Below are 60,070 nucleotides of genomic sequence, written 5' to 3'. Positions count from 1 at the left end.
AAACATTTGAGAGGTCAAAGGTTTACCCCTTACAGTAAACCTTTTCACAGCTTCTCCCAAGTTAGAATGGTGCCAAATTAAACCACCACTATAAACACGATACAAGGATATCATCATTATCCTATTTTGTGAGTTTTTCAACATTAATCTCTACTCACTCTATTTTATTCAATCCATAAATCACTACCCATTGATTGATACCTAATGGCTTCATTAGGTTCTATTGACTCACGTTACCATTAATAAGTTATTAAACTACCATTAATGAATATCAAACTCTCCCAACTATCTCATTTATGTTGATTTTCAAACATTAAGTGCTCCTCTCAATCAACCAACACAAAATCATCAAAGTAAGGTTTAACTACCTCAAATAATTTTCATTATATCCATTTTAACTAATAGGATCGGACCCATAACTCGTATGGACAAAAATCACTATTAATGCGTAAACTATAACTCAAACCTTCATAAATGAGGGAGAGAAAGGAAGAAGAGGGTATAGATTGCTTACCTTGGGTGTTAGAAAGTTTCAATCTATCCTCAAGGGTTTCAATGTTTATGCCCTAGCAAAGCTCAATTTGTCTTCGATTTTTCCTTCCTCTCCTCTATTTTTAGCACACAGAATCGTATATGATAAATGAGATTTTTGACTGTGTGTCATGATGCACGATGTCCTCTACCACAGCACATGGCATAAGCAGGCTCTTTACATTTAAATCTGCCTCTGTGCACCGGTGTGAATTGACCACACGCCGTAGTATGTGGCATAAAGGACATTCCTTTACTTTTTCTCCCTCTTTCCATGCCTAGGTGGTCCACCATCGATTTGGACCCACTTTTAAGGTTGACATCACAATTAATAACATCAATTAGGTCTATTTAACCACACACCTCATTAACTCACTAATTACACCGATTAGGTCAATAAATTATACTTATTTTTTCTCGGATGTTACATGTATTATGATAATGAAATGGTAAATTGTTAATGTATGCTTGCAACTATTAATTATAATGCTTTATCCAATTTTGAGTTTAATTATGTTGCCAGGGTTGCATGATGATAAACTATGTATATTGGCATGATTATGGTTTGGGTGGGAGGATGCCTTAAATAGAGTAGCGATTCTTTCCACGTGAAACCATATAAACTCACCCTGGACTGGGGTGTAGTGATCATGATTAGGTCTTCTTGAATCTTACTCTAGACTGGGTGTAATTATAGGTGCCTTGACTTGCTACCCTTTTATATCACCCTGTATTAGGTGTGGTGTTAGGTATTGCAACACCCCAATGGATTTGAGAATTGGGAGAATTTATGGTTTGAGATTGAATGAGGCATATTGGGATGGGTGTCTCCTCATGATTAGAGAGATTGGGCTAGTCCAATCACACAAACTTAGTCTTATGGAATTATCAACCCACGAATTCAATCAACAGTATAAGGAGGAGATAAGGAATTAAGATCATGCATTATTTATATCATGAAATGTGATATTAGTATATTGTACTAGTATGCTCATTGTCTTGCTGTGATCTCTATAATGCCCTCTTTGTATGTGCTTGATTTAGAACTTTTCTTGGTTACTAAGTAACTTATACTCACCCCTATTTAACTTTTTACAGGCATTAGCTCCAATAAAGAAAAGGGAAAAGCATCCAAGGCATAGGAATTCAAAATTCCTATTGTAGAGCCTCCTTCTCTAATTATTTCTTTATGTGTAATATAATGATGATAATTTCATTGCCACCTTAAAATATTCATTTGGGTTACTTACACCATTGCATATTGTTATTGTTTGATTGATTGTATTTAGTGCCATAATCATGTTAGATGAACTATAATTGGCTGTTAAGAGCCTCAATACTAGTTCAAATATGTTATTGATTGTTTTGTTAATCACAACTATATGTGCTCGGAGTTATTATATTAGATATCTCCCCCTCTACTGTTTGATGATTAAGGGGTTGAGACTTAGAATTATGAACTGTGCTGGATAAATTGTTGTAGGTTGTCTTAAGTCCTGTAGGCTCGATCTAAGTTGTGGTTTATATTATTGGTACTTGGTTAGTGGGGACAATTTGGTGGTTTAAATGTGAAAATGATACAATAGTATGACGGGGCATCCAATATTGTGAATTGTTGTATTGTAAAAGGTTTAACTAGTGCTAATATTTGTTTAAGTTCTTTAAATTTTCCTATACCCTCTCTTTTAGACATCGGATGTTGGTTTGAGGTGTAATGTATGTTCACTCTTAAGAGTTGTTTATGTGACAATACTATGCTGTCTTGGTGCTTGTGTAATGTGTTGTTGTATAAAGTGCCTACGCTATGGCTCATAATACAGAGGAGATCATGACATGGCAAGATATGTTTAAGTCATGGTGGACTCTCCTATGATTGAAAGATGTCATTTTTATCTCTCTTTAAAAATAATTTTTCAAACAAATTAGTATCCCATGCTTTCAAAAGCTTGCAGCCTTAATTTCTGTTTATTTAGGTATTTGTTATGTATTGATTTGAGTTGACATTTTGGGATCCCAATAATTTGTGTATTTGCACTATTTCATTACAAATTTTATGTTTGTTTTAAATAACCATAATAGACCTTAAACCTGTGTCTTTTCTTTTCCACCATAATTAGTTTTATCTAATTGCAGTTGTTTTTTTTTACCATGACAAGGTGACTAAGATGATTAATCATTAATTACCATGGTAATCAGTGATTTATGGTTTTGTCTTATGGTAAATTAGGTAAATTTTACAGCCTCCCATTGTCCTTCGCATATTTCACGTTAGTCAAAGATGCCCACTTTCTTAAAATTCCTTCAATGGCATCAATTGGTTGCACAATAAATATGAAGTTTGAGTTCAAACTCTAGACTGGAGTAGGACTCGGATTGGATTCATCAAGATCATGCTCTTTGGATCTATGAGAAAAAGAGGAGGATGGCGATGACAGATGTAGAGCATTGGATAACAACCTTGAAGAAATCCAATAGAGGATAGTCTTGAAGGGGGTTTTTGCATCTTTATTGGTAATTCTTTGGCTAGAAAGCAAATTCACTTAACAATTCATTTCCACATGGCATGCTAGCAAAGCAAAGAACGGTCAAAAAACACATGTTGATTGTCAACATTAGGAAACTATGTATTTTAGGTGATATTGCACTGCTTTTAAAAGTACAATAGAAACATTACACTTTTTAAAAATTTAGAATATTAATTATGTCTCTTGAAAAAGTTTAGGAGTAGATTTGCACTTGAAACATTTCATGAGTAGTTTCGGTGCTCATCACCCGATGAGCAATTTGGACAATCCAAATTTGTCAATTTTATTTTATATTTATTAAACTAAAAATATAAAATTTTAGTAAATATATTTTATCATCAATTTAAACAATATAGATTTAATATTATTTTTAAAAAATTAATATTATATTGAACCATCCAGATCAAATTTATATGTTTCAAATTAATGATAAAATATATTTATAAAATTTTTATAATTTTTATGATAAAATAAAAAAAAATAAAAGCTATAAATTTAGACCATTTAGATGTTCATCAAGTGACTATCATGGTGGTGCTCCAGACCCAAATGCAGGAAGGATGAACGTGTATATGGGCAGAAGCAAGACAACGATGAGGCCGCCGGTAATAATGGGAGGCTTCTCCGCCTGCAATCACCCCATTTTGCCTTTTCACCTTCCCTAATAATCAAATACCCTTCCGTTTATTTAAGATACTTTTGAAGATAATTTAATACCTTAAAAGATAATACATTTTGAAGAGAATAAAATTTCAATGATAATTATTCTAATATTATCTTCTCATTATTTTACTCTTTGAATGAAATTTTTTCACTGTCTCTTATTAATAAAAGGTATTTTCAAAAATTTATGAAAGATTAAAATTGTGAACTGTTTTTAATAAAAATTATTAGTATGTGTATTTTTTTTAAATAAATGAAAAAAATTATAATAAAAAATAGATTCAGAGTTGAATCAAATTTAAATTCAAAGATTTTTATTGTGAATTTAATTCATATTCTCTTGTATCATTAATTAAATTTGATTGGTATATATAATTTTGTTAAAAATATCTTATATATCTCAATAGATAGAGCATAGAGCATTGCTATCATTATCTAAGCTCCCATATAAATTGACTTGTTTATAATTTTCCATGTAATGTATGCGTGTCTGGTCTCATGAATGTGCATGGCAATGGAGTGATTTTGCTCGGCCAACTCTATAACTGGCAGTCATCAACACCTTACTTCACCATCATGATGATGATCATATACCCTCTATAATTACAAATTATGCAGAGTGGTAATTACGAGCCGTCCCTTTGATTGAATTACATTTACCATAATACCCCAAGAAGCTCATGCAGTGGAGTGGACCAACGCACGTGATGCCTTTTGAAATATCCAATCCACCTCATCATTCATTGTTATTCCAAACATCTCTCCCTGCTGGGCCCCACGCCTACGACTTCTCCACCTTACATTTTTACTATTTTCATTTTAACTATATTCAAAAAACACCATAATTATTTTATGTAATCTTAATGAGCCGAATCTGCTTGGAAACTTTAGGAGTAGGGCCAGGGTAGTTTTGATGACGGAATGACCTCATCAGTAGAGGAAGCCTTTTCATTTTTCCATTACCTCTCTTTTCTGAATTCTGAGGTCACTTTTCATGATTTCCCATCATGAACACCCCCGTTCCTCCGCATTGTTAATCATGAATTTTACATCATTATTAGAGATAATTATGAATACAGCTTCATACATTCTTTCCATTTTTATCTATATTTGGTGATTAACATTTTTGTATTCATGTCTCCTTGCTCGCATAAAAATTTTGAAGGATGGACTAATATAGATAAAATATACGAAATAAGCTAATATAAAGTCTGCTGCATTAATTGTACAGAATTATACATATTTTGCTAAAAATGAATGAATTGCATCATCTATAATTCACAAATGGTATACAATTTTTTTATCATGTAAAGACTACTAGTCTAACTCAAAAACCACGAAGCAACACGTTTTTGTCTCCATTAAAAAGAGTATGCAGTAGAACGAGTCTGCTCATGAACGAAAGACAGAAAAAAGAGCTAGTTATAGTGTCAAATGTTATTAAAATTGAATCGGATTCGCCAGTTGAATTAGTTAAACTAAAAACCAATTCTAAGGTCGAATCACAACAAAATTGAAAATTTTGAAAAATGATCACCCTGATAAAATTATTGAGAAACTAGTTAAATTGAACATATTATTTTTTAAAATTGTTAATTCATATTTTTAAATTATAATTTATACATATTTTTGCCTAATAAATGTTGTAAAATGAAAAAATGCAAGAAATATATATGGATTACATACATATATATTTACATTAAAATTATAAATTATGAAATAATTATATATATGTTGAATAAAAATGACATAGTATTGATGGATATTAATTTTTATTGTGTATTATTTTTTTGAAATTTAAACATTTATTTTTGCTGTTATATAATCATTTCCTTCTATTTTAAATATATAATATTTAAAATCTAAAATATATTAATTTATTCATGATTAATTGAATTGCAATTAAAACCACAATCCAACCATTAAACTATGAATCAGTAACTCAATTGTTTTAATCACCTGTCCCGTTTTAATAATACTGGTGTTGATAGTTTGGTCATGTTACTATAGGTAGGTATCATTCCTAATGAATAACAAGTTGCTGGTTTTTAATTATTACCACCGGTAAGTGCATTGAACCCTACACGTGAGTTTATAATTCTTTTTATCGATTGAACTGAGCACTCGGGATCTCGAAAGGGGACCACAGCCACTTGTGTTCACATTTCGCTGCCATCGCGAGTACTGCTTCTATCCTGGCCAAACTTTTTACGTTTGTCTCATGCATTGTTCTGGGATTTTAAAAACCTATATAATTAAGCTGGTTGGCAAAAATAAATAAATAAAATAAAATAAAAGTTGAATTAAACTGGAAATGGCTTTTTTTTTTGGTCGGGGGTCGAAATACATTTTAAAGATGAGAGTTTATATTATTTTCCTTACATGCTTTCTACTTTTCCCATTTTTAAGTAAAAACTGTCACATTCCCCCAACTAGAGTTGTGCATGTGGCCTGGTTAGCTTGATTTTGCCTGAGCCAATTGGGCTCGTCAGGCTAGGCATCGGGACAAGGTCAATCCCAACCCTACCTAAAAATATTTATATATATTAATTTTTTTGATTTTTTATAATGTTATTTCACTTAATTTTTTTTATGTATTATGTTGTTTTTTATGTGCATCATGCATATTTTTTTGTAATTTCAATTTTTTAATCTTTTTAAATATTTAAAATTGATATTTAACTTTGAATAATTATTAATGGTTATAATTATTACTTTTAATTCTAACATTATTTAAAAAATATTTTCAATAATTATAATTATTTTTTGCTGGTTAATAAATTTATTGTCATATTTTGAAATTAATTTTAAAATAAATTTTGGGTATCAGTCTAAATCTTGCCTGAACCTTTGGGCAGCCCGAATATGTATGTAGGACCCGGCATTGGGTTAAGGTGAAGCCTAGATCAGCTCATGTGCATCCTCACCTCCAAGAATATAATGCACACTTTTTGTAACATAAACCATTTTTGTACAGAAGACCAATTTTACTGCACAAATCAACGTATATTCTTTCATAATATTAACGCATCAATGATCTTACGGTACCTGGTTATTCATTTTGACGGAGTGTCATTTGAGTCGATAATTTTAGAACGAGATTAAACTCGATGGGAGAGGCAGAGAAAATGTATATTCTCTCTCGTTGCACTGTCCTCATTATTCTAAAAAAATGTCTTAACGAATTTCGCACTGACGAGGTGTGCTGACCAATCAGAATGAAGAGATATTTACTAGGGTGTCCCGAAAGAAATGGGGACCATCCAAGAGTTTTAAATTCAAGGTGGATTAGTCTGTAGGCCAGGCAAAACGACGTCGCAAGAAAAAAAAATGCAGGCTTGTTTTGGACGTGGCGATAGACTGGGAAGAAAGAAGAAGCGGAGATGCTTCTATATGGTTAATTTAATTAATATGCACTAAGATATCCTTAACATCGCAATGATAGCATCTTAGGCAAAGCAATATTGGCTTGCAAGGAGAAGGAATTATCCTGATCCTGGTCTTGCTTTTATAGTTCATAATGTCACGAGACGCTATTATACATTGATCCGTCATCCACGGGGGGCCACGCCCGCCTCCATCCAATCTCAATTGGAAGACTAATCTTCTATTTTGTTGTTGTTGTTATTGTTATTATTGTTATGTTAGAATAGCTCCAAAATCAACTTCACATCACAGATTAAAAAAGTGTTGTTACTAACAAGCACATCAGCCCGTTTGACTTCTTCCACGAACATCGTCATGGCGCTAAAAGGAAATTGCTCCAGTTTTAGGATGCATACAAGGTGGCAAATCTGCCTTTTAAGTGCCACCGCGATTCACAATTTCAACTCCAAACAGTACGCATTCATTAATGTTACTCATTTATAGATAATTAATACAAATTTATTTATATAATCTTTAATCCAAACATTTTATTTATTTATTTATTTTATTTTTACTTCTCAGAGTTCTCAACAGTAGATAGTGGTAGTTTGTTTGTTTGTTTGTTTGTTTTAATCTTACATATCCTCCTCTCATGCATAATCATTACTATAATTGACGATTTCCCACCCCTCTCCTGCTGTGCAGCTAATCTCTATCCCACGCGTGCTGGTAGCTAGCGGCGCGCAGAGATACACACATTTTCTATAAATATTTCTTCCCATTCTTAATGTAAATCGAAATTAACCAACTCCATGCTTATCCAAGAATTGTAGCTATATCCATAAAATTAATAAAAAAAATATCTAACTTTTCAATTTCACCCTTCTTTATAATAACTATAATAAATTATTATCTAGAAAATATAAATTAAAATGACAATAAATAAATAAGAGTAAAATTTAAAAAACATTAATCATTCTAATTTTGTCTTAAATTAGGAACCTTTTTTTTATTTCGTCTTATATTAAAAATAGGAAGAAGTATTCCTTAATCACTATTGGCCGCAACAAAATTGTTCAAAATTTTTGCAACAAATATGACTAAGACCAACAAAAAACTTTGAGAATAATCCCTTGATTTTAGTGTGTGTTTGGATATGGTTTAGAATTGATTTTTTGGCCCAAAAAATCAATTCTCTATAAAATTTATACAAACACTCATTTTTTTGTTAATCAATTTTTGGGCCAAAAATTGCTTATTTTTAGAAGTTCAGAATCGGAGCTTTTGTGAAAAAGCTTATCAAAAAGTGTTGAGAAAAATTATAAAAAAAATTAAGAAAAAATTATAAATAAAGTACATAATTTAATAAAAATAAAACTAAATTTTTTTCTTTTTTTTAATAAAATTCAAACTTTGTATCCTCAAAAAATTAATATTTTTCATTTAAAAATTAAATTATATAATAATTTATATAGTTAAAATTGATTCTAATTAAATTTTTCAAACATCTCCAATTTTGTTATAATTAATTTTAAAAAATAGTATTCAAATAGATTACGTTATAACATAATCAATTATGATTAAATTTTATTATTTAATCAATTATTTTCATAATCTGTTATACCCAACTGAAATTCAAACAGGCACTTATTTATAAATTACTTTTCAACATGTTTCATTAGAATCAAATAACACATTGAACCTTGTTAACTCGATTTAAAAATATAACAAGTTTTTAATTTTATTTTTATTAAATATAAATACTTTAAAAATAAAATACTTTAACATTTAATAACTTTACATCATTTGATAAAAGCAAAATAATGCAAATAAATACAATAGCAATTGAGATTTTTTATAAATAAACTAAAATAAATATTTTTTCTAATAAGCATGGGACGACACAAGGAAATTAACAAATAATGACACCGAAAGACATTGAATTCTGGACTACGGTGGACCCATTCACGTTGTAGCACGAAGAGCAGGTCCAAAAAACGGGCGCATTACTGCAACTGCAAGTATCCAAATCTGGTATCAAGGACCAAATAAATACCACCTCACTTTGCATTTCAACACAACATTATGGCTGAACTACTAGGTTGGTCACAATGTTTTATTATTGAAAATTTAAGTCGTCGTCTTCTTCTTCTTCTTTTTAAATTGAGTGGCAGCTATGTTCCAATTGTAACTTTAAAATATAGTCCATCTGTAGAAATCCTGTTACTTGCCGTTAATGTAGTGTTGAAGCGACTGGGGAGTGCTGATGTGGCGTCACTTAGACTTTCCTTTCCAACTCAGCATCCACATAACCAAACCCAACCGTCCCATACTGCTATCATCGCAGAACGAGGCTACGACGCGTAAATGAAGCACTAGAGAAGGAAAATCAGTACACATCAACGGCATTTTCCTACAGCAGAATTTATTTATTTATTCAAAAAAAAAAAAAAGGATTCAAGCCTTAAATACAACAACTGCTCCATCTATGTCCCCATGATTATGAGCACCGTCTTTTAATCCACATTTTCCCCAAATAAAACTAAACATACATATAATCTTGTTTTCGGCAGATGATGGTAAATAATTGTTTTTGCATCCCAGCCGCTGCCCCTCGGGGCATGTCTTATATCTTTTTGCTCGTTCCACGTCAATCAAATATTCGAGGAAAAAAGAAATGAACATGACCCATTGATCCAACATGACGAGATAACTTAATTTTCATACCTAATTGGCATCAAGACAATTCCTATGGATATGAAATGTAGTCTCACTTTTCCACAATTAAAAAGAGGCGCTAATTCAACAGATAAGTCTAGAATGATACATTTTCATTAGTGACTTGATAGAATCATAATACATGGGTTCTTCGCACAAGGAGAAACCTGCGTGCTACTTCTGTCATTATAAATTTACCATGTTTTTGAGCATAGATAAGACTCCAAATTAATAATTTATATTTTGATGATAATTACACCAGTGTATACTGTGTATTCTTTCAAAGTTATTACAACAAGACTAGAATAGGACTTCAGCTACCGTCTTAAATTTTCAGTCACAATTGGAGGCGAGCCGCATCATACATTTCTTCAAGTGAGAATGTGTAGATATAGTACTAAACTTGACAATCAGGCAGAGTAGAGAGGCTATTCAACCAGAGTGAGTCAGCGACAACAGCTTCGTCGTCGTCATTCCTATGCCAAGTCCAACGCGCATGCGTTGCATTCACCACATCCAACACCCCATGTCCAAAGCTAGCCTCCCTGAATAGCGATATCTCCGGTTTTGGGTCTATGTATCTGTAAATAAACCCGCAACTCAACTCATCATCTTAAAGTTGTATTAAAAAAAAAAAAAAAACAGGAAAAAAATCATGTGCCAATTAGATACAGCTTGAAAATGCTTAAAAGATCGACTCACTTGGTGGCGAGGCCTTCTCGATTGCCGCCATCACCTATCGTGATATGCACTGAACCGCAATTAACAGCCTTGTCCTTGTAGACTCGAGCCTACAGAAACAGTTTATCAAACAAATAAGTTAAATCCTATCAAAGGTGAACTGCACTTAGAGGAGGAGGAGGCAGAGAAATTGGGAAACATGGACTTACAAAGCGCTCATAGGCATGAACATGGCCTGCAAAAACAACATCAACACGAGCTTTATACAGCAAATCTTCCATGGCGGCCTTCATGGCATGGGACTCGGGCTCATTCTGATGAGCAGTGTTGGAATTATACCAAGGAGCGTGCAGAAGCGCCAGTATCCAAGGCGTCTTCTTCCTGTCCACCTTTTGCAAGTCGGTCACGAGCCATCGATACTGCGCAGAATCAGAATCAAAGTCGGTGTAGGAGCCGAGCATGATGACGTGCACACCAGCAACCTCGAAAGAATAGTACAGGTTGGAGTCGGATCCACTCTGTTCGAAGGGCATCCGCCACCTGGCATTGTAGGCGGTGAAGGGCTGGCTATGAACAAGGGGAATATTCTCGATCTCATGGTTGCCCTGGGTGACCATCCAAGGACGCTGGCTGGCTAATGGCTGGACGAGGCGACCATAGGAGTCCCACAGATTCTGCACAGTATCTGCATAAGACAGGTCTCCAGGTAACAGCAACATGTCGTAGCTTGAATCAGCAATGTGTTGGAGGGTAGAGCGAGTCCAATCGGTCTGTCCGAGATCAGCTACGACAGCGAATCTGAGGGGGAATTGAGAAGGTGGGGTTTTGAGAGAGTAGTGTGGGGAGGAAGGTGAGTCACCCAGACGGTAGTAGTAAAGGGTGTTGGGGTTGAGAGGGCCGATGACGACGTCGTGAATGAGGCCGGACTGGTAAGTGAAGTAGCGGTAGGAAGAGGTGGTTCCGTTGGCAGAGGAAGCGTTGGCTTCAGGAGAAGGACCGTAATGAACAATGGCAGGGGCTGTGCTCTGTGTGATCCATGAGATTCTCATGTTGTTTTGCCCCACCTGAGACACATGCACCTGCATAATAACCCCATCCATTCCTCATACCATTATGGTTTTTTTTTTTTTTTAAAAAAAGAAATATACGGTAGACAACTAGAAATTTCTCAATTAAATTGCTCATGCCATTATATTGCCTCTTCATCTTAGCCATGCCAGTTTTTTTCTTTTCTTTTCTTTTTTTTTTTTGCTAGACGTACAAGTTTTTTGGGTAGAAAGCAATACAGTCCAGGGGACGCCAATCCATGAACATTCAAGCCCAACTTATTTTGGGCCTAACTCACAACTGAATTATTTTCATCCATATTTAGGCACTTTATCACCCAAGTAGATGACATAGTTTTACGAGAAAATAAAAAATAAAGTATCAAGTTGCCTGTTAGGATCATCTGTAATTCTTAAAAATGATCATATATATATATATATATATATTGATATTGTCATATTGATGTTAACAAAGCATCTAAAAACAAAGATTACTCTAGAAAGGACAAAAGTATTGAATATATATATATATATATATTTTGAATTGAGCCTTCAATTAAAAATGTGTATCTGATATAATTTTTTGATAATTGTGTTAATTGACGAATATCACGAGTAAATATTATAATTTCAAAGGAAGTGTCACATAAATTTATATGAAATAATGTCATTCATGAGTGATGGTGACATGGGCTCGCCGAAAAATTCAAGGCACAGATAATACGGCGAACAAAACTATGGGAATTAAGAGACACTGTTTCGGATTTGGTGCAGTCGAAGCACGGACTTTACATAGCAAACTCACATGATGCATGAGGTCCAATGAAAGCATGAAACTAAATTGAATAGGCTTATCAGCGCTAGTGGATTCGCTTTAAAGTCACAGTTATCATTCTCTCACTGTCTCTTAAGTTAGATAACATTGGGTAACCCAACGTATTGGGTCCTACCAAACCAAACACACCGACCCAAATCATAATTCTCCGGCAAAACAACAAGCAGACCGCCATGAAAAGTACCGGTCCCATTCATCGGAAAAAAGCCAAAAATCAAATATAAGAAATCCGACAAACCTCTGAAAAACCATTTTCATTTGATCATGTCCAAGGAATCTCGTGAGTTTTGAGCAAATGCTGAGATCAGAAACGAAAAGTGAGGTCAGGAGAGCGCGAGTACCTGTTGAGGGGACGTATCAGAATCCTCGTCCATGGAGTGTGGGATGAAGATTGCCCGACGAGGAGGAGGGCGACGGTATGCCAAAACGACGCCGAATAGTCCCACCATTATAACCACCACGCTCGCCCATCGCGCCTCCATTGTCTCTGTCGATTGCCGTGAGCTTCGGAGTTAAACGCAGCGTCAGAGCGTCAAGGTAATATTTGTCTTTCATGATCTCACCTCCTATAGCCTCTTTTATATAAATCGTCCCTCGGAGCTGTCAATCTTCTATTTCATTATTTATTAATTAATAAACTTATTTATTTTCTAATGGCTCCTCTCATTATTATTAGTTCCCTTATTTTGTCTTTTTATTCTTACATTCAGTGAACCAGTCTCGTGAACCATTGGAAGGCTTTCGCAGGTCCAAGAAAAAAAAAAGAAAAAAAAAAACCCATTCGAGAGTTTCTATCTATGCTCGACATGTTTCGAGAAACCAAAACAACATTTCCGATTCCTGGATATTCTTGGTATCTAGCCTTAATCAATTTCATCTCATTTATTTCCAGATTAATATATATATAAATACAGAATCCTGAGATTAATTGTCAGGACAACGTGGAATATCAGAAGAGGTAGACACTTTCGTGATGATTAGTATGATGTGATTGCGGGGTATTTTTCTTCGGGAAAATTAGGGAGGGAGATCTGATACAAATAAAATTTATTATAAAAGATTATAAAAAAAAATAGATTAGGATGAACGACCAAGATAAGTATGATTGACTATTATAACTTGAACATAAAATTTGGTAGCCTTAAAATTAACATAGGATACTATCTAAGTTACAAAAGTACTCTTTTAAAAATAAGGTAGTATTAAATTTAATTAAAAATTAAATCAATTTAAAGAATTAAATTTAAATAATTATTCAATTTTATCAAAACCGTGCTATCTCAATTTGGGTTTTTGAGCATTAACTAAAATTTCTTGACTAAATTATATATTCAGTCCTTTAACTTCATATAATATTTCATTTTAATCTGTGTCTTTTTAATCCTTTAACCCTAATAATGTTAATTTTGTCCCAACAAATTTTTACATTGAATTTTTAAATATTGATAAAATATTTTTAAATATTGACATATTAAGTTTAATTTTTTTAAAAATAATAATGATTGACACAAAAAATAATCATTTAAAACTAATGATGTTAGAGTTAAAAACTAAAAATATGCTTTACAAAATTAAAGGATAATTGAATCCTTATATAAAGTTAGAGGATTAAATATAGAATTTAACCGATTTTTTTAGTTTACTAGTTGTTATATAAAAAATAGCTTCCTCCTAAATGATATGTTTTTGTCAGTAACGGTTAAATGCAATGTGTATGGTATGGTTAAAGAAATTATTGGAGATATGATTAGGAGCAATATAGTATTTTTTAAATTTTATATTTTGATATTTCATCCTTATAAATAATAACTATTTTTAAGATTATTTTTAATAAATATTATTTTTTCAGGTCCTTTGTTATACTTTTCCCTTTTTCTTTCTTCTAAAAAATATTTATTTGGGTTGACAAGATATGTGCTCCAATGCTCTAAGTCCAGATAAATTCTTAGGTAGATCTAATGTATCATGTCATTTGTAGTCTGTTTAATAAAAATATGATATTTAGATGACATTAAATATCAATTAGTTTTAATATTAATAATAGAAGAGAGATAAAAGGTAAGAAATTAAATATACATTCTATTATAAGAATAAAATTAATTAAAAAAAGTTACATAACATTTTATTTAGATTACTTGAAATATTTTAATTGGACAGATTACAAATGACGTAGCACATCTGGTCTACCTAAGTGATATTTAGGATTTAATTTGTAATCATAATATCATTTTCAAATAAGCAGACCATTTAAATAACAATAGGGGACTTCATATTTGGGGAATTTAATTTAAGAAGTCCGATACACAAATATTCCCGCAAAAAATATACTCTTACATTGTAGAGAGAAAAAGTGGCTACTTTTATAAAGACCATAATAATCTTACTAGCTTGCATATAATAAAATTTATTACTGCACCATATCATTTATACATTTTTCACTATATATTACTAAATGGAATAAGAAATAATTTTATTTTTATTTTATACTTATTTTATCCATTTTTATTTTTTTATACAATGATTTAAAAGTTTTAAAATAATCTTGAAATTTAAAATATAACTCCTAAAATGGATCAGGTAAAAATAAAAGGGAGAAAGGTAACAGGTAAGAAGACGAGGCAATAAATGAAAAAAAAAAATTTGTGGATAAATTTAAAAAGAAAAGTTTTCTCTTCAAAAGATTCTCATAATTTTGTGGGTCTTGCATATTCTTTTCTTCTAATCTGCTCTCGCAGCCAAATAGGGAAGTTTTCCTCATGCTTTTCTGTTCACCTCACTCTTCTCCCTTACCAACTACAAGCACAGGGTTTTTTTTCAGATTTACATTCAATAACTGTACTTAATATAAATATTAAATGTTTATAATATAAATCATTAAAATTCAAATTAATGATTAAGATGAATTTACTTATTTATTAATCTTAAGTGGAGTATAAATTCATAATCATTTATTTAAATTTTAATGATTTAAATGATACAAACATTCAATGTCTATATTAAGTGCAGTCACCAAACCCAAATCCTTTTTTCTCAAAAAAAAAACACCTTAGTTCAATAGAAAATAATTAACAATACTTGGAAAAAAAAATTAGTGCAATAGTATTAATGAATGACGACCATAACAACTAATTTTGAAGCAGGTGATGATAAATATTTTGACTTGTTAAGATTTACATTCCATGGCCTAACAGCTAATTAGAGACTTAATTTCTTGGCCAAAATTTACAATCGTGGCATAACAAACCAAAGACATTTTTTTTTTTTTTATTCTTTGCCCGGCCAATTAACAACCAAAGGCTCTGAGTTGGAATGATGGAATCTTTGGCAAAGAATACTAGAATGATGTATTCGACGAGAAAGATAACCAAAAAATAAACTTACCATTTCCCCCTCAAATCTAATTAAACATCAGTAACCACACACAACATATATAGATTGACCCGTGGTTGGTGGTTTTGACAATTTGTAATTTTGTATTACTAACAAACAAATGCAGATGCACGCACGCCCCCACCGTTGATCATTCTATCATGAGGGGTCCCCCCCCCCCATTCAATTTCATAATTATAATCGGACCGATTTTATTAATAAAGTAATTATTTGATAAAATATTATTGCATGCAAATTTAGTAATTAATTACACCAATGAAGAAAAATGATGGTTTGGAAAATATAAAATCATCGCTAAGATAAGTTGGGGAGGAGAAGGTTCATGTACTGTGTGAACTCAGCCGTTGCAGAGACTCGCAGTCGTTGGTCCACTGATAACATAATCATTATTTTGCTAAGTAACGACGAGTCTCGTGGTAAGCGCTCACTCTCTCTCTCTCTCTCTCTCTCTCTCACACGCACACACAATATGATATGCTTTATATAATGAACTGTGATTGAGGAGGTTTGACCATTTAAAAAATCATGGAAAGGAAACAGGCATGCCCAGTTCTCTTGATTTTCGTCAGTAATTAACTTCATTTCTTTATTATAATTAATTAAGTGATTCATGTTTGTTACAGATGAAAAATAAAGAGTTAATGGTTCGTGTTTGTTACAAACTCGAGAAAAAGAAACGAGAAAAATAATTCAGCTGTATGTTTGGGATTGGAATAATTAATCGCATTTCTAGAAGAGAACGATTCATAATCAATACCGATAAGCAAAGTGCAAATAGATATCAACAAGTTGATACATCACGCGGTCAGCTATAACAAGTTATTGTGTTTTCTCTATTATAAGAGAGAGACTGTGTATGTCGGAGTTCAGTCCAATGAAGATTATTATACATTCTCGATGCAACGTCGGACCTGAAGTTAATAATCTGTTTTTTTCCCAGATCTACAAAGTAGAACATACTCTACAGGCATCTCCCTTCAGTTTATATATACCTATATATAGTATGTATGCATCAACCACCCCCCCTCAGCTTCACTCAACATCTAGGGAAGTCCTTCCCTTTATTTGGAGTCAAGATTTTGGACATTAGAGGACCAGAATAGCAGAAAGAGCAGCGAACACCCCAAACACCCAACTGATATACTACTTGTACCCCTCAAAATTGTCTACAAATTAACAAGCGAATGTAAAAATGACTATTACTACGTAATCATGCTTCCAGCAGGTTGGTATTTTCGCCAACAGACAAGACATCTGAATAATATTAATAAACTTTGCAAGCAGGTTCAGTGAAGAGGCTTGTGAACCAGACGGAGTCAGACGGAACAGCCTCGTCGTCGTCATTCCTATGCCAAGTCCACAACGCATGCGTCGCGTTCACTACCTCCAATATTCCATGCCCAAAGCTGGCCTCCCTAAAGATTGACGTCTCCGGGTTGGGATCCACGAACCTGTCATCACCAACCAACCAAACATATTTATTATTATATTCTACGTTCGTATATCCTCATAGTCATACATTATACAACATTGACAATATAACATTTTGCTAAGTCTGGAAAGTTCTTAGAAAATTACTTGGTGGCGAGGCCTTCCCGGTTTCCTCCATCTCCAATGGTTATATGAACTGGGCCGCAACTGTCAACTTTGTCTTTGTACACTCTAGTCTGACAAATTAGCAGATAGATTTTTAAATTGTAGCAGAAAAGGGAGTGGGCCGGATTAGCTAGCCAATTAGATTATAAGATGAGAAGGCAACTCACAAATCGCTCATAGGCATGAACATGGCCTGCGAAAACAACATCAACGCGAGCTTCATAAAGCAAAGCTTCCATGGCCGCCTTCATCTTATAGGATTCGGGCTCACCCTGATGAGCAGTGTTGGAGTTATACCAAGGAGCGTGAACAAGCACCACTATCCAAGGTGTCTTCTCCCTGTCCACCTTCTTCAAGTCCCCCACAAGCCATTTGTACTGTGCAGAATCAGAATCGAAGTCGGTATAAGAGCCTAGCATAATGACGTGCACGCCGGCAACCTCGAAGGAATAGTACAAGTTAGAATCAGACCCGCTCTGCTCGAATGGCATTCTCCACCTTGCATTGTAGGCAGTGAATGGTTTGAGGTGAACGATCGGGGTCTTCTCGACCTCATGATTGCCTTGAGTGACCATCCAAGGACGCTGGCTGGCCAATGGCTCGACCAGGCGACCAAAGGAGTCCCATCGACTCTGTACATAATCTGCATAGGACAGGTCCCCAGGTAGCAGCAGCATATCATGGTTTGAATCAGCTATATGTTGCAGCGTCGACGCGGTCCATTTTGTCTGTCCAAGATCACCTGCATTATTACGTTCATAAATTTATAATACTGATCGAAGCCAGAGCATGGCACTTTAGTAAGAAGGGGGGATATATGAGGTTTTAGGGAGTTAAATACCTACGACTGCAAATTTGATGGGAAATCGAGAGGGAGGAGTGGTGAAGTTGTATTTTTGGGAAGAATCACCCAACCGGTAGTGGTAGAGGGTGTTGGGTTTCAAAGGACCAATGACTACCTCGTGAATTTGACCGGACTCGTATAGGAAATAACGGTAGGAAGAGGTTGTGCCAGCGGCAAAGGGTCCGTCGGCGTCAGGGGAAGCGGCGTATTGCACTTTTGCAGGAGTCGGGGTTTCTGTAATCCATGATATCCTCATCTTGTCTTGCCCCACCGCAGATATGTGCACCTGCGCAATGCAATCTCATCCAATGTCATACTTGTAGTTTCATATAGCTTGTGCTTTTCATGAAAACTCACTGATGCCTATGATAGTAAGCCAGTTGGAACTTTTTACATTAATCTAGACTTTATTCAATTAAATTTTAGAATTCTTTTTATTTTAGAATATAATATGATAACTGAATTGGTCGGAGGAAAATTTGAATGGTTTAAATTTGTTATTATAAATCAGCAATATTGATTTTTTTTTTGTGGCAAAATGATATTGTTCAGGTAAAATAAATAGTACCAGAAAATCCAGGTGTGACGTGATAAACAACCAATAGTACAGGGGCGATGTTCAACTTTTTTAAAAGGAAAAAGAACTCGCTGTCTTTACCCAGACTTTAATTATAAAATTTACACTGATTAATTGCAAAATGGCAAAATGATAATAGAGAACGCATTAAGTGCCGAATATGATAGACATTACCAAAATTAAATCGGGCAAACCAAACCTAATCGGAAAATAAATTTAGAAAAGTATTCAAAATATACACAATTAAATCAAGGGCACCACCTCAATCAAGCAGTGCCACAGGAAAAAAGAACTTGCGAATATCTTGATGATGATTGAGAAAAATAAGTGCTCTGACGCGGGGGGGAACGTGGTGCTACTTGCAGGCCTGCCTAAGCCTAGAAGCGGAAGTGACGTGAGCGTTAAGTAAGATGGGCAAAGAGAGACGCACTGGCTACCTGATGCGCCACACTAACATCTTCCCCCACCCACAGAGATCATCCCAATCCCAACACAGATCTCATCTCCAGGAGTTACACGCCCCAAATAGCTTCTCCGATCGATAATTGAGTCCATAGAGTTAAAATAGAAACTTAGAACAGTGAAGAGGAGTGGGATGGTGTCCGCACCTGTTGGGGCCGAGTATCAGAATGCGCATGAGGGACGAACAGTGTTTCACGAGGCGGTGGTCGATTGTATGCACAGCCTCCTCCTGCCCACAGTCCCATTATCACTATCACTAACACATTCATCCCTCCAACCTCTCCTGATATCTCTGCAACACCCAGCCAGCCCTTCCTCAAGTCCACGGGAATATTGTAGTCTATGTAAATCTGCGAATGAATCTGAATAAATAGGACCTACCTCGGAGACCTACCCACCGTGTGCACGTACGCGCGCGCCCGTACATATGCACGAACCATAAATAGTTGAATGACACCGATGAGGCCGTGTTCCGTGATTCCTGCATTTTCGTAGCGGACACGTGGATATTTTAGAGACGTTTAATGCTACCCGCAGAGCAGGAATAGACTATAAGTTTGTGCACTGGAAAACGAAACAAAGACGTTTCTTACTGACTAAAAGAAAAGGAAAAAGAAAACGTACAAGGAATCGGCTTTGAGGTGAAGGGTGGGTGTGGCGTCACCGTGTGAGTGAGAGAGTGTGAGAGAGTTAGAGTCCAGTCTGTGTTGCTGAGGCTGGGGTTAAAAATGACTCTGGTGGCGATGGAGGCGATAATTGACCTTCTTGCATGTTCCACCACGCGCCCATGCTCTTGTTTTGTTTTCCGGACTTGCCGGCTTTTTCGGTGCCAAACGTCACCGTTTCCGTCTAATTGACCTCATATCAATTAGTTGCGGACTTGCTAAAAATGCACATCGCTTCTTCTTTTTTTAAAAGCTTCAGATCACAACTCAATTATGGCAAAAACCAGAAAAGAAAGGGCAAGATCGTAAGGGAAATCAATATGTAGGAGTACACGGTACCATATCCATCCTCTAATGCTGTGAAAATTGTGCTTGATATCTTCAATTTCAATTTTCTAATTTTTATCATACATGTAACTACTTAATTTACACGTATATGTACACTTGAAGTACTTGTAACTTCTTTTCAAAGCAATATTACCAGAGATGGAAGATCATCGCTAACATTGAGAACATCATCATCGAGATCCCTCTGTAGAAATCATAAGATGGCAACTGCCAAAATTTATCTAAATCCACTTGTGGAGGATGGAAGCTGCTATGCCGCGTATTTGAAGAAATTACGATCAAATATCCCAGGATTCCAGAACACGTATTTTTAGTTGACATATACCATTCTGCGGTCCCGATTAATTCCCTTGAAATTGTTGGATGCGTATGGGACCTGATGATTCTATTAGATCATATATACAAGTTTAGCGTTCAATAAATTTTATCTTGCACTTTGCGGTGATCATGACATTTGATTTTGCCTAATGTATAATTATGGGTTGAATTTACTCATGAGATTCCGCAACGTCTTTTAGCTTAGTGGATATGTTATTATTATTCTTAAATTTTGGTGATTTTAGGTTCATTATAAAAAAAACGTGTAAATATAAAATTTTTGTGGCTCAAAATGTGAGAATGCCAAAATTATATAATTCAATTGAAATGTGATTATTTCAATTATGAGAGGCACTTTCCGATGAATAAGTTACAAACCGTGGGTTGTTTTCCACGGTAGTGTCAACCTTTTCTTGATAGACCCACAGTCCAAGCATGAACTGCTGTTCAGCGATCATTGATTGAACCGTGGGATGCCAGTTAAAAAAAAATTATTTAAATTTTATTATTTTAAAATACAAAAATGTAGTAAATATATATTATTTTAAAATTTAGCTATTGACATTTTGCGGTTATCTGGTTAAATCGCGTTTTATGTGCTTTCGAATGGTGGGATCCAAAGTATTTTTTTTTTCAAACCTGCACAAAAAATAAAAAAATAATTAGAATGATTTAAAAATAACTAAAAAAACATATAACATAAAATAAAATATAAAAAATGCTTTAATAATACTTGAGAAGACGCAAACTCACGTTGAACATCCAGGCCAATGCACAGAGAGTAGAGAGGAGAGGAATGTGAGAGTGGAAACGCACCAAAATGGGAGAGAAGGGATAAAAATGCACTGAAATAGAGTAAATAGAGGGTATGGAGAGTAGAGAAACCAAAAAAATCAAAGCCGAGATGAGAGAAATTACAAGCACAAACAGAAACTCACGAGTGCTCAAGTGCAATTCAGAACAAAATAATAATGCCCACGCAAAGCACAAGGGGTAGGGGTTAAATAGAAAGGACATAAATTGTCACAATTCAATTTTTGAGGAGTAAGAAATGTTCACACAGTTTGCAAATTATCACAGTTCAATTATTCGGCTATGAGAACTAGTTTTTAGGCTCACATGATTTTGTTTTGCCACAATTTCCCACAGCTCAAACAGTGCAACTGTGAAACAACTTCCCACAGTTGCCGCGGATGCCATGAGAATCACGATATCTATCTTTTCACTGAGAGATACCGCGAGTTTCCCACAAAGTCTTTTTGAACCGTAGGAAAACTTCCCACAATTCAGTCAAATAACATGGGAAATGTTCCCATATTATCTGCCTTAACGGCGAAAAATGAAATCTTCCACACTAAAACATGAAACGTGAGAAATTTAAAAATGTATCCACATTCTGTCCCAACTACTGTGACATTCTAACCGTAACCACCACCGCTTTTTCTGAAATGAGTTGCTATGATTTTATGATTGTCTAAGAATTGTATATAATTATTGTCATGAGAGATAGGAGCAAGCAATTGGAATATGATCAATTTTTACTTCCTGGTCAAATCAATGCAGGGTTTCATCTCCGCGACTTTACATTGCAAGATGTTAATCAGTACTACATAAAGAAAAATTTTCACCGAACAAGCTGTAGTTAAACTAATTGCAACGGTTACATTCAACCAGTATTAATTTGGTAATTAATGTAATCAGGTCCTACGTACAAAGGTGGTTTACGGAACAGCTTTCTAGATTAAAATGACAAGCCAAACTTCATTTGCAAAAAGCTAAAAATTATGAAGAAGTAAAGCAGAAGCGAAGACGGGACAGTGTCTAATAAGCTATATCCGAGAAAGAAATTTATTAATGCAAAATAAGATTCAACATTTGAAAAGGCTCAAAACTTGCATTGGTCTATAGTAAATATATATACGGGCATACGTTTTTGGTGTTTTGCAGGTAATTTTGATTCTCTCTACTATCTTTACTACAAAACACTTATAATAAAAGATAGTTACTCATTAACTTTGCCATAGAATAAACTTTTAATTTTATCCTTATTTAAATAAAAAAAATCTTTATAAAAATGTGCCTTGTAAAGTTATAATAGAGACTTGGAAAAAGTATTACACATACCACTGTCCATCAATTCAATAATTTTTTATTATGTATGACCTGTTCATCACACATATATCGACGCATGACTTTTTGTAGTTGAGGAAGAAAAAACCCAACAAATGGAAAAATGTTGAAAAGGTCTCCCAAGTCAGAAGAAAATAATGTATATACAACTAAAGTTCTCAAAAGAAAAATGCTTGCTTGAAATTAAGGAAATTTAATGTCTGTTTGGTTTCTATTTTTAAAAACAGTCTTTAAAAACTTGTTTAGATGAATATTTTTTAATTTAATTATTTTTAAAACTATTTTCATTTTTTATTTTTAAAAACAAAAAAATTGAATCATCTCGAAACTGTTTTTTATTTTTTATTTTTAAAATACATTATATTTAGTTGTTGATAACTATAGTTAACTCAATTAATAATTATATCATAAGTCCCTATTATTAACCGCTGATAACCATAACTATTGATAAATTTTTTAATTCAAATATTAAATTGATACAACCAAACAGATTTTTTTTTCTTAATATGAAAAACAATTCTTTAAACTGTATTACAAACAGTTTTTTAAAACAAAAAATAAGAACAAAAACTGAACAAGCCCTTTAATTTTTGAGATATATTCCTAACAGCTCATCAAGGTAGGTGTGCGCCAGACCCGTGTCTCGCAGTATTGGATGTGGCGTGGAGAAACTTCCATCCCTTTGCTTCAAACTTACACCACTTAGCTTAGTAGTTCGTTATATATATAATAAAACTGAACGAAGCATCCATGATTTAATTTCTTCTTAATTAATGTCGCAATAAACGGACACCATGTGTGGGTGTGTGGATTGTCTTTTTTGGAATTCAAAGTTGTTGCAGTTGAGCCCCAGTTAATCGATGTTGACAATCACGTAATTATTTATGAATATTACTCTAACTATGCCTGTTTAGTTGTTTTAGAGGACGAGCTCACATCATTTACTACCGACTAGAGTTAATTTGTTTATTTCAAAGCTTGATTATCGTCATTAAAAAAAAAGCAAATTAATTATTTTAGACATTATCATGTTTATTTAATTAATTTTTATTTTCTTTTCATTGCAAAAAATGTCGTTATTCTCTAGATGATTATCTAATAAAAAAGATATTTTAAATGCTCGATAATTATAGATTAAATTATACGAAGGTTGAGGAACAATGTCTTAGAAATGTAGAGAATCCATCTCCCATAAGGAACATTCAATCGTTTTCTATCTCACATGTGTCCTTTTCACTGGATCTGCTAGAGTTTAGGAGTGCTTAATTAATCGGAACCCGCAAAGTAGTTTTTCCCCTCTATGTATTTTGTCTCTATATATTTGCTCTTATTTTGATAGAGACATTATATATATACTAAACATGTACAACCAATATCTTTCATGCGTGGAGAGCGACCTGTGCACGGTTTCCCAGCATTTTGGGATTCCCCTGGCTTCAATAAATAAACCTAATTTATTATAATAATCTGGAACTAAAAGCTAGGATTTGGATCCTCTCCATATACCCAATCATATACATTCAATTAATTATTCATTTAGTTTAATGATGTGAGATTGCTAATTATGATATTAAAATAATTAAATATTCTATTCATTTAATAATTATTTTAATTTTATGATTAGCAATCTCATATCATTAAATTAAAAAATAATTAAATGGATAGATGAAATTAAGTATGAAGAGATGTATTGAGAGAGAATCTAAATCCCTAAAAGCTACCCTTGAGGAATATATTCAGAATTCCCGTCTATTTTCTTTGCAGATTATAGTTTATAAATCATTTCCAGTTGAAACTAACAAAAATATGTTTTTGTCGTAACTCCAAAATTAAAATATCATAATTATATATATATATATATATATATGTATATAGTGATATGTCAAATATATATTCTACAGAAAAACTAGTTTAAAGAGACTCACAAAGATACACCGCGCTTTGTTTAGCTTTTGGTTTCAGGATATTTTTCGCCCCAGAAAATATATAGAAACTATTATTATTTAATATCGGTGAGAATACCGAAAATATTTAATACTTTTACTCCCTCTAGCTAGTAGCGCAGTAAACCATTGCAAAAAATATCTTTCTCGTATCATAACATAAAGGTCATATATGGTAGTAAATTTGATCAGAAACTAAAGTTAACATATAGGAAGTTATTAACACAAAGACAATAGCTAGGTAACGACAATGCATATTGATCAGATGAAAGAAGTCGTGGTGATACTAATAATAATAAAGAAAATGATGGCTATAACACTAATTGTGCCAGCAAAATAAAAGGTTTTGATGCTAGAAAATAATGGCGGTCGATGAGATGATGATAACGATCACACAATATCACTAGTGAATTTAGTAATTGATACATAATGGCTATTTATCAAAGTACCAGTAATTGTTATATGTAAAGTTTCCAATTACTTAATCACAATTATCACTAGGGTGAAGGTATAATCATTAGGCTAAACCAATTATTTTACCAAGTTTAGAAATTTGTATAAATGGGATTCCAAGTTTCATATAGTTTAAAATTACTCAAAAATTATTTAACAAATTTTCAATCAGAGTAAAATATTGTTTTAGAAGCATGAAATGCCTCATAAGAGTCAAAATACTTAAAATTAGTTGAAAAACATTAAAATATGAAAAATAGAGGGACATGTCACGGCATGTGTACATGCCTCATGGTTATCTTTCTCTGTACCACATGTTGTAATGTGTAACATCCTAGAAATTGTTCCTTTGATTAATTAAGCTAATAAAGGATAAATTTATAAATTTAAGTATAAATGAGTTTGAGGATGGTTAGAGATAACTAATGGGCCTATTAGGTTTGGCTTTAGTTATTAGATTGGGTTTGAAAATAAATTAGGCCATCTGAGCTCAAAGTGAAGAGAAAAAAAATAAAATTTGACCAATTGTGCATTATATTGCAGCATAATGCATTTACGTTGCAACATAATGTCACAAATCTAACTTAAAAAGGACATCTGTGTGCGCACGAAAAATGGAGAAAAAAGAGAAGAAAGAAGGGGTTCGTGATTCTCTCTGTTAGAGCATGATTTTGTGGGTGTTTTAGAAAAATTTAGAGCTTTTAATTACTAATGTAAGCCTCTCCTACCATTTTAAGTTAAGATTTGTAGTTAGAAGATAATTTTTAGACCTTGAGAGCTTTGGGTCCAAAATTCATTAACTTAAATAGAGTTAATGAGAGTTGTTTGAGTTATCTAAACCTAGACATAGAGGGTTTTATGTCATGAGAGTGGGCTCTCAATTATGGATGAATTTGTGCATTTAAATGCCATAAATGATGGTGCTTGAAGTAAGTGGCTACTATTAATGTTGATTAAAGATTTTGCTAGTGTTAGTTAAATCCAATGAGAGTTAATAAACCTAATGTAATTATTAAAATTAATAGTTGAGAGTTTTGAGTTATTAAAGTGTTGAAATTTGAGAATTGAAAGTTAGTAATTTGTGATATTATATTGATGATGATTTTGAATTGTTGGATGATATATTTGTGATTATTTAAGTTGTGAAAAGCTAAATAAAGTTAATAGAAGTTAAGACACTCATGGAATGTGAGGTTGATCTTGTAGTTGAGAAATTTAGTTATTAAAGTATGAAATTAGATGTTGAAAGTAGTGATTTTAATTATTATTAGTCATGAATGTTAATGTAATTGTAGACTAACCTCACAGTGCGGTGAACTTGAATTTAGCTCGAAAAGCAAGTAATGATTGAGGGGTAATATTTGACCTCTCAAAGATTTGAGGTAATTAGGGAAAACATTATTTATATAGTTGTATATTAATTAAATAGTTATTGAAATTTATGATTTAAAACTTGTTTGATATGTAGAAAGTTATTGATGTAAATTTGGCAATGTGTGGTATTATACATAAAATGGCTTTTGAAAAATGAAGAGTTTTGTGCATAATGCATTTATGTAAAGCAATGATGCCATTTGACTGTGATATTATAAAAATATAATATATGTGATATATATATATATATATATATTAGTTATGGAGTTTACTGGGAGTGAGAAATTGATATCACGACATAGGGTTGTGATTTTGGTCACATTTACATAATATGTGTAGCCTGTGCCTAGTATGATCATTGGTAGGAACTCACCTAGGGAGAGGAGTAAATTAATAAATATGGTATTAGTAGCGATTGTTGGAATTGAGGGCTTACCTTGGCACTGACCATTGAAATCGGGAGGTAGCCATTGTCCTGTAGTTGATTGAAGACTATCTCACTTTTTCCTATAAGGGATTCAAACCTAATTAGTCTCCACTAGTTCATGAAGAGGCTAAATTAGGGACACGACACCCTATTATTGTTAGTATTGAGGGAAATTGGATTACACAAATGAGTGAGTTAACCCTGGTCCAGTAGCTCCTCACAAGTGAAAAGTTGAGTTAATCCGTGAAAGGTATAGCCACCGAACAGCCACCAGTTTTATGTTAGTAGTAATCAGGAGGATATAAGATTGACATATAATCATACATTTAGTTCTAGCTATATAGTTGTTAGTATTATGGTCCGGTGTGGCTAGGGGTGCATGATTGGTATTATTGCAACCCCAGGTTATACATTATTGATATATAGATTTTGTGTTTGAAGTCTAATCATATGGTTATTATTATTATAGTCTGGGCTATACTTTGTCATACATACTTTATATGTGTGTTTATTGCCAATTATATTAGTTTTTAATTGATAGGCAATTGTATAGATTAAGTAAAACTTAGTTATTGAGTGGTTGTACTCATCCCTCTATTTAACATTTTACTGGCATTAATTCTGAGCAAGATAAAGGGAAAGCAACAAAGGCTTGAAAACTCAGTTTCTTACTATAGGCCTCTCATAATTGTAGTTACATATGTATAATTAATTGATATTGCCAACTAGGATAATCATATGTTATTATTACTTATACTATTAAATAGTGAGTATTGAAAGGTATATTTTGGACCTAGTACGTGTGATATTTTTTTAATTGATATATATAAGTAAGGTTAAAATACCAGTGCAAGTATAAATTTGACATATGCATGATTGTATTAGATTATATTGAGTTTTGAAGTAAAAATGCCTCCCCCTGTTATTTCTTAAATCAAGGGATTGAGGGTTGAAATTATGAAATATGTGATATCTAATTGTTGTGGTATGTTACATAAGTTGTTCTAAATCTATTGAGTGTGGTCCAAAGGTTAATGTGGGCTTTTGGCACTTGGATTGAGTTTCGAACAACCTAGTTATGTTTTGAAAGCATAAATAAGTGAGTTTGTATTTTAGTGTTCAACTTTTGATGGAGAAATGATTTGAATATGAAACCAGTGCCATTAGCTAGAGCTCATAAAAAGCTTTCTGTAGACACATAGATCACCTCAATCAAACGTCAAATGAAGATTTGGTTCGCATCAAAATTTTGGCTAGAAAATCTGCCGTGATAGCTTGTTGCTGTTATAGATTCTGTTGTTTATAACACAATATAAACTTTTATGCTACAGCGTAATTGTGTTAGAATTAGTTTTTTTTGCTATTTTGACCCTAGTTTGATTTGATCTTACCTTGTATGCTGTCCATGCTTCCATATGCATGTTTTGGTCTGATTTTATTTTTTATATGATTTTATAGCCTTTTAAGTTTTAAAAACTTGAGATCTCATTTATAAAAATTTTATAAAATTGATAATTCATTTAGATTATCCTTATGATTACCTTGATTTTCTAGAGTTAATTGTGGATAAGTAAGGGTAATCTTACATGGTGTATTACACATATCAGACAGCATGTTGTTGTCATGTGACAGCAATTTAAGGTAACTTCAAACATATTCCATTTTTTTATCTGACGTCTGATTGAAATGATCTAGGATTCTATAAAAATTTCTTTTCATAAACAAGCTAATAGCATAGGTTTTACTTCTAAATTATGTCATCTAAGGAAGATGAACACTCAAACACATTGTCAATTCTTTTCACAATTTTCACAACTCAAGGGTGTCCAAAACCCCATATATATGCAAAAGCTATTCCTAATAGTTACAACATATTCAATGGACTTATGACTACCTATACATACCATACGTATGTAATTCCAACATACCAAATTTTTACTCCTTAACTCCTTTAATAACAAAAAATAAAAAGGGGAGGTTTTAACATTGTATAAATCATTAAATTTCAAATTCCACAATCTAACAATATTTTTTACACTTGTACTAATATTTTACCCCCATTAACACTTAATCAAACATACATACATATTCCACATCTCAAAATACATTCTAAAATCATAAACAATAGTAAGTGTAAGTGCATATAAATGTGACCTACTTGGCAATATATTATCTATTATACAAAATAAATGCAGTTATGAGGCATTACAATAGGAATACTCAAATTTGTAAGCCTCCAGAGCCTTTTTCCTTTTCACACCGAAGTTAAAGCCTGTAAAGTATTAAGAGAGAGGGTGAGTACAATCACTCAGTAACTAAAGTATACCTACCTCATGCAATTGTATATCAATTGATTTAAACCACATAAATAAAAGTTGAATACTCAAAAGTATGAGATTAAACATAACACAAATGATACTTTTACAAATAAACTCATTTTCATATTTCACATTATAAATCACAAAGTATATTATGCATATTGTCACAATACAAATAATCACATGACAATGACATGATAACTATCATGGCTTGCTACAAACATATCAACCACATGACATATCGAAGACACATATATGCATGATCAAATTCTCCTTATATCCTTCTTATTTTTTTTAACTAAAACTATGGGCTATAATATCTATCAGGGCTCCGTTTATGTGATTGGACTATTTAAGCTTATCAATTGTGAGAAGTGACCTGACCAAAGATCACTGTACTTCCTCTTAGACACGACTTTGCCTATTCCTAAATATTTGGAGTGTTGTATACCCTAGGCTAGTCTCATTGACAAACAGGTGAAGATAGTTGGGTTCAAGTCACTCAACAAATTATAGGACAGTCTCTCAACAAACAGTAAGACAAAACTAACCTTTGTGCATCGAAAGGAGGCTATAAAATACCATATGGATTTCTTACTCCTCTCCCTAGGCAAACTTTCCCCAAATGATCATGCAATGTTTTATGCTCACTCACACGTTTACATGTGCTTGTAATTCATTAAATCAAGCTTATTATTTTCAAATCACTTAATCAATTAATGCATAGGAGAATAAACAATTCTAAGTTATCACACACAATCTCCACTTTACTAAAGCACCAATTTCTTACTAACACATAATCATCACATCACATATAATACACTTCTATTCTAATATAGTTTGAAAATTATTTCAACTTCATATTTCTGGTCAAATCAATGTTAATACACTATTATATGGTCTATAGCATGCTTTCACATTCACAATGTCAATCGAATATGCAAATAAACTATTTTTACATTATAAATCAATTAACATTGGTTTTTTCCCAATTATCTCAAATCTCTAAAAAGTTAAAAGTTTAGCCCTCAATAACTTTTTCTTCCAAGCTTGCTCTTAGCCTAATATGGTTCAAGAGATGATTAATCTACAATTAATCAAACCCACAACCATTCATAGTACTGTATACATAATGTAACCTCTTTTACTCCTATCTCTAAAATACCTAAAACCTTTGTTTTTCACATTTAAGCTTACTCATTGAATATATTAATTCTCTTTAGCTCCCATTAATTTCATTAATTTTTTCTAGGGTCATTAATGTCTCAACAACCTTCATAATAAATTCAAATTTAATGCCCTTTTTTGAATGTTAATTGTTTCCAACTACCATTAATGTCTAAAACCCTAACTAGAAACATAAGAAAATGGGTTAGAAGGGAGAAAAAGGGGTTAGAAAACTTACCCTTGAGGTTTCATAGCTTAGAAACACCTTCAATCTCCTTGGAATTAAAGCCCTAGTAGAGCTCTCTTCGTCCTCTTTGTTTTTTATTTTCTTTTTTCTATTTTTTAAGTTTGATTTGTGACTTATTTTGCAAAAAGTGTGCCATGAGTTTCATGTTCTGGTGGCTCGTGCACCGTGACATGTGGCATAAAGCCATTCTCCTTTATTTTTCTTACTTTTTAATGTTTGGATGACTCGACTTCACTCTGGACTTAAATCTATAATTAAAATCACAACCCAAAACATCTGTTAGCTCTTTGTAATCACATACCACCTTAATCTTTAGCCATTTTTAGCCATCCACTAACTCCATTTAATAATTTAAACATGATCATCTTGTTAATTAACTAAAGTTTAAAATTTGAGGTGTTACATTATACAATAATTCCTATCTCACCATTATTTCAATTCTCTCATTGGGAAATTAACAATATAGAGAGTATTAACTCTTAAGCATGCATGTTTAACAAAAAAAAAACTCTTAAGCACGTAAACCCCAAACCCTATTAGCATGCCAGATATATATGGCATAAGGAACAACTTTTATTATTCCATACTACCTCCATATAAAAATATAAGACATTTTAATAAAAATAAGGTCTTATTAGTGATGCTTTTCTAATGTTACTCTTTCCATATAATCTATTTCTTTAATATTCTTTTATTAATGGAGTATTAAATTAGGTATTTTTAAAAATTTATATTTTTGTATTGAAAAAATAATTAAGGTTGTAAAGTATATGTGTAATTTTGTTTAAAAGTGTCTTATAATTTATGATAAAAAATTTTTTTTTGGCCTGATATATTTTATAAGCAATACCTTATTCCACGTTGAACGCGTCCCGGCTCAAATAAATCCTTAGATTCTCATAAATGGATAGGACCATTTATAATTAATTAGCCAGTCCCACAGTTACATATCTTTTGTATATTATTTGATTTGATATTTGACTTGGTCAAACTTTTGTATTTGATATTAAATACTCAGTTTATTATTTGCAATTTTTTTGTATCTAAGCATATTCCCTTAGATGCGTGGTTATATGAATAATTTAGCCTATATTGAAATCCCAAGCCATCTACTTTTTTTAATAAAAATTCTAATTAACGTGCCCTTGACCTTGAACATCAGCTAATGACCTGGCAACGCCTAACTTGAGATTTCACTATCATTCAGCCGCGTTCACCACAGAAAAGGATTGGTCAGTACCAGAAAAAACCATCATATAAGGAACCACATTTCTATAATTTAGAAGAAAATATTCTAATCTTTAAGATTATTAACCGCTGTTAACATAAATACTGCGACTTCCGGGTTCTAAAGGTTACTTTCCAATAAAAATAAGATATAGAGAGAGGTCAACTGCACTTTCTAGCAAATCCGAGCACCGTCCAAACATGATCGATTAATGCTAACTCCTCTGGAAACATCATATCTCAGAGGTTTCTCTTGCTCCACATGATCTTGTTTAACGCGAAGTTAACCATTAATAATATGAAATGCTCTAGTTTTTATTTATCGTTGCCGAGAAATAAAGCAAAATTATCGTCGACGTGCCTATCTAATGATCGAGGATTATTTAATTTGAACCAAGGTTTTTGTTCTTTCGTTCAAATAGCCGCACGCTGAAGTCCCTCTAATTTCCTGCGTGCGTGCGTGTGTGAGAGAGAGAGGGGGAAAGGGTACTCTCCTTTTCTTTCTCTTCATTTCCCCCGTCTCCATCCTTGATATTATTTTATTAAATAGTTTTTTTAAAAAGGGTGGAGATGGGGGAAGTGAAGAGAAAAGAAGAGAAAAGAAAAGGAAAGTCCCTCTTGGGGGGGGGGGAGAGCATGAAAAGCAGTAACTCGTCAAATATCTAAGTAAATTCACAAGGCTTCTCTGATACGCACCACGTAGGATCATCTGAACCAAAGCAATACACCATTATTCGCATATGGATATTGTTGATGTCCAAGTTGATAGATATCATGATTATGAAATCCAAAAATATTTTTCAGACGAACTTGATTACTTGACGCCACAATACACTATACATGACCCTGTCTTAAATGTTAATTAATTATGGCAAAATTATCTTTAAATAGACTCCCGTCCAGCCTTCCTTGCTGTCTTTATACATAAACACATAAGATAAAGCTCATTAAAAACGTACACCCTGTTCATCAGAAAGCTTGTTATAAGGCAGTGCCATTGAAACCAAAGAAAAAAAAATGGGCATACACACGTTACCAATTTTCCTTCTCCTTCAAATCCTATGTTTCCTGCTGTTCCCTCGGCCCCTACAATCACAAGGCAATAATTTTTCCCGTCAGCCTGCGGCCCCACTAATCTTAACTCATAATGAGCGCTCCGACTCCGATCCTCAGCAGGTTCTCTATATAATCTTCAAGTCTTCGAGTTAAGGAATCATCATTCATCAATCATTGTTTGTTCAGTCTCCTTAGTTAAACTCATACAGGTGCATATTTCGCTGGCGGGGAAGGACCATATGAGAGTGTCGTGGATTACAGAAGACGAGCACGTGCAATCCATAGTCGAATATGGAACGGAGGCCGGAAAATACAGTGCGAAGGCCACTGGAGAGCAAACTCGGTACCGATACTTCCTCTACCGGTCCGGCACCATACACCATGTCAGAATAGGGCCTCTCCGTCCGAGCACCGCTTACTTCTACAGATGTGGAGGTTCCGGGCCCGAATTTTCCTTCAAGATGCCTCCAGCGAAGTTGCCCATCGAATTTGTTGTTGTCGGTAAGTTGCAATTCCCTCTGCCTGCGCTTTTGTCTATCAGCTTGGTTTCAATTACGTCGTTTACAACTTTATCGTCGGGGGAGTTACGGTCTGTGCCGGAGTTTCATACATTAGGGCATCATGCAAACAAATAGATGACACAGGAAATTTATATGTAATTAAATTTAGTAAAAGTACGTTCAGATAATATAACTGTTAAAGTTGACAAAAATATGTCCCACATGTGGTGTGCACGTAATCTTGAGGTTACCCAACCAGTCCTTAGAAATATACAGTGTTTGTTATGCTTTTAAGCCAAACGCCACGGGCGTCAGGAATCTTTTTTGTCGGTTGGGAATAAAAGAAACCATATTCTTTGCGATCGTGGGTTTGATTTATAGCTCAAAAGTCAGCACTTTTCGTTGGCCAACCATTTCAGGGTTGACAACTGGATGAGAATCTATACAGATCCAGTTCCAACTCCTGCCCACCTCCCTCCCGCTTTGCTGTACTTGTTATATATTTTTTCCCCTCACACACATTTTAAAAAATTTATTTACTTTTATTTATAAATTATTATATAAATTCTTAAATCATATTTTAAAATATTTTTATAATTACCTTATGAGAAAGAGAAAGTAATATGATATTATTTTTTAAATTTGTTATATAGAATTATATTTAAAATTCTATACGTACTATATTTATTTTACACACTTTTATTCTTTGTATTTTTTTTAATTTGATATTGACGAGATTGATGAAAATAACTCATAAAAAAGACTGGAAGAGTAATGAATAACATATTACATCAAGTGTTGACGGATTATAATAGATGCATGGTAAATATCTTTATCTCACAAGACTAGACTTGAATCGTAGTTAGTTACAATAAACCTAACAATAATTAAACAAATATTTATTATATTGGACTAGCATGCATGTGATGCATACAGGGAGATAGCAAAACGTCTAGTATCGCATCTTTAGGTGAAGCGGTCGGTTATGGGTTTATGGAATCAACAAAATCACGAGTGGGTGAATGCTGTGCATAGAGTAAATTAAATAGAAGGCCATTCCGAACTAGAAAGTTAAGTATCAATTAATTATAAGGAAGTAGGCAAATTAAAGATGGATATGATGTAGAGCTGCGTTTAGTATGAGCAGAAAAGTGAGGGGACCGAGGGGTCTTTTTTTTTCATGGTTTAAAATTAAGGGCGGCCACGAGAATTCATCCCTTCGAGAAACTTACAAACAAGTATGGCCCATAAAAATTCTCTTCGTCGTGGACCAAAGGCCCATTGCCTGTGCATAGGCTTTTGCCCCATATGTTAATTACAGACGTAAATTACTAAATTATTGGGCTTTTTTGACGTGCAGGGGACTTGGGACAAACAAGATGGACAAGATCGACCTTAGAACACGCAGAAAGCAAGGACTACGACGTGTTTTTGTTGCCTGGAGACCTGTCGTACGCGGATACCCTCCAATCCTTGTGGGACTCCTTCGGTCGTTTGGTAGAGCCCAGCGCCAGCCGAAGGCCCTGGATGGTCACTAACGGCAACCACGAGATCGAGTCCATTCCAATCATCTTCCCCGATCGCTTCAAGGCCTACAACGCTCGCTGGCTCATGCCCCACCACGAGTCTGCCTCTTCCTCCAACCTATATTACTCTTTTGAAGTTGCCTCCACCCACGTCATCATGTTGGGTTCTTACACCGATTTCCATGGTGGTTCTGACCAGTACGAGTGGCTCCGATCTGATCTCGCACGCATTGACAGGCGAAACACCCCTTGGGTTATTGTGCTCGTGCATGCCCCCTGGTACAATACCAACGAGGCTCATCAAGGCGAAGGTGAAACCATGAGAAGAGCCATGGAAGAGCTGCTTTATAACGCTCGAGTAGACTTGGTTTTCTCTGGTCATGTTCATGCCTACGAACGCTTTGTATGTCACTTCTCATTTATCTCTCTCTTCTCTCGCCCAAGTTTCATTCAGATTTAGCTCAATTATATACATCTCTCCCGAAAAAAACACAATTCGATTACTGTTTATGTTTGGGTGAATTACAGTCTCGAATATACGACGACAGGGCTGATTCATGCGGTCCGATGTACGTGACAATCGGGGACGGAGGGAACCGCGAGGGACTTGCGTTAAAGTGAGCTGACTCTATACATATACTGACTTTTGGTCTAGTTAAGAAAGTAACTGTGGTGGTTCCATAGTTTTTGGAGTTTAATTGGGTGTATATATGTTTGTGGACGTGGACAACATAGGTTTAAAAATCCTGGGAGCCCCTTGTCAGTGTTTCGAGAGTCAAGTTTCGGTCATGGAAGGCTGATAATAGTGAATGAAACACATGCTAGCTGGGCATGGCACCGAAACAATGACGCTGATGCGGTGGTGGCTGACCATGTTTGGATAAGTAGTCTGAGAAGCACCAAAGCATGCTGGGACGACCCATCATTCGCTCCTCGTGATGAGCTTTGATAACTTGGGATGGGTGGTAAAGCGTATTTACTTGCTATAGAATTTGTTCACTAATTAATATGTCCTTTCCTTTATCATCATATCGGTATCAGTTACTATCTACGACGAAAAATTGTTCACGCTTGACCAAGAGTTCTGATTCTGAATGATCCACCGTATGACCGTACCATTTTTCTGCATTAGTTACGATGGAGAACGGGCTCGTTACGAAGTTTTGGCTATAAATATTACTCTCCCTCCACTTATTTCATAAGATTTTTTAAAAAAATTAGGAATATAAAAAATTAATTAAATATATTTTGAAATCTTAAATTCTAAAAAAATCATTTTGAAAATACCCTTTATTTAACAAGAAAGAGGGAGAACAAATGCTTAACAATTGAAATAATAAAGAGTAAAGTTAAACTATTCTTTTAATCATTTAACTTTATACAAAGTTTTATTTTGATTTTTTAATTTTATAAAATGTCTTTTTGATCCTTCATTAGTTTTATCAACAAAAAAATTCATATACCAAACTTTTAGATATTAACAAAACATTATTAAATATTGGCATATTAAATTTAATTATTTAAAATAATCATAATTAGCATTAAAAAATAATTATTTAAAACTAACAGTGTCAACATTAAATAACAGAAAAGATAATTTATTAAATTAAAAAATTAAAATGAAATATTATATAGAGCTAGATAACTAAAAGTATACTTTAATCTATCTAAAGAGTAATTTTGAAATGATCATTATTTTTGTCAAGGTATTTTTTACTGGCCAACATTAATTTATTTTTGAAAATATATAAAATGAAGCGGAGGAAATGATATTATTCTTGTTGTTGTTGTTGTTATGCCGTCTGGTTATCACTGACTTGAGTGAACTCGATTTACTACGTGAAGTTGTTGTGCGGGTAGACGAATCGGCGGTGAAAATATTTAGTCAAGGGAAATATGGAAAACTTAAAATAAGTTCCATATCTTCCACGGGACAGTGAGTCATGTGGTTGCTCCGGCTGGGGTAATACAGATTACAGAACCAAGTTTTATCAGACTAAAATACAAAGTCCTGCTTTGGTTTCACAATTCCCGTGGGCGATCCACTAAACTGCGACCCATGAAAAGATGAAAAGGAGGGTTGCAGTTGTTCCTTTTCCCTTTTAGTTCGGCTTTGGCGATAATTCCAGGTCACTCCTCAGTTGGAAACGAAAATTCGCATGTTTCTCACACGTGTGTATCCATGTGTTAAGCATGGTCGGTGCAATGACAACCTTCATGGTTATAAAGTTAAAAGACATTCACAACGATTGGTTATTCTAGCCGCAACGCTACCTTTCCCAAAAGAAATTTTGGTTTGAACCTGACATCAACAGTATGTATGTACGAATACGTGTGTCTATGTTTTTTTTTTAATAGAAAAGGATTAGGTTATAAGTAAAAAATTTTTATAAAATTATGACATTTTTCAATTTTTCATGTTTATTAAACATTTTGATATTTTCTATAAGTAATTAATATGTTTTAATATTGGCATTGATGAGTGTTTATGTTGAATTAGTCAAGGTCGTTAGTGTTGATCACCTAGTAAATCAGTGACCCTAAAATTTATATAAATGGCATCATATTGTATTGAATGTTACTCCCTCGTTATTTTACTCCATAGTTTGAAGCTGGTTCAACACCCTTCAAGAAAAGAATATATACTTTCTCTAATCCTTATATTGTAAGGCATGATTAGCTACCCATTGAAACTAATGAGAAATAGTTAAATCATTAATTTTATCTCAAAGTATAATAGACTTTTAGTTTTACTCTTATTTAAATAATATTTTTAAAATTTACATTACAATATCATTATCTCTCATGGTTAGTCAATTTAAATACGAGCACAGTTGAAAAAACATTATTCATACAATATCAATTGTCTTATATTAAAGATAAAAAAATTTAAAAGATGTTCTATAATAAGAATCACAGGGAGCATTGTTTTCTTTGCTAATCACCCTAAAAGGAATTGAACTCAAGCACACATACACCAAACCTCAAATCGAAACACAAAGAGATTGGCGTAATGAGAGAGAGAGAGAATTGATGTCCCGAAAATCGTGTGTATTTATGGAAGTCAAAATATTTTGGGAGAAAAACCTCAATAGATATATTCCTATATTCTATTTGCTATTGATGCCAAAAAAATGGAGAACAATTCGAGGGAGATAGAGAACAAAAATTGAAAGGAATGGTCACTTAATTGGTCATTCAATTTGTTTGGGTTGGGAGATGAGATATGAGTTTGAGGTAGTGGCAACTCTAGTGATATTGATTTGGTGAGCTTAGAGAGATCATCTTTAAAGATCTAGCTCTGATTCAGGTCTAAAGAGGATGGTCGAATATGTAAGGTGAAGCTTACATCATATTGTAGTCACTCCCTCAATTCCTAAACCACACAGCCATGGTTACCCTCGCCTACCGCTCTATCTTCTCTTCTTGGGCTATTGCTATTGACGAGTTCACTTCCTTTGGCTATCATCTAGCTCACGGCCTCTCTCACCTAGAAGTTGTCATCCCTTGGAAATATAATTTGGACGAAGAAGACCAAAAACAAAGCTTGTTTGCCACCTGGCAAAGCCAGGTGTTGTGCCATCACATTCAATTTTAGTCAAATGTTGGCAAAGGGTAACATTGATATACTTTTTAGATTTTTAGGAGCACATTGCTTCTTTTAAAAGGTATAGGTGTTAAGTACTTGTTTGAAAAAAGTTTTCAAACATTTTTACCTTATTCCCATCTTAATCGACATGGCATCAGGCATGAGAGCTGAGTTCAAAGAAAAAATTAGAATTACAATTCTTATCACTCTCGTGTTAGGAAATTTTTCTTGTAGCTTCGCATGGTGTCTTGAAACCATCACTGCATGGGAAGCAAAAATAGCATCATGAACACTATTTAGTAACATGCTGATGCAATTTAAAAGGAACTCATGTTAATTTGGCTAAGAAAGATATATCGTTTATTGAAAGAGTGCCTCGTATATTTGTTCAGGGCACACAAGATTAGTTTGCCCATAGTTAGGGTGAATCTTCTACTGTCCAATGTTTCCCCCAATCACACAAGGGGAAGCGTTCCTTAGCGTGGCATTTCCATATTGGAAGCCTAATCCAAACAGTTTCAAAGAGTTGTTCCAGTTAATCCTTTCGTTGAGAAAGCCTGCACATGGTTATGTCAAATAGACTACTTAGTAAGGGTGTTCAAAACCGATCCAAACCGAAAGGACCGATCCAAACCAATCCAAACCGACAAAAACCGATCAAAACTGAACAACAATCAAGTCTGCTTCGGTTCTTATGATAAAAAAACCGATTGGTTCGGTTTAAGTTTAGTTTTGAGTACTAAAAACCGAACCAAACTTGATTAAAAAAATTCTATTTATTTATTTGTAAAATATATAACCATTTATCTACAAGAAGCATTTTGTTTTAAATTTTTTATAGTAATAAATAAACATTTTTAAAATACTTGAATGAAAATGCATAATATTAAGTAATTATAATAATCATGCTATGATCATCATTTAATTATTTACAACCTAAAAGCCTCAGCATTCAATTTATCTACAAGAAACATTTTGTTTTGAATTTTGTATAATAAATTTTTCATTATTTATTAAAATATAGATATATAGATAAACATTTTCAAAGGATTTTAATGAAAATACATAATATTAAATAATTTTAATCTTAAAAACTTATATCAATTTTTATGATTAATTATTGTTATCACATTGAAATTTTATTTTATTTTTATACCTCTATTTATGAAAAAAAGGAGTCAAAAAAAATTAAATTTAATTTTAGTATATAGCAACATTATGAAGATGGACAAAAGGAAAAAAAAAATTAAACAAGTGCATTAAAACTTGATCAAGACCTTAACCAAACCAAACTAAACCAAAAATAAAATCGAACCAAACCGAATTTCATAAAAACTAATCAGGTTTCAATTATCAGTAAACTGAATGGTTTGGTTCGGTTTGGTTTTTGCCCAAAACCAACTCAAACCGAACCTATGAACACCCCTACTATTTAGTACTGTGCATTGAGGGTGAAAAGTTCTATAGCTGATTCTTGGTTTCACCCAAGCACAAAAATTCAATGAATTTGTGTGTAGTGTGACGTGAACATTCAATGCATATCGTTTGGGTTGATGGGGTCAGGATAGTTTCAAATGCTGGCAAACAATTCCACAAGATTAAAACATTTACACAAATCTCTCCTTAAGGATCCGAATCTACCATAATAAGTTTTAGAGAATGGACATGTGTGCCAGCTCCATTTATTTCTCGCTCCAGGTGGAGCACAATAGAGGGCCTTGTGGTGATTGTGGGGGAGGGAATGAAGCTATTTGTGTTGAGTTTGGGGCGGGCATGAAAGACATGCAAAGAATGTAAGCATCATAAGCCATCACTTAGGCCTTGTTGTTATCCAAGTATGACATGCAAGGTTTGGAATAAAAAAAATCAAGGATAGCATGCCATTTTTTAGCTGGTGATGAGCAATATTTGAACCCCACTACTTGTTTGCTACGCAGTACCTTGTCATCTGTTGAATTGATTAATGCAGGTTTTGTATTTTATGTTGAACAACAAATACCAGGCGTGTCAGAGACGCTGAGTTTCAATTCATAACAAAAGGATCCCGAGCTCCCTTATCACAGTTTACTCGGATGTAAAAACATACAAGGCTTTGATAGAACAAGTGTTCGATTATTATTGAAATTTGAAAAGATTATAGACCTAAAATTAAAAACTAAAAATAGCTAACAAATGTAAAATTGTGAGTTTTTGGTTGAGTGTTGACTAATTTTTTTTGCATTTTCTTCTTCTATTTATAGTGTCAAAGTAGCAGTAGCTTCTTCCTTGAAACTTAGCACATTTTGTCGAAGAATTAGGGATCTCATGAAACTCATGGCATAGTCTTTATTCTATACTTTTCATTTTGGTAATCAGCCCGTTTCATCGAGATACTTAGGCGTAGATTTCGACATTACTTAAGATTATGTTTTCATGCTAACGGTCCAATATTTGTAATTGAATAGATTTTGACATGTTTACTTATTGTGGCCTTTATTGAGCCTTAGAGTCGACCCTTTTTATTTATACTGGGCCTGACGATTCAATTACTCAGCCCAACCAGCCATGTGACCTATTCAAGCGACGTTTCATATTTAACCCAAACATTTGGTTAATGTTCTTTCCCCTTTAATATTTTAGCAATTCAAAATTAATGCAATTTTCATATTTATTTGTAGCTACGTTATGCCATTAGATAAAGATGAACATAAAAAGAGTGCATGATTTCTAATGATTTAATTGATTTCTTGAAATAAAAAGTTAGTTAAAGATAATTTATAATTTTAAATAAAGGTAGCATGCATTTAAAACAGAGTGCAAATGGTATTAATCACATTCATCTCCCTTCCAGCGTTAACGTATTTTCCCGTATTCAGAATTTTATTTAGTTCGGATTCCGATCCTTTCTTGTTCATTGTTTCATTCGAGGTGGAGCGCATAGAGCAAGAAATCGGCAGCTCATAGACTGCAGGTCATAATTCTAAATTCTCCGTTGATGGACCTACTTATTTTTAGTAATTTTCACGAGTGGGAAATGAATCCATTTTATTAGTATAAAAATGATCGATATGTAATCACTGTTCTTTTTTTTTTTCTGGCTATCATTGATGTTTAAATTTTACAAATTGTATGGTTATTGGATATAACAATGAATTATTCAGAATTAAATATGCTCAAAATTGACATATTCAACACTTCTCAAATTAATTTCAAGAATGTTCGACAAAAAATGATTTTAAAAGTAATAATTATATACTTATATTGTCTACCCATCCTAATAAAATACTCCTATTATATTATAATCTTAAAAAATCTGAAAAGATTATTTGCTTTTTTTCCTATAAAAAAACAATTTTGGGGAATTAAAAAGAGCACGGTTTCAAGCAAACATGACGCTGGCTTTCATTTCACGTTTATTTATAATGTAAAATCAACAGATACGCTTCTCCCGAATGATTAAGGCCCACATGCCTCTCAATTCAACCACAAATAAGATTCCTTTAAAGTGGGTGGGCCTGTAATGGTAAGTAGCTCTCGGAAAGCTTTCACAAAAGGATGATTCTATTTAGCTTTTTACAAATAGGAAAGCCAAATTACATGACTTACTCAATTCAATCTTTCATTCAAGACGATAAGATAAAAGCCAATTTCATCTTAAATTTCCTAAATTTTTAGTACATGTGATCAAGCGTCGCACAATGGGTATCAGATTAAAACGATGGACGGCCTCTCTCAAATCTCTTCTTTGAACCATGCGGTCCAACTCGGCAACTAACGGCTCAGATTAAATCTTGTGCAGCTTCTCAGCGATGACGACAGGATTCGCTCGACTTATTTCCTCTCGGCCCACCACCTTGAAATCGAAGCTACACCCGTGCTTCTCCGCATACCTGTGGACGCCACAAAACGTGATCCCGCACTTGCACTTGAACCCGGTCAACCCGACCCTTTTGCGACACGTCGCGCATCGGTTTGGTTGTGCCACCGTGCCAACTTCTACGGCGGCTGCCGGCGCCGAGATCAACGCGTCCACCGCAACATCCGGCGCTTTCGATGCCTGCGCAGGAGGGAGGGCCTCCGTGGCCAGCGAAGGCGCAGGGGCGGATGACGATGAGAGAGCGGTTTCGATGGTTGCTTTCGTAGAGGCTTGCTGCTGTTCCTTGAGACAGAAATCTCTGTAGCATTTGGAACAGAGATTCATGGTGGCCGGACTTCCGAAAAAGCCACAGTTGTTAGCGCAAAGCCGGTGGCCTTCGGGTGTTTGGCATCGGTGCTCTTCCGCCATACTGTTTCACGCGCGTGTCCGGATATGAGATTGCGGGCTTATCTTCTTACAATCAGAAAGAAACAAGAGTTTTGCTTGAAATTCTGCGATTCAGAATCCACCAAGCTTTGACCTGCCGAAATTTTTAGGGGAAAAGGAAACGTGAGGATGGAAACTGAAAAAATCTGTTTGGATTCGTAGAAAATTAAGGAATAATTGGAAAACAAAATCTTTTCACAGCAATTGAAGGTTGTTACCAATCTCTGTGCAGAAAGGGTGAAAGAAAACAGATTGAAAACGGTTTACGTTTCGCGGTCTATCGACGATTCAGCGGAAACCAAACAAAAAGAGTCTAAAATAGGCGAGAGATGCTTAATTAAACAAGGAGGAGGAACAGATAAAGAAACAAAATTGGAGAAGAAAGGAAAGAAAATAGTACCTGATTGATACGGAGGAATAGGAAGATGGCAGAGCAGAGAGTGTAGTTGAGGGGTGAGATGCAAGAGGAGGAGGGAGGAGCGGGAGGAGATAAGAACCCCAAGAAATGAGAAGATATTGAATCTTAACGAGGAAGATTATGAAGGGTCAGACGCCAGATGAGAGAGAAAAAGGAAGAAACGCGAAATCGGGGAAAAAATCAACAATAATCATTTTCAGCAGGTAGTAAGTATTAAGGATAAATAATAATAACTAATGAGGATAAAATATGTGGATCAATTAACGATTGAAAATTGGTAGTAAGAGATGGGGAGGACAGCCTGGCCGCGATTGCGAAGTGCGCATTTATTTGTTTAACTTTTAATTTTAAAATGCCTGTCATCCCATGCGATAAAAGGACACGGGAAATTCATGCACCATTAACATTTTTTAAATAAAATATAATGCTATGGGGGATGAACCGTGAACGTACGGGAAATTAAACACGGTGAAAGATACACATTTTCAACAACCGGAAGAAACAGCAGGTGTGGATATAGAAAATAAAGAGCAATAGAGACATAAAGGAATTATGGAATAAAAATATCTGTTTAATATGCTTTTGAAATGACCAGAATATATTTTCACTAATCTGTTTAGCATGTACGAAATTAAGTAGCCAAGGAAAACGAGAAAATCGAAAAACAAAAATATCTGAGAAGGAAGCCGACTTGTCGAGCAAAGAGTCACAATGTCTCATTGCTTGTTCTGCATCGAACTAGTCGCTAGAAATGACGGGGCAACGAAATCTTTCATCTTCTATTTTTATTGGGTCGCCAAAGTTGACCAAAAATGTCGACCACGTTGGCGCAAGTTGATTGAGGCATGAGGCGTGCGCACAAGTTCCCCCCCCCCCCCAAAAAAAAAAAAAAAAACCCTAGAGGTGTATGTAATTGAAACAATGCGCATCTAAAAGTGCGAAGAAACAACGAGTGACGTGTTTAAACATACATGCATCTCTGCTTTGACGAGCAACTAGAATATCAAAATAGAATGTTATTTATAATTTATGAAATCTACGATTACATTATACATGGCGATGATGCATTTAAATTGTCATATGGTTTGTTGGAGGAATGAAAATAAAATAATAAATGGTGTAATTGGAGACAGTGAGTCCATGATATTTGGATCGAGGGGCTGGACTGTGATGCATGTGGTGGGGTACACTCTCATTGTGAGTATTCCACATGCAAGGAGTTGTTGATAGTCTCCACTGGTAATTGCTCTCGCATCTCCTCTTGCATGCACCTTCAAGAACAAGGCAATTCGATCCGAGCGTTCCATGGTGTAGAAAAATATCATTGCCAGCTAATGTGTCTACACTCGCCTCTATTATCTCTTTCACATTCAATCTAGTGCTAAGAATTCCCTACTGACATGCGAAGAATGGTCTCCATACACTCATTACATGTTAGCAAATAGGTTCATTGTGAGAATTATGGACGAACTATCTTCAATTGAATTTGATGATCAAGCCAGAAGCCATGTTAAAAAAAAATATCCTTGCCTCGTTTTATGTGTGTGGGCCATGATTCTTCAACGGCTTGAATTTGTGGGCCACGCGCAGGTGTCAAGATCTTGTAAGTTGTAACCTCTTCCAGAACTCAACACTGACGCGAACATGTGATCACTTTGACCAATATCGGGACATCTTCGAGGTCTCTTGACTACCGAAAATGAAGATGCCAGTATTGATCAGCCTCGTACTTCCTGTAAGTGACGGGATTCTAAATTTTGGGGTCGATGCGTTTACAGTATCAAAAACAAACAAAAGGTGGGTTGATATACATGAACATTTTTATTTGAATTTGAACCAAATGCGCAATTCATGCATATGAAAGTTTTTAAAGATTTATATTTTATTATAATTTCTTCATAATCTCACATCCCCTCAAAATTATAACTATTTAAAATCTCACTTACTCTAGTTATCTCTCTCTCTTTACATTTTCACTGTCAATAACTTTTTTATTCTGGTTGTCTTTTTTATTATTGTCTCTCACTAATTAAAGAATAAAAATAGAAAGATATGCTTGTCACTTTCAAAACTCTATTTTTGTTTTGAATCTTTGATTGTCTCTCATCTATCTTTAAATTTTTTTTATATTATACAAACAAATAATTTTAAATATAAAATTTTAAATTTTAAATTTAAATTTAAATTTAAAATTCAAATGCTACCCCACATCTCATTTCACAGGGATGCTTGCATTTTTCTAAAAATAATAACTAGAAGAAAAATGTCCATCCTACCTTTTTTCATAAATGAACGAACCCATTGATAATTTTTTTAGGATTACAAATTATAAATTCAGGGTAACAATTTTTTAATTATATCAATTTACTAAAGAACGTTAAATTCTTATTTTAAATTTTCAAATGTTACAGTTTTTATTTAATGTTAATTTATTTATTTAGTTGTTTAATGTCATTCCTATAGATTATATGTATACAAGTATCGATATCAAAATACAGAGCACTTTCAAAAACTTCAAAATCACAATAATTAAATAAATAGATAAGAGTGATTTGTATCATTGTCTTTAATACGGTAAAAAAATATCACTATCTTCCAATTTATAATATTACAAATCTATAAAAATCAATTTATTTTAATTATTTTTATTTTTTATTTAATCCATTTATATCATGCAGTTAATAATTAACAATATATATTTGTCGAAAAAAACGATGATGCTAGTTTTTCACCTCTCCTTTGTCTTGGAAGACTTGGACCGTCACTTGCAGCTGGACGGGAGGGAGTATGCATTTGGAAATTGAACAGGAACAGCGCACAATTTCCATATCAGAACGGAAGCCGTATGGAACCGCAAGCTCCCGCCGCCAGTGCCTCCGCTTCTTCCCAGCCTTCTGAGCCCTCCCAGTCCCACCCATCTCAACCTCCCTCTACTTCCTTCCCTCCCTCGTCCTCATCAGCCCCTTCCCTCTCTGCTCCCCTCCATTCTTCCCCAAACCCTAATGCCATTCCCAATCCAGCAACCTCCAAAGCCCCCTCCACCTCTCCTCTTCCCTCTTCATCGGTCCCCCCTCAACCTCGCCCTCCCTCCGCACTCAACAGAAATTTGCCGCAGCAACCACAACAGCAGCCGCAGCCGCATTATCCGCACTTCTCTTCGCCTCTCTCTTCACTCCCTCCTGCTTCTCCTGCTCCAGTGGGTTCCGGGTCTTCCTTTTCGTCTACCGGCTCTCCGTCAATCTCAGGGCCTTCCGCACCAAGGGGTGGCATGGCAATCGGCGTTCCCACCCACCACCAGAACCCGTCGGCTCCGTTTTCTTCCTCTTTCGGGCAGCATTTTGGAGGGTTGGGACGAACTGGAGTCAACATGCCGGACTCAACCTCTAATTCTACCGCTGCTCAGGTAGGTCGTATGTATCCGGGATTTATACGTTCTTCTTTATTGCGAGACAAGAGATGTGATATCTTTATTCCTTCTTGTTTAAGAACCAAAAAAAAAAAAGTTGAACTATCATTGACTATGATAAAGGACTTTTCTTCTTTTGATCCGCTGGTAGCCATATCTGAAGAGCTCGGAACATTCGTTGCTTTAATATTTCTTATTTGATGTCGCTGTTTAGGTGAGAGCGCCCACGCAAGGAATGGGCATGCTAGGATCTCTCGGTTCAAGTTCTCAAATGCGACCAGGTGGTATGCCTCCGCATCAACACCGACCCGTCCAATCATCTCTTAGAGCGCCATCTGCCCAAAGTAATCAGTCCACTGGTTCACAAGTTAGTATATGCGTTTAATTTGTTTTTCCCTGTCTACACTGCCTGCGAAGGTGAAAGTTGATTATACGTGCGTGTTCCCCTCCTGGAATTTGGTAAAGAGAACTAATATTGAGCTGTATTCTTCCATTTTTTGAGATACATACCTGAAGGTGAATATTAATCAGGCGTTAATTTGGGTAAAAGACGCTGAATAAAATGTGAAGTCTTATTTAAATGTTCATGTGTGACCTTGGGTTTTGCAAGTCTACCAATAAATGGTGAAAGGCTTACTATCTCTGAGTGCACTTAAATTATGCTGGTGTTGGCACAGCAACTTCGTCTGTTCATTTTCTATTTAATATGTAATTATGCATGGATTTGCTGAGTTGTTATCATCTGCTCTGCAAACATTTGAAGGAGGAAAATTATGTTGGTGATTCATCTATTCCTATAATTTCTTTAGAGTTTCCAAGGACCTGGACTCATGAGAGCTTCATCAGTGGGATCTCCTGCATCACCATCTATAAGTTCATCACAAGGCATGCAGTCAATTAATCAGCCGTGGTTGTCTTCTGGATCACCAGGGAAGCCTCCTCTACCATCTGCTTCTTATAGGCAACACCCACCATCCCTGCAGCAAAGGTCACATATACCTCCCCAGCAGCACTCAACACCAACGGCATCACAGCAGCAGCCTTTGCCATCAAATCAGTTGCAGGAGCATTTGGGGCAGCAAGTTCCATCATCAAGGGCGCTTCATATGCCTCACCAGCAACAGAACACAAAAGTGCAAGGACCTGGCAATCCAAAAGCTACTTCTCTTGTGTCAGCACAACCTAGTGCCGTTCAAGTAGGGATTCAGGGTCGAACATCTAACGCAGATGCTGATGAATCTTGTAATAGAATTCTCAGCAAAAGGACCATTCATGAGCTAGTCACTCAGGTGAGTCACACTAATCTATCGTGTTCCTTTGTAAATTTCGTTGCTGAAATTCAAAACAAAGTCTCCTGTAGATTCATCTCGCTCTCCTATCCCTTAGCTTTGGTGGGTAGCTTGGAGTTGCATTTAGACTTCTAATTCTTCCACTATGAAATTCATGTTAAATAACTTCTGGGCCAACCTTTTTTGGAAAAAAAAACAATCGTGGTAAATGTTAAAATGTCTTCATCAAACAGCATTATTTAATAGGAGGAATACATAATGAAGCCAATTTATTTCATGATTAGTAGCTAATATTTTAATCTCAGTGTGGAATTATATTATATCTCAAGGATTGTCCTGGTGAACTATCTGAAATTACTTAAACGCGTATTCTATTGATTCTCACTAGTTAAAAGCATGTAGAGTGCTTAGCCATGCACAATTTTTCTAATACAGGATGTCAGGATGTAGAGGAGAAAATTCGTTTATCAGTCTGAGGTTACCTGAATTCCTATCTCAAATGGTGGTATTAACTTTAAGTTCATGAGTTAATTAGATTCTCAAAGGCGGTTTTTCAGATTACCTATAGGTATCAGGGATGGGTGGAATCTCTAGAATTGTTCAACTTTATACCCGGGAAAGTCTAAAACTTTCGCCTATTCTTTAATCTAACATTATGGAGAAAATTCACAATTCACAAAAATACATTGCATTTGTCACTTCTATCCCTCATTGACTTGCCATAATCAAAATTACATTAATTAATCAGCACATTCGTATATAATTTATTTGGAGTAGTATTTTGTGACTCACCTCTTTTGGAACTCTATTTTTAGTTTTTTACCAATTTTGAACTCTCCATGTAAATTTTAAATCTTTAAACTTAATTATTGAGCCTTTTCTCTAGATGTCAACAATCCAGGGAACACCAGAGAACCGAATCTTGTTTCATTGAACACTTCTAGGTATAACTCGTTGGTGTTTATCTAAGTACATGTCATCTATATTGTCTAAGTATGGCTCTTGAATTCAGCCCAGTGTATACTGTTCATACTGACTCGTACTATATGGGCTGGGCCTTGACCCACTAACATCTATAAGTTTTTTTTAAATGTATTTTTTTTATGTAAGCATCTATACGTATTTGCTAACACTAGAATTAAGGTATTAAGAATTGTTTTTTCTAGCTTTGCTTGATTAACGATCCATTAAATAATTAATTTTGCAGGAAATGTGACTTTACATTCACTTGGACATCATGAACTAAACTAGTCACCATTTTTTATGAATTTGGGATCCCTTGAGATCTTCAAATGCAATTATGTTCATGGGTTTTGAGGTTCAATGTATGATGTGACAGGGTTTGCTCCTTGAAATGCTTTCTGATTCATATATTCCTTTAATGAATTAGATGCTTTATTGGCAGGTTGATCCATCAGAGAAGCTGGATCCTGAAGTTGCAGACGTTCTGGTGGATATAGCAGAAAATTTCTTAGAGTCTGTAAGTCTTCGGATTTAGTTATGTGATAGTTTAAATTCCTGTATTTAGCCAAAACTTATTAAATATCTTTCCCTCCCCCCAAATTACAATGCCAATTTAAGAGATTGAAATAATCACTCTGTTCCTGCTGTATATTTTGTCAATTATGTTTTGTTTAGTTGTCTATTTGGGTTGTTTAGGCCTTAGGGGTGCCATTTTTCCTCCACGTGATGATAATTTCAACTAGTAGGTTTTCTTCAATGAAACTCCTAACAATTATGGGGTGCCTTGAGCGCAAAGCATGATCAAGTACCCCTTCTCTTAATGCAACTGAATCAAGAGCAGTTTGCATCAACTTTAAAACAAGTATTGCCGTGTAGAGAGAGTGTTTTGCTCTATTCATGCTGAGGCTCCTTTGAGTTTCCCATGGTGGATATGGACAAAGCATATTTTTCATTCTTTTGCTGCCTTAATGTATATGTTCAAATGGCGACCAATCTCCCAATTACTTGTCCTTCTTTAAAAAAAAAAAAAAACCCAAATTCATAGAGCTTTTAGAAATTCATATTATTTTATCATCAATACTTACCATTTTCTTCACCTTGAGCAGATCACTAAATCTGGCTGCTCACTTGCCAAGCATCGTAAATCTACCATGTTGGAAGCAAAGGACATTCTTCTACATTTAGGTTAGTTAATTAGAAAAATTCTTCTACTGTCTGATTCTCATTTGATCACAGATCCTGAAGCTAATTGTACATGTGGATCTTTGTAGAGAAAAATTGGAATATGTCACTTCCTGGATTTGGTGGCGATGAGATTAAAAGCTATAGAAGACAGGTAAGTAAAATTGTTGGCTATTTAAGGTTTAGTAATGTAAGTTTTCATTGGTTCATTTTGGTTTTTTAGATGCTGTTAACTTCATAATCTTGACTCTCTTTCTGGTGGCTTTCAGCTTGCTAGTGATATTCACAAAGAGCGTCTTGTAGCTGTAAGTTTAAGTTTCTCTTCCTTATTTTTTGGAAAGATAAATGGTATCTAGTATAGTGTCCGTAAGGTTTTTCACAAAATGCACACAAAAAGAATTGCATGTAGCTGTCGTGTGCTTTAAGTTTAGTTGTTTGCTTTAGTGACTAGCTTGTAAATTAGCTTATGACTGTGTTTTTGTTTTGATATTTCTTTCTTTATTATTGTTTTAAAGTTGCATTTTTATTTTCCATTTACTTTTGCCCACGTTTCAAATTAGTCCCTCAGTATAAAGATTATAACTAGGGCCTTGCCTTGCTCGTGCCCTTGCAATGCGTTGATGCCTGATGCTTGATAGGATTCATGTGTGGCTAGTATCTGCTATGGCCTGGCACATCATCATTACTTGTAATGCATGTGATCTTTTTCCTCCAAGCCATCCCTTAGTAAAGGGATTAAATTAAAATTGAATAAAACCTTTAGGGACTAAAGTTAAAAAAAATGGAAATTAACACATCCCTATAGTTTTTGTCAATTTTCCAGTAGGTCCTTATTATTCAAAAGTTTGTGAACCTCTTATATTTTGGGAGAATGACAAAGGGGTCCTAAAAGGACTAATTAATTCAAGTTAGGTCCCAAATGTTAAGCTTCAGAAATTTGGAAGTTTATCTCTCAATTCTGCAACTGTTTTGTAATGAATTTATAACTTGTGTTCCAGATTTGAATTAAAGTACCAATTCAGTTTTATGTCACCCCTAAGCCAAATAACACAATCAGTACAGACTTGAACTGATATTTGAAACAAAATGCCACTTCAGTTTTGCAATGATACAATCAAATACAGGATTGAACCAGATCAATTAACCATTGAAGGATGCATGATGGAGTATTGAACTTGTGCTACCAAGCACCAAAATCGCCAAACTTGTCTTCACCTGAGGGCACCAGTTACTTCCCTTCCCTTGCGTTTTCTCATTCAAAACGCCTTGGAAGAAATGTGGTTGTTTTCCCCCCTCTCCAACTTATCTATTTATTTTCTTATGTGGCTAACTCACATGACTTGGCTGCCATGCGTATACTTAGCCCTTCACGTCATCAAATTTGCTTACACTTTTAAGACATGTTAGTATTACAAGGGTTAGGATACATGAATATGAAATTTTGAGGACTATGTAACCATTGAAAAATATAAGGATGGGCATAGAACCTTTTAAACTCTAGGGACCTGCTTGAAAACTGAGGTAAACTATAGGTTCTTGCAAATTAATTTTCCCATTAAAAAAAATAGAAAAGATTTTCTTGGTGATGTTAAAATTCTTAATGATATGATTATGTTATCTTTGGTTATTTTGATATTCTCTGTCAGATAAAGAAGTCGATGGTAGCAACAGATGGCGCACACCACAAGGGTTCAGCTGGCCAGGCATCTGCTGGTGCAAAGGGGAGTCAAGGAAAGACACCTGGGAATGTCTTTAGCTCGCCCACTATAAAGAATTCATGAGTTGCATGAGGTATTGGTGCTTCATGCAGTAAGATCCTATCAGCCAGGTACTTCTGTTTGCCATTATGCACCACAACTCAAATGGCATCTGTGCCCTTCTGGCTATGAAGTGCAGTGCAGATTCAAGAGTCCACTAATGTGAGCTTTAGCTTTGAAATGGTGCCGTGCTGTGGAGTATCGCACCAAAAAATGCTGTACAGTGCAATGATTGTTTCATTTCTTTAATACTAGGTTATTAAAATTATACAAGTGTAATGCACTTCTTTTTTAGTGGAAGGCCAATCATTACTGGCATGTTCACATAATGCTTTTCCTATTAGACGGTTCTGGTTCAGTTCGTTTGGGAATGCTAAACGTTGCACTCTGATCCTTAAGTTGCTGTCGAACTTCTCCAACCTAAGCTGAGTTATATAACTTGTGAGCATCTTACAATAATATATTGCCCCCAATCTTGAGGTGCCTTGACGCAGTGTTAGTTTTCAGTGTGTGACTTTGGTTTGCAAAATTTTGTGCTGTCCGGATGTGTTTCTAGGATTAGTTTTGGAGGAAAAGGGGGGCATGAGAAGCGTTTGGATGCATTGGTTGGAAGAACAAATGAGACGGTCTTATTTATTTATTTTTTATTGGGAAGGGGGTTAAACCAGTCCTGTGGGATCGAACATGTGACCTCCTTATGGCTTGTACTTGTTAATTAGTGGGCATTCTTGTCACCAGTGCAATCCGCCAAACACAATGAGATGGCCTTGTTAATTACGAAGTTTCGTGGGTGACTCCTGCATTTGCTCTGGTTGACATAATAGATAATTCATGCATGAGGTCAACAATTCATGTAACATCAGCGTGGGCTGCGGTGTTGACCTTCCTTCAGGGTTTGACCCTTCTCTCATGGAGGCTTGGAGCTGCCAGGTCCCCAACTGCACGTTCCGTAGTCCCAACTCCGAAGGGAGAAAGGGACGAGAAAAGAAGAACAGTCCAAGTAATTCTTTTTTTTTTTTTTAGTAGAGTCCAAGTAATTTTTTAGTCTTGTTTAATACTTGGTGTGCATTTCCAAATCGATGTGTCTTGGCAATAACCCTCTAAATGGTTTGCAACTTCCTTCCCACGATGTTGATAACTCCAATTTAGGCCTTTTGGTCAAAGATGCGATTAGTTTCAATTTTTGATGTCTTTATTGTATGTTTTTTCTTCAGTTAAAAAATTCCAATATATTTCGGGTTGAGCTGTACTTATCTCAGTAGCCCTTACGCTTGCCATGTATTAAATATCTCTTAATGATGAATTTATAGTACTGCAAATTTTCTCCTATTTAATAAGGCGAGCAGCTATGTGATGCATGGAACGGAAACAAAAATGATGTCACAGTAGAACTGTTTCACTGTTAGTTTCTTTAATATATAAGCGACTCTTAGAACATTCTTTTAAAAAAACAATGAATGGGGACAACTACACGCAAAAACAGCCCGAAACCCCAAGGGGATAGAAGTTGCGAAAGTTCAGCTTTTGAAATTGTTACTATAAAGTGAAAGATTTTGATCATAATGCTTTTTAAAGTTTAGCTTCTATCTGTTGCAACTTTAATTTTCTTAATATATTAAAATCGTTAAAACTAAGTTCTAATAGCATCATTGATTTCAGGCCCAAAAAAACGTCATTTTAGGCTTCTGATTATCTTGCACTTAAATTCATAATATCAAGGAGTCATGTTTTATTTTTGTTTTTATCATGAAAATACTTTGGGTTTACTGGGAAGAATAAATAATTCTTGATCCTGATGACTGCCGTGGTGTACAAGAACACTGGCAAACGGGGACAGCGTGTTTCTTGGAGGATTGGATTTCTACCAGCGTGTTTATTTATTAGTCCAAGGAACCACTTACCATACAGCTTCTCAAAGGGAAGTGGCTTCTCTCCACCGGTGGAGACTGTATTGAATTTGAGAATTTAGATTTGATGATTTTCAAAAGAGTAAATTAATTGATATTATTAAAATTTGGTTTGAACATTTTAGAGTTGCAGTAGAAAGAAAATACAATGGAGAGAAACCAAATGTTGAAGAAAGTTCAAACCTAGCTCCGTAATATAAAATATACTAACTGAACTCCTTGGGCGATGTTGGCCATCATGTCTATTTTAGTGGGGCAAGCACAGCATTACCAATATTGCGTGTTCAAATTGAAGACAATTTTGAGGATATTTTGAACCGCCCTGTTGAAGTCACCATATTTTATGTCGCTTGTCACTTGATTTTTGCTTCCCTGTTCTGTTCTTTTCTCCTCCTCCACGCCAGCATACGTGTTTCTCTGGCTTCGTTCTGAACGAAATAAAATCTCACCTCAGTCGGTGTCACAACTCTCATGAGCCGGTCCAGCCCCAGGCAGGCTGTTTTTATAGGAGCCGGTCTGAGTCATGTAGTCAATCATGGAATGAGATATTTGCATTTGAGTTAAATATAAAATGTTGTTTAGCAAAATGTTTGAGTAAGCCATAAAACCACATGGATCAAATGATTAAAGAGTCAAACTCAAGTAGTAACCTAAATAAAGGAGCCGGTTTCAAGCTCAATGAAAAGCCCCAACCAAATAAGCATGTTGAAATTTCGTTAGTTGCAAACCCACCCTGTGAATCATTGGCACATAAAGACACGATCGCAAACAATTCCAAATCTCATGAGAACAGCATCATTATACCTAAGTATCTTAGCGAGATGGGCTGGTTACTAAAAATGAAAGACAGTGAGTAAAGACCATGCCATGAGTTTCGCGAGATCTTTGATTCTTTATAAGAACATTTTAGATTCTAAAGGAGAGGCTACTATCACTCTATCACTATAAATAGAGTACGAAAATGCAAAAGAAGATAACTGTCAACATTCAAAAGACTCGCATTTTGTATCTATAGTTCTCAGGTTTATTAATTAGTTTTATTTTCAGCTTAGACTTGTAATTATTTTACTTTTCAATAACAATCAAACACTTGTTTTACTAAGTCTTGTGTATCTTTTACATCCGAATAAACTGTGGTAAGAGATATCATTATATTCAAGAAGAAGGAATATAAAAGAAGGTTTATGTGTCATTCAGAATGCAGATGGAGGGGAAAAAAATCACGATAATTTACGGTAAAATATTCCAAACGTAATGTCCCGGAAATGAAGGAAATTAAAAGAAATTTAACGATGCGAGAATAATTAATAGCGGAGATTTGATGCCATGGGTCATCAAGTTAAGGATCCGTTTGTTTCAATTTATTTTATGAAAAAAATTACTTATTTTTTTAAAAAAGTTTATTTTTTGAACTTTTATAATTTTGGTTAAACTTTTAAAAATAATTAGCAAAGAAAAAATTGCTTTAAATAACTTTTGAAAATTATTTGATGAGATATATGAGAAAAAATATTTTTAAAATACGAGACATGTGAAGATATTATAAATTTTTTAAATAATTAAATATTAAATTAAAAAGATATCATGAAATTTAAAAATAAATACTGACTAGTAATTATTTTTTATTTGTGTAATCAAATATAAAACAATGTCTGGTTTTTATAAAATCTTTAAACTATTTAAAAATTATTCACTTTTTAATTTTAAATAAAGAGGCCCTGAAAGGCCTCAGAATTAATTAGCGATTTTTTTGAGCAAAAATTAATCAGTGAATTGAGGAGAACAGATATTTAAAAAAAAAGTAGAAAAAATAGGTATCTATAACTATTATGCAAGTTAACTAATTAATATGAATGCCGATTAAAAAATTATAAATAAAATGATATTTTTAATTGACGTTAGAGAATACATGTACATTTATAAAATCAAAGTTTTAAAAAACTAAACCAGAAAGTTCAATCGGAAATTAGCTGTTAGTTCAGTATAACCCATAAAATTGATATTGGGTGAGCAGATCAAAGACCGATTAAAGCAAACCAGTTCTCATTGAAAAACTGGACTAAAATTTTATTTAAAAAAATTTCAATTCCAAATCTCTAGACCATGAGATGCAACTTTCACAAATTGCTCTCAACCACTTACTTCTCCGTCACTCCTCGTCATTAGCTACGTGGGACTTGGGGAAAGCACTCTTTTTTTAAGTATTTTTTGTTGATTTTCTTTTTATATTTTGAAGCTATTTATTTGATATACTTCAAAGATTGTTTAATACTTTATTATTTAATTGACATCTTTCTCAATTTATAAATAGAAGGCACTATTTAGAAATAATATTAATCATATATTTATCAACAATAGATTATATTAATAAACATGTGTTATTTTTTTAAAAAAATAATATAATTATTTAGATTTCTTATTAGATTATAATACATAAATTAAGAAAATATGAATAATTTAATATCGAACAGTTCGATTATGATTTGATTAATGAACCGTAGATCAGTATTTTATTTGATCCAATAATCGTTCTAGTGTTTTTTAAAACTTTATATAAATTAAATTGAAAGATCAGAAGCCTGGAAAACTCTAGAGGGGAATGAAAACGAGGCGGGCCAATAATGTCACGTGCAAGCACATGCAGTGGAAACCTTGGAGATGATTAGATGGATGCATGTGCTTTGTCTTCCGTGGCTGCACCCGTGGGCCTGCGCATTTAATAAATCATATATTTTTCTGACTTAAATTATAAGATAATTTAAGATGAGAATATGTACAACATTAAAATTTAAAAAAATAATAATAAAATTTTTATAAAATATATAAATAATAATTTAATTTATTAAATTTTATAATTCTCTTAAAATCTTTTTATCATTAATAAATTTATATAAATTATTAAATTATCTTTATTAAAAATAAATTATTTATAATTTTTTCTTATATTTATAATTTTTTTTCTTAAATTCAAAACAATACAATAGTAAATCATAACTTTATATGTTAAATTTTTTAATTGTTGTTGCATTATTATAAATATAAGAAAAAAAGTTACGAATCATTTATTTTCAACAAAAGTAATTTAATAATTTATATAAATTTATTAATAACAGAAAAGTTCTTGAAGATTTAAAGAGTTATGACATTTTAAGAGATTAAATTACTATTTATATATTTTAAAATAATTTTATTATTATTTTTTCTAAAATTTAATAATAATATTTTATAAACTAACTTTTTCTTATTTTGACAGTTATGAAATAACTTTTTAAAATAATAATATAAATTTTTAAAAACATTTTTAATTTAATATAATTTTAAAATTTATACATTTTTAATTATCTCTCCCAATGAAGGGTAGTATTAAAAAAATCATTAGCAAAACTATATTCTCATCATATTGTCTTGTATTTTGAAACAACCAAATATCTTTTAGGTTGTCTTATGGGTCTTAAAGGACCATTCTATCTCAATAAAATCTTAACAATTTTTTTAAATACAAAGGAAGTCTATTTAGTCCTTGATTAATCTTGTGACAAAACTTTTAACTTACAAATTCGCAACTAATTTTCTAAAATTTGTAACTCCCACCACTTTGATTTGCAGCTCAATTTTTAATTTTAATTTAAACATGACTTTTTTTATTAAAAAATTAACATTGAGTTCTATAAGATAGCATTTAGATTGGTGGATTGGGATTTAAATTTTAAATTTAAAATCTTACATTTCAAATTCACATTTAGAATTCATGTATTTAAATTTTTTTATTCGAGTGATTTAAAAATTTCAAATGATAAAGAGATAGATGAGTTGGGATTTAAAATGAAAACGAAAAATAGAAAGTGATGAGTTTGTGTATATTTTTTAATGGATGAGGGATGAAAAAAGATATGAAAATTATAAAGACATCAATAATAAAAACAAGAAGAGAATGAGGTGTTCAAAGTTATTTAAATTTTAAATGACTAAAGCATGAAAGGAATTTGAAATGATAAATGAAACTTAATAAGAGATGGATTTGGATCTAGATGAAATTCACATCTGTAAAATTTTGTTTATCCAAATGAGAGATTTGACCTTAATCAAAAATTTTATTAATCTAAACACACCGTAAAATTATTTATTTAGTTTTGTTAATTTGCAACTCACTTTTTTATACTTGCAACTTTATCTACTATGACTTACAACTCTATGATCCAATTTTATCTATAAATATGATCTCGATGTTCAATTTTTTTTCATGAGAAATTACTTTCAAGAATTTGTTGTTGAAATCTTGAACTTGTGAATAAAATTTGAAACTCAAGTTGTCATCTAAGGTAAATAGAAAAAATAGAATTACAAATCAATATAGAAAGTAAGTTGCAAGTTTTTATAATTAAATAAGTAATTTCTTATGAGAAAAATAAAAATTTAAGTTGTTTTTATGAATAAAATTGAAATATATAGTTGCAAATTCTTGAGGCTAAATAAATAATCTTATAAAATTCAACGGTAAAATTTTGTATTTTTTATAAAAAAGAATTTGTTCTTAAATTAAATTAAGAAATTGAACTGTAGCTGCAAATCAAAACATAAAAAGTTGCAAATTTCAAAAAATAAATTTTAAAATTTATAAGTCTAAAATTTTATTAATAGATCAATTAATGATCCCATTGACTTCTTTTCGTATTTTGAAATTTTTGAGAACTTTACTAAGATAAAATGACCCGCTTAAGATATAAGTGTTATTCTCCCGAACATATAAACCGGTAATTTGGTAAAAGCCAAAAGGGGTATGATTCAAATGAATGGTTTTTGTTTAAACATTGGTCGCATTTCTTACGAAGCACGTGGTGTAGAAGACTAGACGGAGAATGACCACCAAATGACCAATGACTTGTGTGAAAAGAAGAAATGACAGATAACGAGAACCTTCAAATCATAAATATAAAAGTTTGAAGTTCCCGCTGTGAACAGTTGCTTGTTCTGTGCTCGTATTGGTTTTCTAGCAGTATTTTTAATTCAATACTCTTTTAATTTTATTTATAAAAAATTTTTAATATATTTTATTAATAAAAAAATTTAAAATTCATTTATTCTATTTTAAAATTTAATAAATTCTCACTTTTATTCCAATTAAATATATATATATTTTAATAATATTTTAATATATTTTATTAATAAAAAAATTTAAAATTCATTAACTCTATTTTAAAATTTAATAAATTCTCAATTTTATTTTAATTAAATATATATTTTAATAATATATTTTTTTAATATTTAATAGAGAGTAAACAAAAAAATTTATATTAAAAATTTAATGACATAACTTATAAGTAGGATTAAAAATTTTTTCTTTCTACCTTATAAATAAGGTGAGAAGGAGTACTCATGTGATATGAATGAATGATCGGGTTTAGCCAAAATAAAAAATGAATGATTATATTATTATTTATTGCTATATACAAGATGTATTTGTATTATTTATTAATGTTTCTAAAGACTTGTTATTAATCTATTAATATAATGCTAATAAATGGAGTGATATTTTTATGCTATAATTTTTTAAAAAAGAATCATGTTCTTTAACAGTTTGTGTATTTTGCTTGATCAACTTTAGAAACAAAAAGGATGCATACTTCAAATTCTTATAATGATAACAACAACAAACCTTATCCTACTAGATAAAATTAGTTATATAAATTGTATAACATTATTGTGCTATATCATTTATTGAATTTTTATGAATGTTGTTGATTAAGAGATCTCAGTCAATAATTTTTATAAATGTTCTCTTTTATCTTCCTTTATCCCTTAATAGAACTCAAAATTATTTGTTTCACTCTCCTCGCCGATACCTCTCGCGATCTTCTCTGTACACGTTCAAATCATCTTAAGCAATTTTTTATCATTTTTTTCAATGGATGCCATGCCTATTTTTTCTCTTATATGTTAATTTTGAATTTTATCCTTACATGCATATTCATATATCCATCTCAACATTCTCATTTTTGCTATTCTAACTTTAAGTCTTTGCTGTTCTGTTAAAGTCTAACATTTACTATCATATAATAATCTTATAGCAGTTTGATAAAATTTCATTTTAAGTTTATTAGATAGTGTCTTTTAATTGCAGATAACTTTTTCAGCTTTTTTTTCCAATTAAACCATCAAATTTGTATCATATGTGCATCCCAATCAATTCCCTACCATATTAAATAATAACTCTCAAATATATAAATTTTTTTGCTTGAAATGTAATCTCGTCTCTTAATCTAACTTTTAAATTATAACTGACCGATTTTTTTATCAAAATTACAATGTAAATATTTTGCTTTATTCCTAACATGACCACTAAAGTC

At 33.5% G+C, this 60,070-nt stretch overlaps 5 protein-coding genes across 6 annotated transcripts; 2 read left to right on the top strand and 3 right to left on the bottom strand.

The window, feature by feature from the left end:
- Positions 1-9,895: 9,895 nt before the first annotated feature.
- On the bottom strand, positions 9,896-12,900 carry LOC129318788 (probable purple acid phosphatase 20). Its single transcript, XM_054963743.1, has 4 exons — positions 12,707-12,900; positions 10,694-11,563; positions 10,506-10,594; positions 9,896-10,384 (listed from the first exon to the last, which is right to left on the bottom strand). Exons 1-4 carry the CDS (start codon positions 12,845-12,847, stop codon positions 10,201-10,203), a joined length of 1,284 nt encoding a protein of 427 aa, XP_054819718.1. The 5' UTR covers positions 12,848-12,900; the 3' UTR covers positions 9,896-10,200.
- Positions 12,901-16,579: 3,679 nt separating this feature from the next.
- LOC129318798 (probable purple acid phosphatase 20) lies at positions 16,580-19,912 on the bottom strand. 2 transcript variants are annotated; one of them, XM_054963757.1, is made up of 6 exons: positions 19,859-19,912; positions 19,034-19,715; positions 18,193-18,481; positions 17,519-18,093; positions 17,334-17,422; positions 16,580-17,206 (listed from the first exon to the last, which is right to left on the bottom strand). In XM_054963757.1, exons 3-6 carry the CDS (start codon positions 18,449-18,451, stop codon positions 17,020-17,022), a joined length of 1,110 nt encoding a protein of 369 aa, XP_054819732.1. In that variant the 5' UTR covers positions 18,452-18,481; positions 19,034-19,715; positions 19,859-19,912; the 3' UTR covers positions 16,580-17,019. The 2 variants fall into 2 exon arrangements, with proteins under 2 accessions (XP_054819732.1, XP_054819725.1); XM_054963750.1 differs by having other exon boundaries at positions 19,381-19,715.
- Positions 19,913-32,816: 12,904 nt separating this feature from the next.
- LOC129289897 (purple acid phosphatase 22-like) lies at positions 32,817-36,051 on the top strand. The gene is made up of 5 exons (XM_054926654.1): positions 32,817-33,027; positions 33,117-33,408; positions 34,768-35,336; positions 35,462-35,550; positions 35,669-36,051. Exons 1-5 carry the CDS (start codon positions 32,869-32,871, stop codon positions 35,880-35,882), a joined length of 1,323 nt encoding a protein of 440 aa, XP_054782629.1. The 5' UTR covers positions 32,817-32,868; the 3' UTR covers positions 35,883-36,051.
- A 5,955-nt stretch (positions 36,052-42,006) lies between these two features.
- LOC129285807 (zinc finger A20 and AN1 domain-containing stress-associated protein 4-like) lies at positions 42,007-43,394 on the bottom strand. The gene is made up of 2 exons (XM_054921715.1): positions 43,205-43,394; positions 42,007-42,898 (listed from the first exon to the last, which is right to left on the bottom strand). Exon 2 carries the CDS (start codon positions 42,784-42,786, stop codon positions 42,286-42,288), a length of 501 nt encoding a protein of 166 aa, XP_054777690.1. The 5' UTR covers positions 42,787-42,898; positions 43,205-43,394; the 3' UTR covers positions 42,007-42,285.
- Positions 43,395-45,965: 2,571 nt separating this feature from the next.
- Positions 45,966-52,312, top strand: LOC129321731 (transcription initiation factor TFIID subunit 12-like). The gene is made up of 8 exons (XM_054967624.1): positions 45,966-46,625; positions 46,843-46,995; positions 47,438-47,917; positions 49,323-49,397; positions 49,987-50,065; positions 50,152-50,216; positions 50,332-50,367; positions 51,709-52,312. Exons 1-8 carry the CDS (start codon positions 46,068-46,070, stop codon positions 51,841-51,843), a joined length of 1,581 nt encoding a protein of 526 aa, XP_054823599.1. The 5' UTR covers positions 45,966-46,067; the 3' UTR covers positions 51,844-52,312.
- The last annotated feature ends 7,758 nt before the right edge of the window (positions 52,313-60,070 follow it).

This window comes from Prosopis cineraria, unplaced genomic scaffold (assembly GCF_029017545.1).
Source record: "Prosopis cineraria cultivar Desert tree isolate PC_DT_omini unplaced genomic scaffold, ASM2901754v1 PC1, whole genome shotgun sequence".
NCBI classification, from domain to species: domain Eukaryota; kingdom Viridiplantae; phylum Streptophyta; class Magnoliopsida; order Fabales; family Fabaceae; genus Prosopis; species Prosopis cineraria.
Note: the sequence above shows the minus strand (reverse complement) of the source record. Positions and strands in the feature narration are given on the sequence as shown.

What these genes read in the sequence shown, in the direction of transcription:
- LOC129285807 (XM_054921715.1), bottom strand. Translation starts at nt 42,786, where the DNA reads ATGGCGGAAGAGCACCGATGCCAAACACCCGAAGGCCACCGGCTTTGC.
- LOC129318788 (XM_054963743.1), bottom strand. Translation starts at nt 12,847, where the DNA reads ATGGAGGCGCGATGGGCGAGCGTGGTGGTTATAATGGTGGGACTATTC. An exon ending in CTGATACGTCCCCTCAACAG is followed by an intron (nt 11,564 to 12,706) that starts GTACTCGCGCTC and finishes GTTATTATGCAG; the next exon opens with GTGCATGTGTCTCAGGTGGG. An exon ending in CGAGAAGGCCTCGCCACCAA is followed by an intron (nt 10,385 to 10,505) that starts GTGAGTCGATCT and finishes GTTTATTTACAG; the next exon opens with ATACATAGACCCAAAACCGG.
- LOC129318798 (XM_054963750.1), bottom strand. Translation starts at nt 19,503, where the DNA reads ATGAATGTGTTAGTGATAGTGATAATGGGACTGTGGGCAGGAGGAGGC. An exon ending in CTGATACTCGGCCCCAACAG is followed by an intron (nt 18,482 to 19,380) that starts GTGCGGACACCA and finishes TGCATTGCGCAG; the next exon opens with GTGCACATATCTGCGGTGGG. An exon ending in CATCAAATTTGCAGTCGTAG is followed by an intron (nt 18,094 to 18,192) that starts GTATTTAACTCC and finishes GTAATAATGCAG; the next exon opens with GTGATCTTGGACAGACAAAA.
- LOC129321731 (XM_054967624.1), top strand. Translation starts at nt 46,068, where the DNA reads ATGGAACCGCAAGCTCCCGCCGCCAGTGCCTCCGCTTCTTCCCAGCCT. An exon ending in TTCATGAGCTAGTCACTCAG is followed by an intron (nt 47,918 to 49,322) that starts GTGAGTCACACT and finishes CTTTATTGGCAG; the next exon opens with GTTGATCCATCAGAGAAGCT. An exon ending in GGACATTCTTCTACATTTAG is followed by an intron (nt 50,066 to 50,151) that starts GTTAGTTAATTA and finishes GGATCTTTGTAG; the next exon opens with AGAAAAATTGGAATATGTCA.
- LOC129289897 (XM_054926654.1), top strand. Translation starts at nt 32,869, where the DNA reads ATGGGCATACACACGTTACCAATTTTCCTTCTCCTTCAAATCCTATGT. An exon ending in CCGACTCCGATCCTCAGCAG is followed by an intron (nt 33,028 to 33,116) that starts GTTCTCTATATA and finishes AAACTCATACAG; the next exon opens with GTGCATATTTCGCTGGCGGG. An exon ending in CATCGAATTTGTTGTTGTCG is followed by an intron (nt 33,409 to 34,767) that starts GTAAGTTGCAAT and finishes TTTGACGTGCAG; the next exon opens with GGGACTTGGGACAAACAAGA.